This window comes from Humulus lupulus, chromosome 7 (genome assembly GCF_963169125.1).
Source record: "Humulus lupulus chromosome 7, drHumLupu1.1, whole genome shotgun sequence".
In the NCBI taxonomy this organism is placed as follows: domain Eukaryota; kingdom Viridiplantae; phylum Streptophyta; class Magnoliopsida; order Rosales; family Cannabaceae; genus Humulus; species Humulus lupulus.
In genome coordinates, this window is record NC_084799.1 from 189486065 (window position 1) to 189558153 (window position 72089).

At 39.3% G+C, this 72089-nt stretch overlaps 2 protein-coding genes across 4 annotated transcripts in view; both read right to left on the reverse strand.

Annotated features, from left to right (window-relative positions):
- Positions 1-21764: 21764 nt before the first annotated feature.
- Positions 21765-31759, reverse strand: LOC133788956 (uncharacterized). 3 transcript variants are annotated; one of them, XR_009873422.1, is made up of 9 exons: positions 31454-31759; positions 31259-31354; positions 29705-29745; positions 29494-29611; positions 28985-29065; positions 28715-28784; positions 28398-28485; positions 22554-22586; positions 21765-22051 (listed from the first exon to the last, which is right to left on the reverse strand). XR_009873422.1 is itself a non-coding variant. In XM_062226642.1 (6 exons), the coding sequence occupies exons 1-6, from the start codon at positions 31649-31651 to the stop codon at positions 28728-28730; spliced, it is 591 nt and encodes a 196-aa protein (XP_062082626.1). In that variant the 5' UTR covers positions 31652-31758; the 3' UTR covers positions 28498-28727. The 3 variants fall into 3 exon arrangements, 1 of the variants encoding a protein (XP_062082626.1); XR_009873421.1 differs by lacking the exon at positions 22554-22586; XM_062226642.1 differs by lacking the exons at positions 21765-22051; positions 22554-22586; positions 28398-28485 and having other exon boundaries at positions 28498-28784; positions 31454-31758.
- A 39486-nt stretch (positions 31760-71245) lies between these two features.
- LOC133788957 (beta-ureidopropionase) overlaps positions 71246-72089 on the reverse strand; it is a 4379-nt gene continuing 3535 nt past the window's right edge. The window contains exon 6 of the mRNA XM_062226643.1: positions 71246-72072. Within this exon, the coding sequence (XP_062082627.1) occupies positions 71707-72072 (366 nt within the window). The 3' untranslated portion in view covers positions 71246-71706. The remainder of the gene's footprint in view (positions 72073-72089) is intronic.

A 72089-nucleotide genomic window follows, 5' to 3' on the forward strand; every position in this document is an offset into this window, starting at 1 on the left:
CTCTTCATCTATTTTTCTGAAGTGAGGTACGTTCGTGAACTGAAAATAAATCTCTTCCTCTTTGGGTTTTCTTCATCATCACAGGTATACTTATAAGGGTGGTGATGGTGCTCTCAAAGTCTCCAAGGGTTCTATGATGATTATGAAGGGAGTTAAAAGCAATGGTTTGTACATATTGCAAGCTAGTACAATAATTGGTGTAGTTGCAATAGTTGCTGAAAAAAGAATGACTAAGTCTCAACTATGGCACAAGAGACTTGGTCATGTCAGTGAGAGAGGTTTACAAGAACTTCAAAGGCAAAAAAATTTGTGTGGAGACAAATTGGAGAAGCTGGCTTCTGAGAACATTGTGTCTTGGGCAAGGCTACATGGGTCAAATTTAGCAGCTCGACATACATAACTAGAGAAACAATTTGTTATGTACATTTGGATCTTTGGGGGCCCGCTAGAAATGAAACCATGGGTGGAGGTAGATACTTTATCTCCATAATAGATGATTGCTCAAGGAAAGTATGGGTCTACATACTAAAGTCCAAAGATGAAGTATTTAGTAAATTTAAGGCTTGGAAGAAAATGGTGGAAGTTCAAATGGGAAAGAAAGTGAAGAAGTTGAGGATAGACAATGGCTTGGAGTATTTAAATGAAGAGATTAATAACTTGACTTGTGTACAGCTGAAGGTATGGTGAGACATAAGACAGTCAAGGGTACTCCCTAACAAAATGGATGGGCGGAAAGGATGAATAGAACTCTACTTGAGAAAGTTAGGTGTATGTTTTTGAGTGCATATATGTCAAAACGTTTTTTTTTAGGAGGGGGGGTGGGGGGGCTATTACAACATATGCTTATCTAATTAATAGATTTTCATTAGCAGCTATAAATTTTAAAACTCTTGAAGAGGTTTGGACAGGAGCTCCTCCAACTTATGAAATTCTGAAATTTTTTGGGTGTGTAACGTATGCTCACACAAGGGATGATAAGTTGGAACCAAGGGTGTTAGGCTAATTCTAGCCTTGTTTAGAAAGTGTATTTGAGTTTGAATTAAAGTCGTTTTGAGTCGTTTTAGAGCGATGTTATGCTTGTTTTGCTTTGTTTCAAGTTCAAGCACGTTTAATAGGGATTGGAGTGGAATGTGGAGAAATCATGCAAATCTGAGTGCAAAATGCCCATTTTGACAACCTCGGGAATTAAAAATACTTGATGGATGCTAATTGATTACTAGGCGTTGGTTCTGGCTCGAAGTTGCAAGTTTTGGCAAAAAAAATGCAATTAGCGCCGCGACGCTCGGGTTTTGAGCCATGGCGATCACACAGTTAAGGGCATCGACACTACAGAGTACAAAAAGCAATATTCAAGTTGCAATTAGCGCCACGGCGCTGTATGTTTTAGATTCTCAGCTCTTGGGGAGTCAGAGACAACAAAATTTTGGCATTCAAAGTAGGGCTGCGCCGCCACTTTCTTGTGTTGCGGCGCGATTTTCCATACGTGCGTTTTGAGTTTATTTTAGCGAGGGTAGAATGGAAATTTTGAGAAAAAACAATTGTAAAACCTAAAAGTATTGTTTTGGAGACATTCAAACTAGTTCGACTCAGAAAATAGAAGGTGGAGGCTAGAGATTGAAGATTGGATCGGATCTAGAGCTCTTTTCTTATTTCTTCAATTATTCTTATGTTTAATTGTCAGTTTATTTGTTATTTTAGAATGACTATGAACTAATTCCTTTATTAGGGTTTTCAATTAAATCACTTGAATCTCTTTTATGATCTAATGCAAAGTTTACTTTTCTTCTTCATCTATTAAGATCTTTTCAATTTATGTTTATTGTATGAGAAGTGATTGTCCATTGTTTTTCATTTATCTATATGAGATTGAATCAAAATATATAAAGTGAGATTTGAATATGCTGGAATTGAATTGACATAGGTTTAATCTTGAACGAAAGTATCGCGATTGCTTGGGTAGCTTTTAGGTTATTGATCTTAATGCTTCCTAGTTGATGAATTTATCATAGAAATATAGAAAATTCTCATTTAGTTTTATATTTCGTAACTTGAATATAAAACGCTTTTGTTAACTTGTTATCTTAATAAGAAGAAGAATTGTTAATCTTACATTAGTGAATGATAGAGTGGATAGTTCATGAGATTGGAATCTCTAATTGTTCTTATTCTTGAAATTTATTCTCGTGTTCTTTTTGTTAGTTTATTTTTGCAATTTACATTTGTTTATGCTTTCTTGATTTTAAACTTTACAAATCAAAATTTGTTAGCTAAATAGAAACTAGAAATTAATTATTTGGTAATTGATAAATATGTCTTCATGGGACGATACTCGTTCTTACTGAGATTTATTACGAATTGCGATTATGTATACTTGCGTAGCTATAAAAATTTGCAACAAAGGGCTCGGAAGTGTATGTTTATTGCATACCCCAAGGGAGTTAAAGGGTATAAACTCTGGTATTAAGAAGGAAAGACATCTACGTGCTTTATAAGCAGGGATGTCACATTCAGAGAAGAAGAATTCTATTTGAAACTAGCAGGTGATACTAGCTCAAGCTCTAGTTCTAGTTCCAACACAAAGGTATATGAGAATGCAAACATTCGGGTGGAACTAGTTGATAACACTGAAGGTCATGAGCATCAGCCAGAACCTGAAATAGAAGACTTGGAAGAAGGGGAACAAGTTGTAGTTGAACAAGAAAATTTGGAAGATTATCAACTCACTAGAGGTCGAGCTACGAGGACAAGAGTAGCACCAACCTAATATGGCTATGCAGATTTAATATCATTTGCATTGTTGACAACTAAATCTTTTAAAGAAAATGAGCCATGTTCTTATGAAGAAGTTGTGAAATGTAAAGACAAACTAAAATGGCAACAAGCTATGAATGATGAGATGGACTCATTGAGGAAAAACAAGACTTGGCAGCTTCTTAATAAACCAGGTGGACACAAGTTGGCTAGTTGCAAGTTGTTACACCCAGATTTCGAGACCTGAGGTTGTGACCTCGAAAGCTGGATTCGTCAGGTGTGAGCTCGCAATACCTAAAGTGCATGGGTCATGGTCCAGGTGCCAAACCTCGAAGCAAGGTGGCAACCTCGAAGATATGTAACCTCGAAGTTATTTCTAAGCTCGAAAGACATAGTATCAGAGTATGTCCGTTGTCGGGTGTCTTTGGATCAAGTTGCCCGAGCTTGGCAACGGTGTAAGCTCGGAATGTAATGACCTCGGTGGTATTTACCCACTCCAAGCTGGTCCTGGGGAAAGTAATACAGCTCGTAATTTACTTAGAGACCTAGACTGACATGATGTTGATTGCTGACCTCAAACGGCATAGTGAGTCATCTGATGAGACGCAGTCCGTGCATTCAAAAGATATTTATTGTTGTAACTTCCCTACATTAAAGGGATATTAACTAGTCTGTTATATGTCTCCTGGTCTTCAAGGACATTTCTTTGTATATAGGAGTTACATAATTTAATGTCATTATTCCCATTAATAAAGAGGAGTATCTTCCCGAAATATGTGGGAACGAACTCTGAAAAACCTCTATAAATAGAGAGGTCATGAACACTTGAAAGGGACCGAATTTTTGTTATCTTGAGAGAACCTCTGGAGAATTCATCCCTGAAGGATTTCCAGAAAACTCTAAAGTCCTAATAAAAAAGTCTCGTGGACTAGGCAGAGTTAACTGCTGAACCACGTAAAAAATCCCCATTGTTCTATTGTATTATTCATCTTTGCCATAGTTTTATTGTTTACGTGCTCTACATTTTAAGTTGACAAAAAACGGCGTCAACAGTTTGGTGCTTTCATTGAGAGCCTTAAGCAATACAATCCCTGATTAGCTATGGCTGTGAATGATCAGAATATTTCTAAAGAAAACTATCCACGACGCCCTGGGAAGGAACCGATGACAAATCCTGAACTTGAAGAGAGAGGTGAATCCTCTGATTCTCGAGGACCTCCAGCGCCCAGGGACGATGAGGATATGTACTATAATCCCGAATGGTATGTCCCATTGTAGAACTTGAAAACCGACAGCTAAAGAAACAGTTGGCTGAGGCCAAAAAGCAGAACAAAGAGTTGTTCAGGTTAGATGCGGAGGCACATGTTCCTCCCTGCAGACCTTGTGGGCGACCTCGGAAAAACGATGCCACAAGAACGGAACGACCTCCACCTCCGGCAAGACAACCTGCTCCCTCGAGACCCCAGAGAAGTACTCGGACTAGGGCTCTGGTTAACTCAACTGCAGAGATACCAGCGGAAACTGGTAATAACCGAGCCTCTACAGAGGCTTGGACTCAGATTCCTGGTAACACGCAGAATGTTACCGAGTCAGCACGGGCGAATTTAGGACCGTCCAGACCCCGAAATGGGTGGCAGCCACCGTCACCCATACGATTCCCTTCGTCGCCTATAAGATATCCTTCACCACCTCGCAGGAACGCTCAACCAGCACGAGGTGATGAGGAAAGGCGAACAGGAAGGAAACAAGGAAATAGAGAAGCCTTCAGGGAGCGGAGAGGCGCCCAGCCTATGAGAAACCAAATGTCTCGATCTCGCACTGTAGATACGAGGCGGCATGATAGAAATCTATCTCAGAACAATCATGCAACGAGCCTCGCTAGCGATGACTCAAGGGACACCAGATCCGTCAGCATGTATGATCAAGGGCGGAGAAACACTGGAAACCATAGGAACCGTTCCGACCTGCGGTAGCACCTGAATCAGAATCGAGGCAGTGGTAATCCATCAAACCCAGACCTGAGAGATCGCCTAAATGGGTGTAAAGATCCCCTGCGAAGATGCAAGCCTGGAATTGTGATCAATGATAGCCAATTTCAGGCGAGACCCCCTGCGGACCCAGTTCAAGAAAGAATTGATCAGTTGGAAAAAGCATTTAGGCTCCTGCAGAATAAGCGAGGTCGAAGTCGGGATGAGGATTTTGATGAGGAGCTCGAACCATTCGCTCCCCATATTTCCAACACTCCTTTTCCTCAAGGGTTTCAGATTCCTCATGTCCTGCCTTTTGAAGGGAAGTCCGACCCGTACAGTCATCTGAGCACGTTTAACACCATAATGAGAGCAAGTAATGTGGGTTATGAGCTTAGATGCATGTTATTTCTAGCATCATTTGCAGGACCAGCAAAAAACTGATTCGAGAAATATAAGAGATATTCCATCACTTCTTGGGATCAGCTATCAAAGGATTTCAAAAAACAGTTTAGAGCCATGATCGGTGTAAGACCCGAGGCATCAACCCTGACAAACGTTCGGCAACAGCCAGATGAAACGTTGAAGAGCTACCTTACAAGGTTTAACCTGGAGGTCGCCCGAGCTCAGGATATGGATGACAGCGGTCATCTGATGGCCATCCAAGCTAGGGTAATGCCAGGAAGTCCCCTCTGGGATGATATGCAAAGAAAGCCTGTAAGGTCCATAACCGAGTTTAATAAGTGAGCTCAGAGGTTTGTCAATGTAGAAGAGGCCAGGTCAACTCTGAATATGACCTCTCATCCCACAACTACAATGATAAATGTAAACTCTGCCTCAGCCTCGGCAAACCCATTAGCCTCGAAACCCCCTGCATAGAACCCTTCTAAAAGGAAGAAGAACAAAGGGAGTAACCCCGAGGCGGAAGGGAGTAGGAAAGAAGAAGAAGTGGGAAAGATATTTCTCCGTGTACAAAGTGTACACTGAGCTCAACGAGTCTCGGGAGAATATATACCTGGCTAATGAAAACCAGGTCCCTTTCAGGCATCCAGGCCCCATGAGAAATCATAAGTTCAAGAGAGACTCCAGCAAGTACTGTCGTTTTCACAGAGATACTGACGAGACGAAGGACTGATCTCGAGAGGATACTTCAGACAGTATGTCAGGAACCAGAATAATAATCAGGCTTCTAACAGCCAGAGGGCAGCCGTGCCACAGCCTGCTCAAAACAACAGTTCCCGAGCTAGAGAAGAGGATAGGCCCCCTCCGATTGATGGAGAAGATGTCGGCCGGGCCTCATCTCGCAGGGGCGGGCAAGAATGCCCAAAAGCGGTATGTGAACGAGCTAAAAACTGGGGACGGGTCCCTCTATGAACCCGAACCTAGAGCTCCAAAGTGCCAAAAAATTGAATCTCAGCCGATAACGTTTACCGCGGATGATGCGTCCCATGTTAAGTTTCCCCACAATGACCCACTGGTCATCATTCTCCAGCTCGCAAATAAGAGAGTTCACCGAGTTCTCAGACAATGGGAGCTCAGTGAACATTCTCTATAAGGCCACCTTAAAAAATATGGGACTCGCGCTTCGAGACCTAAAAGCCTGTGCAATGACCTTGTACGGTTTTTCAGGAGAGGAGATTGCCTGTATGGGGTCCATTGAACTCCCGATAACATTGGGAGACTACCCAGTCTCAGCAACCAAGATGATGGAGTTTGTAGTAGTGGACCTGCCATCTGCCTAGAACGTGCTGCTCGGGAGACCCGCCCTAGTAGGGCTGGGGGCAGTCTCGTCTATAAGGCATTTGTCCATCAAGTTCCCAACTTCTAGTGGCATCAGGACGCTGAAGGGAGACCAGTTAGCCGGAAGGGAATGCTATAGCATTTCCATAAGAGGAAATAAGCAGGCGAGTGCACAAGCACTCGTTGTTATTCAGACTAAGGATGGGACGGTCTTGGAGACAGATGAAGAGATCGATCCAAGAGTGGAAGAAAGCACTGATCTCGAACCATTAGAAGAGCTCGACGAAATCAAGCTCGAAGAATCAGATCCCTCGAAAACGGTAAAGGTCGGAAAAAATCTTCAGGAAGAACTAAATAGCAATTAATTTTCTTTTTGAAGGAAAACCAGGATGTCATCGCATGGTCACATTCGGACATGGTAGGAATAAGTCCAAATATAGTGAGCCACGCGCTGAATATCGATAAAAGCTTCCCGCCGAAGGAACAAAAGCGAAGACAACTGGACGACGATAGGAAAAAGGCCCTAAAAGAGGAAGTTGACAGGTTAAAGGCAAACCGATTCATTAGGGATACTTTTTACCCCAATTGGGTAGCCAATCCAGTACTGGTCCCGAAGCCCAATGGGACATGGCGAACCTGCATTGACTACTCGGACCTCAACAAGGCCTGTCCTAAAGACTGTTTTCCTTTACCACGAATTGATCAGCTCGTGGATGCCATGACAGGGCATGGACTAATGTCATTCATGGATGCCTATTCTGGATATAACCAGATTGCCATGCATGCCCCCGACCAGGAACATACGCGCTTCATAATAGATAAAGGGTTGTATTGTTATAACGTCATGCCATTCGAGCTCAAAAATGTTGGGGCCACATACCAGCGGCTCGTAAACATGATGTTCTCTGAGCAAATAGGGAACAACATGGAAGTTTATGTTGACGATATGTTAGTCAAGTCTCAACTTAACGATAACCATGTTGATGATCTCGAATAATGCTTTGTCGTGCTCCGAAAATATAACATGAAGCTTAACCCTCAGAAATGCTCCTTTGGAGTATCTTCAGGAAAATTCCTGGGTTTCATTGTAAATGCTCGAGGAATAGAAGCTAATCCGGACAAGATCCAGGCCCTGATCGATATGACCTCACCTCAAAAACACAAAGATATCCAGAGTTTGACCGGCAGGATGGCGGCACTGAGTAGGTTTATCTCAAAATCTACAGACCATTGTCTTCCATTTTTCAACCTGTTGAGGGGAGGCAAGAAATTCGAATGGACAGAGGAATGCGAGTTGGCTTTTCAGGAACTTAAGAGAAACACCTCGTCGAGTCCCCTATCTTGTCAAAACCTATTTCGGGAGAAGTTCTGTACTTATATCTTGCTACGACCGAGCACGCTATAAGTGCAGTACTTGTACGAGAGGAAGAAAAAGTGCAAAGGCCCGTATATTACGTCAATAAAAGGTTACTGGGGGCAGAGTCGAGATATCCTTTGATGGAGAAGCTAGCTCTCAGCTTAATTCACTCATCTCGAAAACTTCGACCCTACTTTCAAGCGCACCCCATCCATGTACTAACAGATCAACCACTAAGACAAGTCTTGTCTAAGCCAGAAGCTTCAGGTCGACTTCTTAAATGGGCAGTTGAATTCAAGCAATTCGAGATCACCTATCATCCAAGGAAGACCATTAGGGCGTAAGCCTTGGCAGACTTCATAGTGGAATGTACTGGTATGACCAACGATGAAGTTATAACCCCAGCCCACGAGCTGTGGAAACTTTACGTTGATGGGTCATCTAATGAAAATGGATGGGGGGCAGGAGTCATTTTGATCACTCCTGCATGAAGCCTATTTCATTCTGCCTTGAGATTTGACTTCAACGCATCAAATAACGAGGCCGAGTACAAGGCTTTAATGGCGGGACTTTGCATAGCCAAAGAGCTCAAAGCTAAAGCAATACATTGCTACAGCGACTCCCAGCTAGTGGTTAACCAAATTTTGGGAGAATACCAAGCTCGTGGTACAAGAATGGCAGCATACTTGGAAAAGGCAAAATCGGCATTAGAACATTTCGAGTTCTATGCAATAGAACAAGTCCCCCGAGAACAGAACTCGAATGCAGACGCCCTGGCCAGGCTCGCTACCTCTACCAAGAATGATGAATTGAATGTCGTACCAATCGAACATCTCTCGGCACCTAGTATTGACGAGCCGGATCAAGAGGACGTGTGTATGATCGATTTTAAGCCTACCTGGATGACTCCAATAATCAAATATCTCGAGACCGGTATCCTCCCGGAAGAACGGACCAAGGCTCGAAAGTTGATGTATCAAATCCCTCGCTACACCATTATAGATGGAAGGTTGTATAGAAGAGGGTATTCCATGCCACTGCTCCGGTGTGTGACTCCTCCCGAAGCTAAGAAAATCATGGAAGAAATCCATGAAGGGTTTTGTGGAGACCATACTGGGGGGCATAGCCTGTCCAAGAAAATCATACGCCGGGGCTATTTCTGGCCTACCATCAAGTCAGATTCTTTTGACTACGTCAAAAGGTGTGATAAGTGCCAACGGTTCGCCACAATTCCCCGAGCACCACCTTCCGAGCTAACTATGATGACCTCCCCATGACCATTTGCGGTTTGGGGAATTGACCTCATAGGCTCTCTTCCGACGAGCAAGGGCGGAGTTAAATACGTGGTAGTCGCCGTAGATTACTTCACAAAATGGACAAAAGCTAAACCGTTAGCGACTATAACCTCCAAAAAAGTCCTTGACTTTGTGGTGAATAACATCATTTGTCGATATGGGATGTCGAGGAAGATTGTGTTCGATAACAGAACCCAGTTCGACAGCGATCTGTTTACAAACTTTTGCGAAAAAAATGGAATAATAAAGAGCTTTTGGTCAGTGGCCCATCCCCAGGCGAATGGCCAGGTCGAAGTTGTGAATAAGACTCTAAAAAGTTCACTGAAGAAAAAGTTGGAAGAAGTAAAAGGAAGATGGCCCGAAGAATTGCCCCGAGTCCTATGGGGATATAGGACTACGGCCCGTACATCGACAGGACATACCCCGTTCTCTCTGGCGTACGGTTGCGAGGCTATGTTGCCAGTTGAGGTCGAAATTCCCACAATTCGAGCCCTCGCTTACGATCAAGCCTCGAACCACTCTCAGCTTGAAGAAACTCTTGACCTGATCGAAGAAAGAAAGAACGAAGCTCAACTAAAAAATGTTGCATACCAACAGCGAGCTACCCGGTACTTCAACAAAAGAGTTCGAGATCGAAAATTCGGTGTGGGAGATTTAGTGCTAAGGCGTGTATTCTTGGCAACGCGGGATCTAGCAGCTGGCGTGCTCGGGCCAAATGTGTAAGGACCCTACAAGATAGAGTCAGTCATCCGACCCGGTGTTTACAAGTTAGCAAGATTGGATGGAAATCTAGAACCGCGAGCATGGAATGGCGAACACCTACGACCGTACTATCAATAGTATAGGAAGGATGTTGCCTGTAACCATGCTTGTTTATCTGTACTGTTTTTCTATTTTTGGATTCTGCCAAATAAAGGTTGATTTCGTTTCATATGCTATATTTTTTTGCAATCTCTCTTAATTTAATAACCTATGGTCACACTCATAGGATATTAAGGGGGCATTAGTGGTACATATACCATCAGCTTGAAAAATAAAATAACATATACGAAATACATACAAGTGTTTGGATATAACCAAATACGCGACCTAAGAATGTTTGCGAAATACATACAAGTGTTTGGATATAACCAAATACGCGAGCTAAGAATGTTTGGATATAACCGAACTATCAAAATTACACAAGTATTTAGAAATAACCAAATGCGTGAGATGAGATAAGTTTGGATATAACCAAGCTGGCAAAAAGATAAAATGTTTGGATGTAACCAAATATGCAAACTAGATTAAAATGTAAGTGTATGGATTACAAACCTAACACGACCTTAATAGGTTTGGAACAAACCAGCTAAAACTAATCGGCAGTAAGTTGGAGCATAATCCACTTCGTGTTAAGCCAAGATCGAGGCTGGAGTACCTTACAAAACAATAGTTTCAACCTCATAACCTTGGAGAGCTAACCGAGGATGAGAAAAAGTAACTAAAAAATAAGGTATAACTAAACCATTTGCATTACACACCATACAAGTACTTTTGGGTGCATGGTAAAAGTAATATCCGACCTTGAAAAAAAACGAGATCGGAAGCGGATAATTCGAGCAAACTGTGCATGAATGCATTGAACCTCGAGCTTAAATCCAAACCATGTTTGTGTGATTAAACAGGCACATATGACACTTTAATATGAAATGTGAAAAATATTTCAACCCAAGAAATGTAAAGCATATATATTAAAATGAAGTCAAAGAGAAAGAAAAATTGTATCAGCCCAAGGGGCATAAATAAAAAATAATAATTACAAAAAATAAAGAGATGCAGCCCTGAGATGTCATCTAAAGAGAAAGAGCCCCCCCATGGCCTTCTCAGCATCCTCCTTGGCCTTCTTAGCATCTGCATCCTCCTCGGCTCCCTCTGCGTCATCCTGGGCAGCCTCCTCCTCATTAAGCCGAACCTGCCATTTGGCCACGAGATCTGCTTCAAGATGGCCCAAGAAGCTGGTATCGAGGTCGACATTGTTAGCCCAGATTCTGTACATGGCCATGTCGATTGCCCGGTCCTTTTTCTCCTTAAACTCCTTGAGAAGACGGTCCTTTTCACCCTCCATGATCTCGAACGTGGCGGCCTTCTCTTCTTCAAGCTTGGCATTGACCTCCTGGAGCCGAGCATTCTCCTTTTCAAGCTCGGATTGTAATGACCCACTACTCTAGACTTTTGGACCATTAGTGAAACTATACATACAAATTCTAGTAAAAACTTACATTTGCAAAAATACCATAACTTTATTAAAAACTTGTAGAAATAAGAGTTTCTTACAAAAATATCAAGAAGGATATGGGATCCCATTGTCTTAAAAACAAAACATAATTTAAAATAAAGGAGTTACATAGAAAGTGCGGAAAAATTACACATAAACCCATAAATAAAAGACTACATCCTCGAAATCGAACTCTCGACTCCTTGAATCCATTCACCATCGATACACAATCTCCAAGCATCCACGAACCTTACCGCCACTAATAGCTATTTTCCTGCACATATAAACAAAAAGGAATGAGCCTAATGCCCAGCAAGGAAAATCTAACACATACTTCATATACATAAATTTCATAAGAAACATAAAGACATAACATAACACTTTATCATACACATACTATAATGGCCATTATTACTTGGGGTCCCATAGACCAAACAAGTCATATGCCCATTAGATTAGTGGGGTCCTACTAGCTAAGTAGGTCATATGCCCATAATCTATTTGGGGTCTTGTTAGTCATATGGGTCATATGCCCAAGCCTACATACATACATATCATAACACATTTCATATCATAAAAACATAAGATAACACATATAAAACATATAACATATGAATTCTATCCTATTTTCCTTACCAAAGCTACCGGGATAAGAGAACAGCGTTGGAACTTTTGGAACACTCCTAAAACCATATATAACAGGGTGAGTAGATTTGAAGAAAAAGAAATGAAAGGAATGGAAGGAATGGAATGACTAAACCTTTGAGAAACATACTTACCAAAAACTTATGTGCAAGTTCTTAGATTTCCTAACCAAAATAAGAATAAGGTTAGAAGACTGAGTAGAAGACTATGAGAAAGAAAATAGCATAATACCAATGAACTAGGGTATAGAAATACCTTGAAGACTTGTAGACCAATCTAAACCTCGAACCGAAATACTATGAAACCTTACTTCCCCAAGTGTTTGATAAGCTTATGATGATCAAGCTTATGATTTCCCCAAACCAGGTGTTTACACTCTCACACTCACTTAGCACTTGCAGCCTCTGAACTTAGAGAAAAAGGTGAATAATGGCTGGGTACTAGGTCCTATTTATAGAGTTTAGGAATGAAAGGATCTTAATTTTACTTGAATAAAAATAATAGCTTTTTAGGTGAAAATAATTTGAATAATCGTTCAGCAGAGGCTGAAGACACGTTCAAAAAGGTGCTGGACTTATCAAGAGGTTGAATGGCTGAATGGAAAACAAATTCAAAATGTTTCAAAATATGCTGAAGGAGGCGATATATCGCCCCCTCTAGGCGATATATCGCCTAGGCCAGTATGCCCGAGGCTGTCGTGCATCGTCTCGTGTTTTCCGTATCTACGTGCTGTGATATATCGCCCCCTATAGCTGCGATATATTGGCACATGCTGATTAATTAAACACGAAATTACATATTTTTAGCTAAGTTTGAATGGAGTAAACAGCCTTGACTAAGCCCTCAACGTATTCAAAGCTGCTGACTGACCTTATAGCATTCAAACTTTACCCCTTATTAAATTTAATCCTCAAAATACTTAATCCTTAATCACCCATTCATAACATGTGCTTAAAATCCTATTGGTCCTTATCTAAACCTTATAGTATAATAAATATTATTCTTAATATCAGTCATATAATCAAACCTTAGGTTAACATTAATATTCTTAAACTATAGGTTAAACTTAGAAAATCTATAAGTACTACTATGAGTGTCCAAATAATTCCCGGTCTGAACCACAAATCCACAGTTACAAAGATAATGCTATAAATATTATAATACTATTATCTATCTTAGCTAAGTAAAGTTCTTGGACTCTACACGGATATCTTGGCCTTAAGCTCCTCGACTCCTGCCTCTGCCTTTGCTCTTGTGGACTTAAGCTCGTCGCTCAGTTTAAGCTGAAGGTCCTTTGCCTCCTGGGCAAGAGCCATGCTCGAATGGACTTTGTTGTTCAGCCTATAATTAAGCTGAGCATCGACAGCAAGAGTCTGACATTCAAAAAACACAAAACTAGTACATGGGCAAAGTATAAATGCAACTAGCTGGTGAGAAAAGAAAGGTTACCACAGCGTGGAGCTCAACACTCTTCTCGTAAAGAGTGTTGCAATCTTTGGCATTGTTCAGAAACTGCCAGTGAGGAACGTCAAAGCTCCCAAAGCTTTGGCCCACCCGAGACAGGATGTCCGAGCCTAGCATTGCCCAGTGAGTTCCAGCAGCATTGTCGATCACATACTCGTCAACATGAGTAGAGATCGAGAGCAGTGGTGTCTTCAAGGACGAGGGTTTCTTCAGAGGCAAGTTGGCTGGGGGATTGACTTGGGATGCAGTAGGAGTCGGGGGTAGGGTCGACGAGGAAGTCCCGACCTGGGGAGATGGACTTAGAGCTGAGCTCGGAACAACCGGAGCCGGGGGAGTTGGTGCTTTCTCGGTCCTTTTAAGGACCTTGGCAGGCTGGTCGATCTTTCGCTACCCCTTAGGATGCTTACTTCTCTTGGCTCCACTGCTTTCAAGGATGTTGTCAAGATCAGAGCCCATCTCGCCTGCACAGTTACACCACAATATGAGTTATCGAAAAATAAAGTAACTCAGCATAATGCAAACATACATGGGATAAAAAGACAAGTGGAGAGAAACCTAACTGGAACTCTCCCTCGAGCTTGTGCTCGGCGACCACGAAATTCCCCCATCTTCAGAAGAGGCGGGGGGAGTACCTTCCCTGTAGGTGGATGTCAACCTTGACAGGTCCCTATAGTCTTTGGTCCCATACTGGATGACTATTCTGTTCCATACCTCGTTCAGGCTATACATGGTGTCGTATTTCCCGAGCCAGCTATTGAACCTATTTACCCTATCGTCTACCCAAGACCATACATAGAAATGGTCTCTATCATCCTTACACAATGCTAACCTATCAGGTCTATGTTTTAGCAGTGAGGGACACCACATATTCGAGCTAAGGATGACTGTACCTTGCTCATCCGAGCCCGAGCTCGAGGCCTCACGTTGGCCTCATTCCCCGATTGTGGACTCCTATGATGAGCTAGAGATGGAGGCCTCACATCTCTTCTTGGGGGGAGGCTGCTGGTTGGCAGAGGAACGAACTCCCACCGGTCGTATTTCTTATTGGACCAGTCCGATGTAGACTGATCCTCCCCCAAGAGCCCACAAGCCCGGAGCTTGTCTTCATGCAAGAGATATGAAAGGGATCTCCTACCATAAGGAAGTTGGAGCAGAGTCTCTCTGTGCTCCCTCATCTCCTTGGTAGGGGTAGGGCGATGATAGTTGGCTGGAAAATCAAACACATTTCAACTGAGTACGGGCCTAAAAACGAAGTTCAAGCATAGAAAAGAAGGAGGTTGAGATACTTACGAATCCTTCTAAACGAGTAATATCGAGATAGGGCTAGGCCATCTGTCTAGAATAAGGACTTCTTGAAGTTAGGAGGATGATTGGGAAAATCTTCAAACATCTTATTCTCCTTCGGGTAGCTCGAAAGATAGTAGAATTCGTCCCCTCCCCGAGCTCGGGAGGGATTGCTTTTCAAACAAAAAGAGATACAGGATCTCCTTTGGCGATGGTCCTTCCCACTTTAGCTCGTGGTACAGCGACCTCAGGGCAGACAGAACCCTATAAGAGTTGGTGTTGAGCTGGAAGGGGGGCAGCCCAACAAAATCTGTGAAGTCCTTGAAAAAGGACTTCAAGGGCAGGATCGCCCCTGCCTTCATATGCTCCTGGCTCCAGGCTACGTATCTCAGCTTGCTGTTAGGATTACAATCTCCTGGAGCGCGGCAGCTTCGCTCGTGGGAGGTCGGGGCTCGGCACCTTAGCGAGCCTGATAATCCTATACCATGAAAGGCCAGGATATCGGTTATCTGGCCTAGTGACGTAACTGAGCTCCAATAATGCTCGGCCTCAAAAAATTCCCTCCTCGGCTGCGAGGTAGAGGGTTCCCCCATCAGTGAAAATTGAAGATCACCTGGCTTGAAAGCAATCGTCACTTTAAGCGAAGGGTCGAGGGGAATCGGTCTAGGCTCAGTGTCCGGATCTGGATGTAGGGCGACCCTTAGTCTTTTCCTTTTCCCTTCTTCGACCTCGTCTATCTGACGTCGGAAGTGGTCTCGAGTATCCTCTTACTCACACCTCATTTCCTGTTCCTGAAGTAAACGCTGATTCCGAGCGAAAGGAGATTCCGAGCTCAGAGTTGTTGGCGAATAGGGGATTGCGAGCTTGGACCCCCACCATTTTCCCAAATTCTGCGGCATCTAACAAGAAAGTAAAAGGGTGAGGGCCAAGCGAACAAGAAGCATAGAGATAAATAATACCTAAGCTTAAATGATCAAGGCTACAAGGCAGGCTCGGTCCAAAGGGCGAGACCAATCCCAGAGCGTGAGTTCCACCGAAGGAAAGGCAGGCGGATAGACATGGGCAGAGTTTCAAGGCACTGAAGTACCTTGAATTAGCAATACTCAACTGACGCGTGTCCATACTCGAGTGTGTGATTGAACGGTTCCCGAAGAAAGTAGTTCAAAATTTTCCTTCTCATAGGATTCGAACTAATACTTTTGAGGGGGCAAAATGTTACACCCAGATTTCGAGACCTGAGGTTGTGACCTCGAAAGCTGGATTCGTCAGGTGTGAGCTCGCAATACCTAAAGTGCATGGGTCATGGTCCAGGTGCCAATCCTCGAAGCAAGGTGGCAACCTCGAAGATATGTAACCTCGAAGTTATTTCTAAGCTCGAAAGACATAGTATCAGAGTATGTCTGTTGTCGGGTGTCTTTGGATCAAGTAGCCCAAGCTTGGCAACGGTGTAAGCTCGGAATGTAATGACCTCGGTGGTATTTACCCACTCCAAGCTGGTCCTGGGGAAAGTTATACAGCTCGTAATTTACTTAGAGACCTAAACTGACATGATGTTGATTGCTACCTCGAACGGCATAGTGAGTCATCTGATGAGACATAGTCCATGCATTCAAAAGATATTTATTGTTGTAACTTCCCTACATTAAAGGGATATTAACTAGTCTGTTATATGTCTCCTGGTCTTCAGGGATGTTTCCTTGTATATAGGAGTTACATAATTTAATGTCATTATTCTCATTAATAAAGAGGAGTATCTTCCTGAAATATGTGGAAACGAACTCTGAAAAACCTCTATAAATAGAGAGGTCATGAACACTTGAAAGGGACCGAATTTTTGTTATCTTGAGAGAACCTCTGGAGAATTCATCCCTGAAGGATTTCCTGAAAACTCTAAAGTCCTAATAAAAAAGACTCGTGGACTAGGCAGAGTTAACTGCTGAACCACGTAAAAAATCCCCATTGTTCTATTGTATTATTCATCTTTGCCATAGTTTTATTGTTTACGTGCTCTACATTTTAAGTTAACGAAAAACAGCGTCAACACAAGTGGATATTGAAATTGAAATCAAATAATGCAGGTGATGGGAAGTCAAAGTTTAAAGCTAGACTTGTAGGTCGTGGATTCACTCAACAAGCTGGAATAGACTACAATGAAGTGTTTTCTCTAGTTGTGAAACACGCTTCCATTAGAAATTTTTTGTCGCTTGTTACACAATTCAACATGGAGATGGATTTGAAGACCGCACTTCTCCATGGAAATTTGGAAGAGGAGATCTATATGTCAAAGCCAAAGGGGTTTGAAGAGCAAGGAAACAAAGTGTGTTTGCTTAAAATATCACTATATGGGCTGAAGCAATCTCTGAGGCAGTGGTATCTCATATTTGATGAAGTTATGTTGAAGAAGAACTACTCTAGAAGTAGTTCTCATATTTGATGAAGTTATGTTGAAGAAGAACTACTCTAGAAGTAGTTATGATAGTTGTGTATATGTAAAATGGATTGAAGGGAAAATTGTGTGTTTTTGCTATTATATGTAGATGACATGTTGATAGCATCTAATATCATGAAGAAGGTCTGAAGCTTAAAACAACTCTTGAGTGAAGAGTTTGAAATGAATGATTTAGATGCAGCGAGAAGAATTTTGGGAATGGATATTCAAATAATCGAATGGAGGGTGAGATGTTTATCTCTCAAACTGATTACATTCGAAAATTTCTTGGAAATTTTAAAATGGATCAAGCCAAGATTGTTCAAACTCCATTGGCTACTCATTTTAAGTTGTCATCAAATTTGTGACCAAAATCTAAAGTTGAGAAAGCTGAAATGGCTCATGTTCCTTATGCTAGTGCCACAAGAATCTTAATGTATGATGTGGTCTGCACGTAACCAGATTTGGCATACACAGCAAGTTTGGTCAGTAGATTTATGGTTAATCCAGGGATGGGTCATTGGGAAGTTGTTAAATGGATATTTAGATATCTCAAGGGAACATAAGATTTTGGATTATAGTTCAATAAGGTGGAAGTTTCAAGAAAAGAAGATAAACTTGTGGGGTATGTAGATTCGGATTTTGATAGTGACTTGGACAAAAGGAGGCCACTAACTGGATATGTGTTTACTCTCTTTGGATGTGCAATTAGTTGGAAGGCAACTCTTCAACCAATTGTTGCCTTGTCAACTACTAAAGCTGAGTTGATTGCTGCCACTGAGCTAGTAAAAGAAGCTTTGTGGCTGCAGAGCATAATTGAAGAGCTCGGCATTAGTCAAAAGACTATCTAGGTGTTGTGTGATAATCAAAGCACAATTCATTTGACTGGAAATCAGATGTTTCACGAGAGGACAAAAAAATATAGACATCAAGTATTATTTTATTCACGATGTTGTGGCTAAGAAGAAGGTGATGGTTGAAAAGGTTCATACGGATGAAAATGTTGCTGATATGTTTACAAAACCTGTCACTTTGAGCAAGTTTTCTTTATGCCTGGACTTAATCAAAGTTTAGGCTGCAAAATTTTAAAGGTTGACCGTGAATGTTGGCTTCTAAATCCATTATCTTGTGCTGCCTTAATTTTTAAATCAAGGTGGAATTTTGTAAGAAATTTGATGATTCAAATATTAAGGCTACAACTTAGCAAAGCAATTGTGATGTGGAGCTGCTTGATTGGAGAATCATTGTGTAGTTAAGTGGTTTCATGTTGAAATCATTATTGGCAAAATAATTGGCTGGGCTATAAAAGTTTTGTACGACACAGTAGTGGCAAGGACAAAATAGTTTGTTAGAAGATTTTATTCCTTTCTGCATGAGGTACAAAAGGAGAGGAATCTATTGAGGCATAACAGAATAGAAAGATAGTGGAAAATAAAGACTAATTTCTATATTGAGAGAGTGAGCTGAAAAGAAAAGAAAAAGCAAAACCCCATTGTTGTAAGCTTAGTTTCTTGTATGATAGTTGCTGTCAAAACTCTCTTTTATTTTAATTGTTTGGTTTATAGTGGATTTAGCATAGAAAAGCTAGCAAGCTAGACTTAGGAGACACTTTGTCTCTGAACCAAGATAAAATTCTATCTTCTTTTACTATTTTATTGCTCTTTTGCCTTTGTTCTTACTGCTGCTATTTGTGTATTGTTTTATGCCATAACTAGCTTGTTTGTGTGTGTACCGAAGCTACCATTTGTGCATAAATGTACAATTACATATTTGACCCTGAAGAACAAATTTCTTTTTGAAATATGTCATTTTCCTGATTTTTTCCAATTTCAACTCTTATCATGAATAATTTTGATAAAGTCATCTCGGGGGCCTATGGACCTATAATTTCAAGCTCCAATAAATTTAGATTATTAATTAAAACTCTTTAATAAAATAACCTTAATTTATTAATCTCAATATTATTCCACTAAAAATAAGAGACTACACTCGTAGTGACTGAGGGGGTCGAAGACCAAGAAATATAGACATTTATTTATTAAGTACTTTTAAGTATAAAAATTGTCCATTGATTTAATCACTACATACAATTCAATCATCTAATAATGGTTCATAATTAAAGTAGAAATTAATTACAGTTTAACCTCTTTAATTATATCTCATTTCCTTAAGTACCATTAACTTTACTAGTGAAGGTTAATTCATAAACTGATTTATGAATTTGAGCTCAAAATCTTTCAGTTCCAAAAGTCAACCCTTAAGAGAACCATTATTCAATTCCTCTCGGAAATGTATAGATTCTATATCTGTATATTTGTCCTCATCCATTTATATCAATCAATTCCCAAAACAAAAGATTTCAACCTGATCATTTTGACAAACCATAACGCGTGAATCAAAGAACTCATATGACATAAACAGGAGTTCATAATAACTTCATGATTAAGATCAATTTTTATATGATCATCTTATTGATGTGTTTAATTATTACTTATAAAGTAAACTGTATTATTAATTATTAGTAACATATCGGTCTCATTCATGTATAACCATTTTATACAAAGTACCTCCACTAAGATGTCCTACTACATCAGTAATCCGGATCTACATTACATGTATTCATAATACTAGTGAACTGTACTTACAATATTTAATCCAAAGATTCCATATAACTTTGTTTTACTGTGAACTATTTAAATTCATTCCCTACAATCTTAATCCTCTCATAGCAATACAAGATTGTAGTCACAATAACGAGTTTGGAAATTTTCTAATATTCATATAATATTATTCTAATAATAATAATGATAAACAATAAATATATGCAAAAAATTCATTTCAATTTTATTTTTTTTCATAAAACATTGTTCAACACATATTCTTTAAAGGGTACTAATCCCAACAATAGATGTATTTATTCCAATCATAGAGATCATAAACACGTTTCACAATTTACAAATATGCCTATTTCAACACATAAACCATTTACACGACCCAGCCAAGCAGCCTTGCCGAACGGCCCAACCAAGCTAGGTGCACCTCCCAACACCAATATTACGGTCCATGCCAGGCGAGTGAATACCGCACCCTCAACTTGACCTTGCCTTCACGACCCATGTTCGGTATGACTACCGATTGGCCCACGTTCTGCACAATTGCCGAATATAGATTGTATCGATCATCCACAGATAAAACAATGCTAATATGCACAACAAACAGCCTACTCTATGTGCATATGTCATTTTTCTTACCTCGAGTCCTTAGCAGATAACTAAGCGTCCTTGAGTGAGATCCTTTTACCGAGCCCCGCAGAAACCCCAAACATAACACAAATGGTACGCTTATTAGGGACCAAGTCTGATAGCTATTAGGAACAGTTCCTAGTGCGCAGTGGAAATTGCGGTAATAGTAGTGTTGTATACATAAAAAAAAATCATATAAATAACTTTATATGAGGATCCTTTAATATGCAATATGATAATCAATATATAATATGTATATGTAAAAAAAAATACGAAATTATTTACCTCTTGTAGCCTATCAAGAATCCTTGAATCTTTTTGTATGTATTTCGATCTTCCTATCCTCGTTAGAGTACTCACACTTAGATCTTCCAAGTGTTCTCTACACCTCAAGATGTGGGTGGGCACATAGAAAACAAGAATCAATTTTGTGAATCAAAAGTATTATCATGTAGAGTCCAAGAACTTTACTTAGCTAGTTAGATAGTAGTAGTAATAGTAATAGCTAGTAGTAGTTATAGTATGATTATTATTGTGGATTTTGGTTCAAGCCGGGACTTAGTTGGACACTCGTAGCAATACTTGTAGATTTTATAAGTTTAACCTATAGTTTAAGAATATTAATTATAACCTAAGGTTTGATTAATATGACTGATTATGGAGATGATAATTATTATACATAAGGTTTAGATAGACCCAATAAGATATTAACACTTGTAATGTGTATGTTTAATAAGAAATTAAGTATTTTTTAGGAATAAGTTTATTAAGAGCAATATTTTAAAATCCTAGGGTCTGCCACCAGCTTTGAAATCGTTAAAGAACTTAGTCAATGTTGTTTACTCAATTCAAATTAGGCTGAAAAAGTGTAATTACATGTATAATATTTCAGCGTATGCCGATATATCGCAGCTCTAGGGGGCGATATATCGCCATATGGGGATACGAAAAACACGTAGCTTCGCATGACCACCTCGACGAGCCTCGGGTATATCAGTCCAGGCGATATATCAGCTATGGTGCAAGATTTTTGAACAATTTTGAAACCGAGCTCATTTTAATCCTTAACCTCTTGATAAGTCCATAATCTTTTTAACCGAGTCTTCAGCCTCTGATGAACGATTATTCAAATGTTTTTCAATTAAAAAGCTATTATTTTATTCAAGCTAAATGAATATCTTTTCATTCTTGAACTCTATAAATAGGACCTAGTACCTAGCCATTTCTTCATTCATCAAGCTGAGTTCAGAGCCTACAAGCTTGTAACGACCCAACTACTCTAGACTTTGGACCATTAATGACTACTATACATAGACACTAATCTTTAAGAAAATGTACATATGAAATAAACATTACTTCATTAAAACTTGTAAAAAAATGTTAAACTACATAAAATTCAAAGTAGGATATGGGATCCCATTGTTTTGAAAATAAAAAAAAAACATAACATAACTTAAATAAATGGGTTACAAAATTAAGTGCGGAAAATACATATAAAGCATAGTTTTTAAATGATTAGGAAGCAACTTCATCCTCGAATCGAACGCTCAATCCACTGATTCCATCCTGCCTCAATACACATCCCTAAGCTCCCAAGAACCTTTTCCGCTGCCAATCTATTTTCCTGCACATATAAAACATAAAGGAGAGAGCTTAATGCCCAACAAGGAAAATCTACTACAAGCATGAAACATATCATACACATAACTATAAACTATAAACATATAACATATATCTATAAAACATACATCATATAAGACTATACTATTAATGGCCATTAAAACATGTGATAAACCATCTAAGTCCCCTTTCTAATATCTGAGGTAGGTTAGCTCACATGGTAGGTTTATCATAACCCATCTACGTCCCCTGTCTAATATCTGAGGTAGGGTAAATCATAACCTTGAAACATAAGAAAACATAACACAACATACTATAGCATAACTTATCATAACATATCAACATAACATATAAGCATATAAAACTATCCTATTTTCCTTATCAATATACCGGGATGATGAGAACAAAGTCGGGATTTTGGAACACTCCTAAATATCATAACAAAAAGTGAGTATACTAATGAATAGAGATGAAAAGAATAACTACACCATCGAAATGATACTTACCAACAAGAATATTACGTTCAAGATCTTAGGTGCCTATCCAAGAATAGAGAATACGAGTTAGGATTTGAGTAGAAAAACTATAAGAACTTAAAGAAACAATGCAGAAATGATCTAGAATTTGGAATACCTTGAATGCTTCTATGACCGAACTAAACCTCGAACCGAAATATACTATAAACCTTACTTCCCAAGTGTTTGATAAACTTATAATGATTAAGCTTATAACCCTAACCCAAGTGTTTAACACTTTAAAGTACTCCTAGCAGCTTGTAGGCTCTGAACTTAGCTTGATGAATGAGCAATTGGCTGGGTATTAGGTCCTATTTATAGAGTTCAAGAATAAAAAGATCTTCATTTCACTTGAATAAAATAATGGCTTTTTAATTGAAAAATATTTGAATAATCGTTCAGCAGAGGCTGAAGACTCAGTTAGAAAGATGCTGGACTTATCAAGAGGTTAAGGAATAAATTGAGCTCGGTTTCAAAAATGTTTGAAAATCATGCACCATAGCTGATATATCGCCTGGGCTGATATACCCGAGGCTCGTCGAGGTGGTCGTGCGAAGCTATTTTTCGTATCCCCGTATGGCGATATATCGCCCCCTATAGCTGCGATATATCGGCATACACTGAAATATTATACATGTAATTACACTTTTTCAGCCTAATTTGAATTGAGTAAACAACCTTGACTAAGTCCTTTAACAATTTCAAAGCTGCTGGCAGACTCTAGGATATTCAAATATTACTCTTAATAAACTTATTCCTCAAAAATACTTAATTTCTCATTAAACCTTCATATGACAAGTGTTACTATCTTATTGGGTCTATCTAAACCTTATAGTATAATAATTATCACCTTCATAATCAGTCATATTAATCAAACCTTAGGTTATAATTAATATTCTTAGACTATAGGTTAAACTTAGAAAATCTACAAGTGTTACTATGAGTATCCAACTAAATCCCAGTTTGAACCAAAATCCACAGTCATAAAAATACTATAACTATTACTAGCTATTACTATTACTACTACTATCTAACTAGCTAAGTAAAGTTCTTGGACTCTACAAAGCTGCTAGGTTTACTTTAGAGTGTTAAACACTTGGGTTGGGGTTATAAGCTTTATCATTTTAAGCTTAATAAACACTTGGGAAGTAAGGTTTATAGTGTATTTCGGCTTCGAGGTGTAGTTCGGTCATAGAAGCATTCAAGGCATCTAAGATCTTGAACTTGAGGTTCTTGTTGGAGTGTTCCAAAGTCCCGATCTTGTTCTCACATTCCGGTTTTTTGTAAGGAAAATAGGGTAGATTTGTATCCTATTATGTTTTTTATATATGTTTATGTTATAAGTATGTTTTTAGTTGTTTTAGTATATGAATTGTTTAGATTAAAATCACATAATTTGTTTAGATAACAAATATATAACTTGTTTAGATAACAAGTCTCAATAGTATATTCATTGGGCATATGATTGCTTAGCTAGCAAGTCCCAGGAAGTATGATGGCCATTGTAATAGATGTTGTATTTATATAGTCATATGATTATAGTTTATGTGTATGTATATATTTCATACTTGTAGTAGATTTTCTTTGCTGGGCATTAGGCTCATTCCTTTATGTTTTATATGTGCAGGAAAATAGTTATGGCGGTGGGAAGGTTCTTGGCAGCTTGGGGATGTGTATTGAGGGATAATGAAATCGGTGGACTGCCCGTACAATTCGAGGATGAAGTTGTTTAAGTCTTTCAAATCATATTTTCTATGTATTTTTCCGCATCTGAGTTGTAATGAATTTTAAGATCTAAGTCATGTTTTATTTTATTTTTAAAACAATGGGATCCCATACCCTATTCTAAATTTTATGTTAACCTTTGTTTTACAGTTTTAAATAAAGTTATGGTTATTTCGTATGTACGTTTTCTTAAGATTAGTATTTATGTATAGTAATTTATTAATGGTCCAAGGTCTAGAATAGTTTGGTCGTTACATATCAACACATGGGACTCTTGATTATAGGCTAGAGAGAAATGTTTTTCTTTTGTGAAAAAGATGATAGTTTTTCTTCTCTGTAAAAACTTGTTGTTTCTATTTTCTATCATATAGAATATATAGAGATTACTATCATAATAATAATAATAAATAAATAAATAATAATCATCTTTAATGATAATAATAATAATAATAATAATAATGATTAAAGACAAAGTCTTACATTCCATTTTCAAAATGTTTTATTAATTAATTAAATAAAATAAAAATCAATAACTGATCACCATCAGTAGTGCTACACGCATAGGGCAATCCAAGAAACCTTATGCGTGTGGCACTCTCCCTGAAAAAATGAGATTTTAGTTTTTTTCATTCTTTTTTATTTTAATTAATTAATAATTAGAAATTCAAATAAGGTATCATCTTTTCATATAAAAGATAGTAACTTAAATTTCAAAATTCAAAATTTGAATTTCAATTATCATCTTATTATTAATTAAATAAATATAATAATCAAAAACTAATTTTGACTATCCATATTTATCATTTCACACTTAAATAAAATAATTGACTAAAATCAATTTCTTTTATTTCTACACAATTTCGAAAATTGCACAAATGCATTAATAAATTGTGCAACTTCAATTATCACATAATTGCACATTTATCCCGAAGAATAAATATTCTCTCAAATAGCCCATTCACAGTTTGACCCTTGTATCAACTCTTAACTTGAATAGTGTTGATGGAGCCTCTCCGGGGACCTATGAACCAATAATTCCAAGCTCCAATAAATAAAAGATTATTAACCAAAACTCTTTGATTCAATAATCATTTATATTAATCTCGTAATTATTCCACTATAAATATGAGACTGTACTCTTGAGAACTAAAGACATATATTTACTGAGTACTTTATTGTAACTATAAAGTGTCTATTGATATAATCATTACATACTAATTAATCCTCTATTGATGATTCATAATTAAGTGGGAATAAAATTACCGTTTTACCCTTTTAATTATATCTTGATTCATAGTGTACCGTTGACTTTACTAGTGAAGGTTAATTCATAATCTGATTATGAATTTTACGTCAATAACATTTTCAATTCCAAAAGTCAACCCAATAGGGAACCATCATTCAATCTATAAGAATGTATAGATTCCATATCTGTTAATCTATGTCCCCAGCCATATACATCATTGAGTCCCCAAAACAATAGTTCTTAGCCTGATCATTCTGACAAACTGTAACGCATGAATCAAAGGATCAAATGATATATATAGGAGTTCATAGTAACTTCAGGATTAAGATCAGTTTGTATATGATCATCAGTTGATGTGCTTTATTAAATCACATCTGGTCCAGTTCTACATACTCTCAGCATGCAAAGTACCTCCACTAAAGTGTCCTACTACACTAGTAACCCGGATCTAGGTCACATGTATTCATAATACTAGTGGACCGTACTAGCAGTAATTAATCTAAAGATTTCATAACTTTATTTTACTGCAAATTATTTAAGTTCATTATCTCAATCTCGATCCTCTCATACCAATATGAGATTGAGACCACATAGATGAACTTGGGAGTTTTCTGATATTTACTTAATATTATTACCAATAATATATTACATAAGCTACATTTATACAATAATTCAATTCATTGATTCATTTCATTAAAACTATTGTCAACTACAATTGCTTTAAGGGCACAATTCCCAACAATAGCGAGCTCCAAAATTAAACCCTAGCTCTCAGAACCTCCAATTCCATTCAACGGTTTAATGGAAATATCCCCCGAGCCCCCAAGTGAGCTCCTAAATCAGATCCTAGAAACATCGAGCCTATTTCCCAAAAACCAGAAAACCCACATTTTGGGGCACCTGGCGCGATCGCGCTTGCCCCTGGCACGGTTGCGCCCACAGAAAATTCGGGCTTTCTGGTGCCTGAGCGCGGTCACACTGGGTGCTTGGAAATCCCAAATCAATTTAAATTTTTTGGGATTTTGGGACTCTAGCACGGTCACGCTAGGTCCCTGGAACCTAAAAATCAAACCCAGAATTGTGTTCTTCCCAAATTCCGAACCTACGATTTTTACCTTGCAATACCAGTCCCAAAAGTCGACTCCAACAGAATTTCTAGCAGTTTTCCACCAAAATAAACCTCAATATAGTTAGTACAACCCATAGGCAATATCAAGATACCATTAAAACACCAAACACACATCAAAATCATCATTTCATATACTTGAAGTTCTAAGCTAAGTTTTTCTTCAAAATCCAAAAATTCTAAGCATAAATCCATTATTTCAGTTTAATTTTTGTGCCTCAAGTCGGCTCCTAACATGATTCTATACCTATTCAACTCCTCAAAACAACCCAAACTTACCAACTCAACTAAAATCCCAAAATCCTCTAAACACCATCAAGAATACCATTAATGAGAAAGTTTCAGAAATTACCTCTGAATTTCGAAAATCCCAAGTGAAATATGATCTTGGCAGCTCCTAGGTCCTTCCCTTGCTTCCCAAATCCTTCCAAGGTTCTTCAAATCTCCAAGAAATGGATCTCCAACTTGGGTGTGTTGCCTTGACTAAGTTGTAGAGAGATGAGAAGTAGGATGAGAGGAAAACGTGAATGTTGGCTGACCAAAATACTTAGCTAGTTTTTTGTCTAATTCCTTGGCCGAAAGACCATTTTTCTCTCACCTTTACTTAACCTCAAAACTAACCCCAAGGGAATTTTGGTCTTTTGACTAAAAAACACAATTACACCACTAATCTCTAAATTAATCAACTAATCCATCAAGTACAATTATTCTACCAACTATCCCAAAATATTGAAATTCCCAAAATACTCCTAGGTTCAGCCCAAGCCGGGTATTTATCCTCATTGTGACTTTTCCGCTAAAGTCACCCAAAAGGATCCACTCATGCCAAATATCACATATATCCACATAATAATGTGTTCTCGAGCACATAGCACATAATATTTACAAATATACCCTCAATTATATGTAATTATGTAATTAAATTTAAATTTGTAACTTACATAATTGACAGCAGTTTGATTAAATTGACAAAATTTTATCTATCAAATCTGAGTTTAGGATACCAAATATGTACGATTTTAAAATACAGGGTATCATATGAGCATTATTGAAAATAGAGGGTACCAAAATAATATTTTGCAAAAACATAGGGTATCAAATGAGTATATTCCCATAAATATATATATATATGTCAATTATGATTTTGTACTTGTGATACTTTACTAATCATTTTTATCTCTAAGTGTGACCCGTGACCCTGTGAACTAGGTTTTTCGAACAACGTAAAAAAAGCTTTAGTGTTGATTTTTTTTATTCTCATTTTTTATTTTTGTAATAATCTGTTCAAACAACTAGCTTAGTTGTTAGATCAGATTTTGTCAAAACATCTTAATCACTTGGTAAATATTAAAATACAGAATTTCATTCACAAAAAAAGTACAAACACAACACTAATACTAATTATACCTAAACAAACATAACAAGAATCATAAATGAAATTATATTAAAATCATATATAAAAGTAGGATTGAATCAAATAATTTTTATCCTGTAAATTTGTAATGAATTCAGAGAAAATATTGAAAAAAATTAACCCAATAATATAATTAATTTCTCTAGTATAGCCAACTTAATTCTATTGAAAAACTTGAGATGATTTTATCCTCTGTAATCCCCATCTTCATATATTTCAATAACAAAAAAAAAAAGCAAAATAACTTATTTTTTCATAATTTATTGTTGAACTCATTCATTATTCTAATTTTCTCTTATATATTTTTAATAAAATCCAACTTACCTAAATGTCACGATTCATGGGACCAATCCAGTTATTACTATCTCATAGTCATACCATGTTATCCAGTACGAGTACCATTCTTTCTTTTCTACAGAAAAAGGAAAATAAATTCATCAGTGACCCCATTTTTTAAATACAATAAATTCATCACTTACAAGCTCTACTGTTCCAGTCCAATTTTAATTTTTTTGCCACGAAATTTCAAATTCGCTATACAAATTATTTACAGAGAAACAGGCTCATTCACACCAAGTGTCGGAAAAAACAGAACAGAAAACTTAACAGAACAATACAGATTTTGTTTTAGCCTCTCTTACAAATTAAATTGTCTCATCCTCTTTCCGCGATAAGCAATTCTTCAAGTTCCTCCCTTCGTCTCTCCAATTCCTGAAGTTTCGAAAACACATGCAGATCAGTACAAAACTAAAAGAAGAACCGAAAATCTCACATATAATGATTGAGAACAAGAAAACTGCCTCAAATTCCTGTATTACTAAAAGCTTCAATTCAAGCAAGCTTGATAAGTAAAGAACACTCTGTCTTGACAAAACTACACATTGCACACGACTTTAGACATGAGTATTTACCTCCAGATCTCTTACTGCCTGATCCCTTGTAATTTTTTTCTTCTGGCGAGCACGTTTGAGGAAGCCAAGGCATAGGAGTCCCTTAATATTTAATAAGAAAACAAGTGAGCGAGATAGAATCCAGCCACAAATAATAAATATGAAAGCTTAATTAATCAAGATATTTGCAAAAGTAATAAGAAAACAATCATTTAAAGAGACAACATAATAATTTTCAATCAGATTCTTCAACCAGTTATATTTACACAGCCGTGCAAAAATTCAGTATATCAAGAGCAGTTCAGCAAGTTAGCTGAATTTAAACTACTTAACTATGAAGTGAAGTGCCATACAACACTATAAACATTAACAGTTCGGGTAGAACAAGTTTTGTTGACACATCGACCCAACATATAAAAAAGCCAATTTCGATAAGATGTCAGCCCTATAAAAACTGTAATGCCGCATAGCATATATATACATCTTTATTGACTTAATATAGGAATAGGATGCATCTCAGTTTTGCTTACCGAAATAACATAAACTATACCACAAGCAAGAAGCATGTAGCTTGCTAAGCTCTGAAGGAAAACAAGGTTCCTTTTCTCACTATAATAGTCAGGAAAAGCCCTTGTCATCACTGCAACACTGGAGAGAACAATCGATTAGTTTAGTGAGTCAACCAAATTCTATCATCATCTTCAATCAATTAATATATTAGAAATTTCTTTAAAGACATACAAGATCTGCAGCATGCCTCTACCAACCCAGTACTCCAAGACCTGAAAAAGGGTAATTGGAAGATGGAATTAGATGGATTGAGGCCTGGGATTATTGAGAGCTATAGTTCAAAGATTTATATCAGTTTGGAGCCTTAACGATCATATAAAAAAAACTAAAATGTCCCTAGGCAAACTGTTTATATCAGTTTGGAGTTAGATAAGGCCTAAACAATCATAAAAAAGTTCAAATAGTTTGCTTGGAACATTTTTAACTTGGAAATTTTTTACCTTTTACATTGGCAAAGATTTCCATCATTTCATTTTTCTAAATAAAAAATTAAAAAATAATTAAGTAAAGTGCCATGCATTAGCAAAGTGACGTCGTAAACAAAATGATGAACTCAATATCTCCATTTTTTCACTTTGGCAATGTCATGCAATCTTTTTCGTAAAAAATTAGTTAGAAATCACATATTAGTAACTTATTTGCTACTGCTTAGGACTAATTTGCTAAACCATGTACAATTACATATAGTTCAGTGACTAATTTGCTAAACCACGTATAACTCAGGAGCTGTCATGCTAAAATCCCTAAATGAAAACAAAAATGTCCCTAAGTAAACTCTTTAGGCAAAATTCTGTAAAGAAATACCAAAAAGAGGAAAAAGTGATTTAACCCCGACTCTCATTCTTTCAGTATAAATTTCTTATGTTGGGCATGGACTGAATTGATAACTTTGTTTTGTGATTCTCCCACAAGAATTATAGAGCTCCATCTAAAATCCAATTGGTAATTAATGGAGTTAAACATGTTCTTATTAATGATTCAATATTCTTACACTTATTTCATGTAGGACACAATAGTCTAATATCCCCTTCAAGATGGTGACGATTTTTCGCTCATCAATCTTGAATCACCTAATCACAAGTGATTTATTTTTTCAGCTCGCTTATTTTTTTGGATCTCAAGTGTATTTTCGCACTATGCAGATCTCGTGCAACTTAACCCACTCTTTGAATCGGTGACCATGATAAGAATGATGAGGCTCCATCTAAAAACTAATTGGTGATTAGTGGAGTTACACATATTCATATTAATAATTAAATATTCTTGCACTTATTCCATGTAGGACATAATAGTCTAATATTCTCGTAACAATGCCACTTCAATTCAATGGATTACACCATATGTGTTAAGACATACTTAATTTAGTCTATTTTGTCTTTTGTGCACGTGTTATGCTATAATTAACTGGGTTAGTTTCTTGTCAGAATTAGTTACAATTAAATAATTATGTATTAGCTCAGCTTATCGAGAGCTACATAGAGAGAGCTCTATGATAATATCTTCTTACAGTTAATGTTTTTCTTAGCTAAGCTGTTAGAGATTTTAACTGTATGATAATTACGCAGTTAATTTCGAAGGGAATTAGTTCCAACAATTGAAAGATTCTGTATTGAATAACTTCAAATGACAAAACTTGTTTGAATGAAAATCAAGATCAATGATACCAAAAACAAAATCTTAAAGAAGAAATTTAAATTACTAATCAGAAATTTTTCCATGACGAACCTGCCAAAATTTCATGATGAATTCCAATTCCGTCTCCGCTAGAACGACCAAAGCAGCAATCAGAACAGCGTAACACCGAAATATTCCATCGAAAACCTGTGATTCACCTCATCACAAAACAATCAGAAAGATCAATAAGTGAACATACAGATATTAATATACGAAATGATATATAAAGAAAGAGAGAGAAAGTACATCAGATCCGTTCCTGAATGATCTTATGGCGGAGAAAACATTGACGACAATGCAGAGAATGGCAACGAGAGCAGTCACTACGCTAAAGCACCTCCAGACCACCAAGAAATAATCGGGCCCCCTTCTTAGTACGGTTTCGGAAGATAATCTGGGAACGGAAGCTTCTTCTTCTTCGGTGGCAGCTGTGGTGGTCGCCATTTTCCCGAGAAAATAATAAATTTCCCGCCCCTCTCTTAACTAACTAAACCCCAAATTTTGCTCAATCGTTTTCTTGCTCCATCAATTTCCAATGGAATCCCGCTTTCTTCCAATGTGTTCCATAGTGACGTGGCATAAGATGAATAGTTGTTGGGGATGATATGGGAGGACGTGTCTTAAAGTTTTTTTTGTTTTTCAAAATCAATACAAGAATAATGGGACTTGTTTTATTTCGTAATATTGGTATTAATTAAGGGTTAAAAAATAAATTATTGATAAAAAAAATAGTATAATCTCACTTATATTACAACAAGCAACAAAATGATAAAACATAATTAATTTAATTATGCTAAATATATTTTTTATATTAAAGTTGTAATTATATAGAAAGTGTGTTAATAAATTATAATTGTGTATCAAACAAACCCAATAATATATATTTTTCCATCGAAAAGTTTTCAAGTGACATAATTAAAGAGTAATCTAATTTGATGACAGTTAATTTTTTTCATAATTAAAGAGTAATCTGATTTAAAAGTTTCATAACTCGACATCTTCACTCATTTTTTAACTTCAAAATTTGGTCGAAGTCTCTTTTTATATTTTCAAATAATGATATTCTTAAATTTGAAACCTAATTTCTTTTTTTATATATATATTCTTAATTAACACAGACGATTGTCAATGCAACTTTTAACTATTGAGAGTACATAATTTGGTATAACTCTCTACATAAATTATGTTCAAGATCATATTCATGATTATAATCATAAATTTCACAATTGGTCGCAGTTATAATTTGCTTTAAATGTTTCAAGACCTTTTCACAAAAAAAAAATGAAAATAACTCAATGGCCTAGGCCCTAGTGTAAGAAAGTACTACTTAGAGCACTCACATCCCATCCGGTGAATTATATTTTCAAAATATGCAAAAAATAGTTCAAACTAAGAAAAATGAGTATATATTGGATGATGTATTTTACAAATATTTTTAGATACAGCTATAGTACAAAGTTGTATCTAATGTACATTATTCATCCTTCAACCCAATATTATAATATTAAAATATATAAAAATATTATTGATAGTTATAAAAAATATTTGAAATGAATAAAAAATGTTTGAAAGTGTAATATTTAAATGACATAGAGAATTTGATGTATGATAAAATATAAATTTAGAGGTAAAATAGAAAAATGTGTATTTTTTGGAGATATTTTAAAAATTAAAGTAGAACACCAGAGAAGTGGTCTTAGTCCTTGCCAAATTATGACCGAACAAACACAAAGCCTGTCACTAAGAGAAGTTCCAATGGGTGATGTATTATACATCTCCCCTCAAAATTTTGAAGAATCATCACTAATGCTCGATTGGAAGATGTATAATAACTCTACAATTTAATTATGCTGCAGTATTTCTTCACATGGCAAGTTAAAGCATTCTTTATACATTTTTAATTATTTTTTTTGTACTTTACTTTTTGGTCTCTCTCTTTCCCCCTTTCTCCCTTTTTTTTATATTTAAATAAATAAATAATATTTTAAAATATAATATTTAAATGATGTTAAGAAAAAATATAGAAAATCAGATATATAGTGTAATGTAAAAGTTTGAGGTAAAATAAAAAAAGTAGGATTTTTGTGAGGTATTTTGAATAATAGAGTAGAGTACTCATTGGAAGTGCTCTAGGGGGCTTAAACCTTTATTAATTTTTTTAATCAATTTATTATATAAATTAAAAAGAGTTTATATTTTCTTAGACCATGTGTTTTAACAAATTATTTTTTAGATCATGTGTGTTTGTATAATGGTTCAAACAGATCCCTAAACTTAATTTTAGCCAAAGTCTTTTGAACTAAATCACAAATAATTCACCAAACTAACAACTTAGAAAAAAAAAACACAATCATTATGCCTAATTGTGCTTTTATATTCAATTTGTTTTCTTCATTGAAATCGATTTCAGGTGTCTATTTGGACAATTAATACATAGTCCAAAAAAGTATTTTTCAAAACATAGGGTCTAAACAAGTAATGAGACAAAATACACTGACAAAAAAAGTATAGGGTGTTTCTATGGTAGGGGCTAGAAAAAGAGAATCACTGGTGGGGTTCTTTTATGTTCCCGACCTATGAACAATTTTCAGCGTGATTTTTTTTATAATCATGTATATTGTAGTTATTTAGAGTATATTGTAAACTTTCAGAAAATTCTGAATAATTTAAAGTGCAAAAAATAAAGTTCAAACATATTGTTTTCTATGCCCATAAAAAAATTAGTAAGCATACAACAACTTGTTTGAACCTAATCTTTGATACTGTAAATTATTCGAAATTTTCTAAAAATTTGCAGAATGCTCTAAATAACTACAATATACACCGTCACAAAAAAAATCACACTAAAAATTATTTACAGATCAGAAATACAAAACTCCACCAAATGGGCTCTTTTTCAAACTCATACTATAAAAATTCCCAAAAATATAAACTATTTTAAAAATAGACTAATTATTTTTAATAAAATATTAGTTGAGCTCCCTCCAAAATTAAAAATCATAAACAGCCACTCTCATGTATAAGTGGGGACAAACAGCATTGTCCTCTTTTTTTTAATAGATAGCCGTTTGAAGACTGGACAAGAAAAAATCTAGCGGGGATGAGATAAGGACAAGGAAAAAATCTAGTCGGTAAGGGAAAGGTTTGTTTGTATCCCACTATTATTATTATACTCGTCACTTTCTTCTTCTTTCTTCTCAGAGTTTCTCTATTTAGAAATATCAATCATTAATGCTTTACATTATGAGAAAGAGAAGGAAAGAGGACTGAAAATTCTAAAAGTACTAAAAATTTGAAGTTAAGAAAGAGAAATTGAGTACAGTTACATGGAATTATCTGGTCCGTGCAAGGCCTAGAAATATCCAAATTTCTTTTAGCTAAAAATATCAATACAAAATTCTTTATTAATTTGTCGTAAATAAAAAAAAATTACAGAAGTACATTTTGCTTCATATAATCACTTTCCTTTTATTATTATTATTATTATTATTAAAAAAGCAAAGGTAACATGTAATTTAATTAAAATATTTTTTTCTCAAAAAGTTTTCTAATGCTAAAATCGAACAAGATCGTAACCGACTAATGATAATATACTACAAATTTTATGGATTTACACAACAAAAAAGGTTCACGAAAAGAACTTATGGAAATTCCTTGCTATGAAAGGAAATAATTCAATCTCTTGGTTAATAAATAGAGATTTTTACATAAAATATTAATTTTTGTTAAAAAATTAAATTTTTACGGTTAAATATTTTTTTTCTTCCAATTTTACGTTTTCAATTAAATTTTTACATTTTTACAGTTTTGTCTTTTTGTATTGTTTTCACGTTATTTTTAAGTTTTTTTGTTGATGTTTAGTTGTTATGATATATATATATTATTTTTGTTATTTTTTAGTTTTTTTTTGTTGGTCTAGATATATATATTATTTTTGTTATTTTTTTAGTTTTTTTATTGGTCTAGTGAGTTGCTTTCAAATTGCTTTTTAGTTATTTTTTCTAAGAATCGTATGTTGTCTGTGTTTTCACCAAAGGACATGTGGAAATCCGAAATTGGTGCAAGTAGGGCATGTGCTGAAGAGGCATGCCTTTTCAAGTGAGGTCACGCCACGAAGTCAGTCCTCGGAGGGTAGATGTCTTGACCAAAGGTCGCGTCCCTCGGATATAGGGCGTGGACGTCTCTCTGAGGCCATGCCCCGAGGACTAGTTAGTAGTCCTCGAACTCTTTACAAGCAGTTGCCTTTCAGGTCAAGGATCTTGTCCTCGAGACCTAGAAGGCTAGCCAGGTGTCAACTAGTGCAGGTTTGTAGTGTCAGAGGATTGTCTAACAACATTTTTTGTGATCCATCCATATTGTTGTCAATTGTACGACTCGACAATTCGCACTCCCACTACGCCGCCTGACAAGGGAATACGCGTGCCATGCACTGACAATACCAGGGGCATGTTCCCCATAAAGTAGGTAACTTTCTGCAGTGGGCCCCGCATTTATCGCTTGGGTTGTGGTCTCTAGTTAATGCAGCCCAATGCATTAAAGTGGTATTAATACCCCAATAACAGGGAGAATATGTATTAATTACAGATAATTAGCATTAATGACCCCATCCTCTATACATAGGGCTGGGAGTCTCCTTATAAAGGGTTTGGAATTTTTAGAGAAAGAGAGCCTTGTACTCAGAGCAATATAAACGCTCCCTGAGAAAACTCCATTGGAGATTGCCTTAGCAAGCTTCCAATCCCCTTAATACCAGAGACTCGTGTGTTGGAAAAGCTTATACAGGATCTTTATTTATTTTCATGTATATCTAATATTAAACAAATTAATACGAGATAGCCTAAAACATGTTTCTAAAATTGAATTCAAAGAGAAACAAAGAATAGAATACTTACAGTATACGCAGCGGAATTAAAGAGTCATTCCTTCAGTTTTTCTAACTCTTGTATCCTCTCTATCGCAGAGTATTATCAAGAAACTAAACCGATCTTCTATTTTCTTCACAATCTTCCAATGTATCCTTAGAACCACCTAGACTAGTGTGGGCAATTCTCAACACATGAGATAGATATAGAAAGAAGAAGAGAAAATAACAAAGAGGCTTACAAAAGGACTTGTGTTTAGAAAGAATCTAAAACTATCAGAAAATCTGACTTGTGACTTATCAAACTTCTCAAAAATCTTAACTGATGGCTTCTCTCTAAGCACTCCTTTTATAGACTGAATTAGGCCATTTAATTTAATTAAAAAAATCAATAAAATAACAGTCATTTTGAAGCCCTAGGTCGAAATTATCATGGGCTATAGGCCCGTGAAATTTCTCATTTGATTATAAGCCCATTGGACTTAAGATCAAGGCCTGTATTATTTTCTATTGATTTAATTAATTAAATAATTATTTAAATCCTTTATCAAATTAATTATTTATAATTTGAACATTGATTTAAACTTATTCATTAATTTAGATACCAATTTATCTTAATTAATAAATCTGCCATAATTTCTCTTTTCTTCTCAAAATTACACAACTCTGTGAAACTATCCAAAATTGACCTGGTCAACTTTGATAATTCTAATTGATAATTAAATCAATTAATTGAGACTATCTAGATGATTTTATCCAAGGTACAATGGGGACCATGGGCCTATGAAATCAAGCTCCAATAAGTTATCATAAATCTAACAAATAAATTTACTAACTTATTAATTCCTCGTGACTCCACTATAGACTTGGAATTGCACTCTTAAATTCATAGAACGCTCTATAACAAATATAGATACGCTATTAATTATCCATTGTTACAACCATAATTGTCACTCAATCCTCTATAGACGGTCTACAATGAGACAGGACTAAAATACCATTTTACCCCTCATTGTATTCTATCCTTAAAACACTTAGTTCCTTGTAAATGATATTTCAGTAAACTAATTTAATTACTGAAATGAGATCTCTATCATTTAACACCTTGAACCAAACTAAAAGGAAACCATCATTTCACTTCTTCATCAGAAGCTATAGATGTTCATATCTATGATTAACACTCCCACTCAATTATACTACCGAGTTCCCAAGATGTAAGTATGGGCTAGTCCGTAGGGTAAGCTGGTAATGAACAAGTCAAAGAACTCAAATAATACAATCAGTTAGAATACTAACCACTCAGAATTGAGATTGAATTGACCTATGGTCAACTATATGATATGTCTAGAATAGATAATAACGGTATGTTTACTTATCTTATCAACGGTAACGACCCCAAATTCACTATTGAGGCTTAAGGGCCTGGAGTAGTGTGCCTGGAGGGCATAATGGGATTCTGTGTGTGACTTTAATGAGTTTAATGCACGTTATATGACTATTTGATTATTTGTGATGCATGACTATGAGAATTAGTATGCATGTAGACCTGATTGAGCATATTTGTAATTTGGCCATTTTGGGCATGACTGTGTTGATATCTGTGATCTGTGACTCGAGACGATCCTAGAGTGAGCGGGTTAGCGGAAAAGTCAAAGCAGGAATCTATACCCGGCTTGGGTTAAGCCTGGGGAGTTTAATTGAGAATTTGGAAAATATTTTGAGGTTAATCTTGATGATGAGGAATGTATATTTGGCAATTAATCTGGTATTGGATAGCGAGCGGGAATTATTAGGAACACTTGAGGAATTAGTGGGAATTTGGGTTATATGACTAAAATGTCCCTACATGGGCATAAAGGTTTAGAATTATTAAGGGAGGGCATTTTGGTCTTTAGGCTTATAAGAGATGAATTAAAGGGGGGCTTTATACTTAGTGGATTTTGTAGAAAAGAAGTTATAGGCTGAAAAGAAAGAAAGAAGGAAGAAAAAAAGGAAAAAAGAGAAAAGTTGAAGGGTGTTTGTTCCAAAGAACGGTTTGTGGCTCTCCCAACCATTTTCCTTCATTTTTCTTGGAGTTAAGCTCAGTGGAGAGCTAGGGTAGGCTGAGCATCAAGGATCCTAAGCTAGACTTGAGGATTGGCAAGGGATTAGCAAGATCACATCAGAAATTTGAGGTAAGTTCTTGGGGATTTCAGTTTTAGGGCTTTACTTGTTTGAACTGTGTTTTTGAGCTAAATGGATGGGATTTTTGGGGAAATCAGGTCAAGGTTGTGAAGGTGCAAGCTAAGGATGTCTAGGGTTCAACCCAAGGTCGAATTTCCATCCACGGTATGATTTCTATGACCTTATCTTTGTTGTTTGAGTGAATTTCTGGTTTTTGGGTTCATTATGATAGATCTTGAGTTTTGGATTGCTTGAGCTTGGGGTTTGAGTTCTTGGGATGCTTGGGATGAGTGTAAGGTGTGGTTATGTTTGTTTTTGGGTTTGGAAAAGGTTTGGGCAAGTTTGGGGTTGAAATGGTAGAAGGAAATCGCAAGATGCGATTTTTGGGTTTGGTCTGGCTGCAACTAGCGCTACAGCGCTAGTTAGGGAGCGCTGTAGCGCTAGCCCCTGTTTCTGGTGGGTGGTTCTGCTTGTAGCGCCACAGCGCCCTCTTTAGAGCGCTGTAGCGCTGCACTGTTCACAGAGGGGATTTTTGGGCTTTTGTAAAAGGATTTTGACCTAGGGTTCGGGGCTCGATTCCGCCACTTTGTTTTGGGGATCTAGGACTTCCCGGGGGCTCGGGATTGGTCCCGAGGCTAGGTTTTGAACTTGAGGTTTGGTAATGACTTTGACTTGTGGAATTTGCTTAGGTAAGCGCTAGGGCTCGAGTAGGATCGTGCTCAAGGAGTCAGGTGATCAAGGCTATCGAATTTAAGGGTAAGAAAACTGTAACACCCGGGATAGGGCATGGGCCCACAGTGTTATTGCAGGGCATGGCCCTAGATTGTGTTTACTTGCAAATGTATGACCTTGAATGAATTATTATATGTTTGAATGATATTTCGAAATGTATTATGCGTGCAATTATAATGAAATGAACGGCTAAGGTCGAGAGCGGCAAAGGCCGGGTACGGCCTTGGGGCCGGGAGTAACACTCAGCACATGTGGTGCTTATAGCCAGGGTGGGACCCAAGGGATACACGAGTTATCCTGACGGTGAGGACCGATACCCCAGGCTTTGGTAAGGCCTCTGGGGCGGCATGGCCGTGCTTGTTTAGTGTGATGGTTTTCCTATTTATCAGTGGATTATGTCAACTATATTATTTTCATATGTTATGTACTATTTGGGTTTTCTTGCTGGGCTTCGGCTCACGGGTGCTCCGTGTTGCAGGTAAAATCAAAGAGTCAGTCAACTGGCCATGAGTAGGGAGAGCGTGGGGGCGACGCGTACATGTTCGCCCTGCCCGACTGCTTTGGTTGGGAGCATTTTGTATATGGCTGTGTTAACTCATTCTTTTGAAAGTTCACCTGGTGTAAATCTATTTTTGAGTTGTAAATATTTTGTAAACCTTATTTTTGGGATCCCAGATGTTTGACACTTAACGTTTTCAATGAAACTAAACATTTTCAAAGAGTACATCCCTAGATTCTGGTTTATTCACACTTTTGGTTTTAGAAACCATGTAGAGTCAGTCAAAAGCACAATTTCTGTTTTAAACTCACTTAGTAACGGCTCTAAGGTAGTATGGCGTTACAACTTGGTATCAGAGCGAGCCAAGGTTTATTGGTTCTGGAGATTGACCGAACATGTACGCACGCTCTCATTGAAAAGCTCGACTTAGGGTTGATTGGTATGGTTGATTAATATATCTGAATATGTGCTTGAATGCCTTGTGTGCCTGCTTAGGTTATTATGAGCATGATGAGTGAAATGACATATGCATGATGCCAGGGCAAGGCCCGTTGTGTGCCGTACGATATCTATATGTTATGTTGGATTGTTGATTGTGGTTGTTGTTGAGATTGAGAGGTGGAAATTGGACATTGTTATCATGCCTGATGAGCGGTGTCACTGATTACAGGCATTTAGTTGTAATGCCTCGCCAATCATCGAGACTCCGCGGCATTCAGGCCAAGGATGACAACCAGGGGCAGGACCCTCCACCTGCTCCTCAGAACTGGCAGCAGATTTTAGCTGAGATGGAGGCTAGATTAAAGAAAACAGAGGAAGAGCTTAGTCAGTTGAGGCAACCAGCTCCTCCACCAGCCACTGGGATACCACTACAGCCGAGTGTAGCACCAGCTCCGGTTCAACCTGTGACTGAGAACTGGTTGGAACCTCTGTATGAAAGATTCAGGAAACATCAACCTCCTACCTTTGAGGGCGGAGCAGACCCACTGCAGGCTGAGCAGTGGATGAGTACGATTTCTGTAATCTTGGACTTCATGAGGGTTGAAGGAAAGGATAGGGTTGATTGTGCCAGTTATATGCTTAGAAATGATGCAAGAATATGGTGGGATGTGGTAAGGCAGCGAAGGGATACTGCAGCTATGACTTGGGAAGAGTTCAAGAGCATTTTTAACGAGAAGTACTACAACGTGGCAGTTCGAGCCGCGAAAGCTGATGAGTTTATCAACCTGACTCAGAGCAGGTTATCCGTCACCGAGTACACCCTGGTATTTGACAGATTGGCAAAGTTTGCGCCAGAGCTAGTGCCGACTGATGCGGCCAGAAGGGACATGTTTATACGGGGATTGAACGTAATGATCGCCCGTGATGTGAGTATTGCACTGGCCCCAGAGACTACTTATGCGCAAGTGGTAGACAAGGCCATCACTGCCGAGAGGGCTGAGGATCAGATCTGGAAGGATAGCGCTGCTAGGCGCGATACCAGGAGGGCAGTGCCTTCTTCTTCTGGGCCTAGTCGGGGTAGCGGCCCCAGTGAGCAGAAGAGGAGAGCACCAGATTCGTTTGCTCCGTATGGTTCTGACAGGAGGGTTCGCCGTTCGATGGGTGGCCGCCAGGGCGGAAATGACAGCTGGAGGAACTTTCTGATGTGTCATCGATGCAGGCGTCGGCATCAGGGCGAGTGCCGGACCAGGGCATGTTTTGTTTGCGGGAGCACCAGCCACTTGAAGAAAGACTGCCCGCAGGCCAAGAAGGAGGAGCCGAGGCAGGGAGATAGCCTCGCTCCTGCTAGGGTTTTCACTTTGACTCAGACTGAGGCAGAGGCCAGTCCCTCAGTGGTCACAGGTCAGATTTTTAGTGCTGGATCCTTGTTTACTGCATTGATTGATTCTGGTGCTACGCACTCATTTGTTTATGCTAGGGTGATTGATCAGCTTTGTAGACCTAGTATTTTGTATGCTAGGGGTTTTCAGACTTTATTGCCTACAGGAGAACTGGTAGTCTCTAGGAGGTGGGTTAGAGCATTACCAGGTAGAGAATTGTTTGTTGACCTGGTTGAACTAGATATGGACGACTTTGATATTATACTAGGAATGGATTGGTTAACGCGGTATGGAGCAACCATTGACTGTAAGCGACGAATGGTGACCTTTGAACCAGAAGGCGAGGCACCCTTTGTGTTTGTGGGAGCGGTGAATGGACCTAGGGTGCCTATGATCTCAGCACTAAAGGCTAGAGACCTGATGCAGGAGGGTTGCATAGGATTCCTAACGAGTATTGTAGACTCCTCCAAGGTGACGGCAGTGGGACCGAATGAAACCAGAGTGGTCTGTGAGTTTCCAGACTTGTTTCCAGCAGATCTGCCAGGATTGCCGCCACAGCGGGAGATTGAGTTCGTCATAGAGTTGGCTTCGGGAGCAGAGCCAGTATCCAAGGCACCCTACAGAATGGCTCCAGCAGAATTAAAGGAATTGAAGATTCAGTTGCAGGAACTACTGGATTTGGGGTTTGTCAGACCGAGTTTCTCGCCATGGGGTGCTCCAGTACTATTTGTTAAGAAAAAGGATGGATCGCTCCGGATGTGCATTGACTACAGGGAGTTGAACAAGATGACCATCAAGAACAAGTATCCATTGCCTAGGATCGACGATTTATTTGATCAGCTTCAAGGGAGTACAGTGTTTTCGAAGATTGATCTCTGATCAGGCTACTATCAGTTGAGGATCAAAGAAGAGGACGTACCAAAGACTGCTTTTCGGACACGGTATGGGCATTATGAATTCCTGGTTATGTCCTTTGGATTAACCAATGCCCCAGCGGCATTTATGGATTTGATGAACAGAATTTTCAAGGACTATCTGGATAAGTTTGTGATTGTATTTATTGATGATATCCTAGTATACTCCCTGTCAGAGACAGAGCATGAGCATCATCTGCGCCTGGTGTTGCAGCGATTAAGAGAGCATAAGTTATATGCTAAGTTTAGCAAATGCGAGTTCTGGTTATCGCAAGTTTCATTTCTGGGCCATATTATCAGTAAGGATGGGTTACTGGTCGACCCAAGCAAGACGGAAGCAGTAAGAGATTGGCCTAGACCCAGCAGTGTTCCTGAAGTTAGAAGTTTCCTTGGACTAGCAGGTTACTACCGGCGGTTTGTAGAGGGGTTCTCCAGAATTGCTACTCCATTGACAGAATTGACAAGGAAGAAGACCAAGTATGTGTGGACAGACCGATGTGAGAACAGCTTTAAAGAGTTGAAACGGCGGCTGATCACTGCACCAGTGCTGATCCTGCCAACAGATGATGAGAAGTTTGTGGTCTACTGTGACGCTTCTAGACAGGGTCTAGGATGTGTGTTGATGCAGGCAGGGAAAGTGATAGCGTATGCATCAAGGCAATTAAAGGAGTATGAGCAGAGATATCCCACTCATGACCTGGAGTTAGCTGCAGTGGTATTTGCACTTAAGGTTTGGAGGCACTATCTGTATGGAGAGATGTGCGAGATATACACTGATCACAAAAGTCTAAAGTATTTCTTTACCCAGAAGGACTTGAATATGCGCCAGAGACGGTGGCTAGAGTTGGTAAAGGATTACGATTGTGATATCCTATACCATCCTGGGAAGGCTAATGTAGTAGCTGATGCATTGAGCCGGAGGGGCCCAGGACAGTTGTACAGTTCGAGGCAGATATCTGATAGACTAGCCGGAGAGATGGCCAGAGCAGGTATAGAGTTAGTGGTTGGTAGGTTAGCCAACATTACTCTCCAGTCAACGCTCCTTGAGAGGATTAAGGAAGCACAGGGAAGGGACCCCCAGTTAGTTGAACGTAGAGAGAATGTCCTAACTGGAGCAGGTAAGGACTTCTCTATTTCTGAGATGGGTTTGTTGAAGTACAAAGGACGGATTTGTGTTCCGATTGATCCAGACATTCGGCGAGAGATTCTGGACGAGTCTCATACCACTCCCTACTCTTTGCACCCAGGTTCTACGAAGATGTACCATGATTTGAAGGTTTTGTATTGGTGGTCAGGCATGAAGAGGGACGTGGTGGACTATGTGGCTAGATGCTTAACCTGTCAGCAGATTAAGGCTGAACATCAGAGGCCAGCAGGATTATTACAGCCTCTAGGGATTCCCGAGTGGAAATGGGAAGATATTGCCATGGACTTTGTGGTTGGATTGTCGAAGACCGTGGGTCAGCATGACTCGGTGTGGGTGATTGTGGACAGGTATACTAAGTCCGCCCACTTCTTACCTGTGAAGACAACTTATACTGTGGAGCAGTATGCAGAGCTTTATGTGAAGGAGATTGTTCGACTTCATGGGGCTCCGAGGTCGATAGTATCCGACAGAGACCCCACTTTCACTTCCAAGTTTTGGAAGAGCCTGCAGAAGGCAATGGACACACAACTTCGATTTAGTACTGCTTATCATCCTCAGACGAATGGACAGTCTGAGAGGACAATCCAGATACTGGAGGACATGTTACGAGCTTGTGTGTTGGATTTTGGGGGATCTTGGAGTAGGTATCTCCCTTTGATTGAATTCTCGTACAATAATAGTTATCAGGCGACTATCGGAGTGGCTCCGTATGAGATGCTGTATGGGAGGAAGTGCAGATCACCGATTCACTGAGATGAGGCAGGTGAGAGGAGGTATTTAGGTCCTGAGATGGTTCAGAGGACCAATGAGGCACTTGAGAAAATTAGAGCTCGTATGCTCGCCTCCCAGAGTCGCCATAAGAGTTATTCAGATCAGAGGCGCAGAAGCGTGGAATTTCAGGTTGGTGATCATGTATTCCTCAGGGTTTCACCCCTGAGAGGAGTAAAACGATTTGGCGTTCGGGGCAAGCTAAGTCCCAGGTTTGTTGGCCCCTTTGAGGTTCTGGAACGAGTTGGGGAGGTGGCTTACAGGTTAGCAATGCCTCCAGCTCTATCAGAGGTTCATGACGTGTTTCATGTATCCATGCTCCGAAAGTATGTATCGGACGCTACTCATGTGTTGAGCTTTGAGAACTTGGAGTTGGATCGGGATTTATCATACGAAGAAAAGCCTGTTCAAATCCTTGATAGAAAGGACAAAGTCTTGAGGAACAAGACCATCGCCTTGGTTAAGATATTGTGGAGGAATAGCAAAGTTGAAGAGACGACATGGGAACTGGAGGCGGATATGCGGGAGCGGTATCCCGAGTTGTTCAGGTAAAATTTCGAGGATGAAATTTTCATGAGGAGGGGATAGTTGTAACGACCCCAAATTCACTATTGAGGCTTAAGGGCCTGGAGTAGTGTGCCTGGAGGGCATAATGGGATTCTGTGTGTGACTTTAATGAGTTTAATGCATGATTATGATTTAATGCACGTTATATGACTATTTGATTATTTGTGATGCATGACTATGAGAATTAGTATGCATGTAGACCTGATTGAGCATATTTGTAATTTGGCCATTTTGGGCATGACTGTGTTGATATCTGTGATCTGTGACTCGAGACGATCCTAGAGTGAGCGGGTTAGCGGAAAAGTCAAAGCAGGAATCTATACCCGGCTTGGGTTAAGCCTGGGGAGTTTAATTGAGAATTTGGAAAATATTTTGAGGTTAATCTTAATGATGAGGAATGTATATTTGGCAATTAATCTGGTATTGGATAGCGAGCAGGAATTATTAGGAACACTTGAGGAATTAGTGGGAATTTGGGTTATATGACTAAAATGTCCCTACATGGGCATAAAGGTTTAGAATTATTAAGGGAGGGCATTTTGGTCTTTAGGCTTATAAGAGATGAATTAAAGGGGGGCTTTATACTTAGTGGATTTTGTAGAAAAGAAGTTATAGGCTGAAAAGAAAGAAAGAAGGAAGAAAAAAAGGAAAAAAGAGAAAAGCTGAAGGGTGTTTGTTCCAAAGAACGGTTTGTGGCTCTCTCAACCATTTTCCTTCATTTTTCTTGGAGTTAAGCTCAGTGGAGAGCTAGGGTAGGCTGAACATCAAGGATCCTAAGCTAGACTTGAGGATTGGCAAGGGATTAGCAAGATCACATCAGAAATTTGAGGTAAGTTCTTGGGGATTTCAGTTTTAGGGCTTTACTATTTTGAACTGTGTTTTTGAGCTAAATGGATGGGATTTTTGGGGAAATCAGGTCAAGGTTGTGAAGGTGCAAGCTAAGGAGGTCTAGGGTTCAACCCAAGGTCGAATTTCCATCCACGGTATGATTTCTATGACCTTATCTTTGTTGTTTGAGTGAATTTCTGGTTTTTGGGTTCATTATGATAGATCTTGAGTTTTGGATTGCTTGAGCTTGGGGTTTGAGTTCTTGGGATGCTTGGGATGAGTGTAAGGTGTGGTTATGTTTGTTTTTGGGTTTGGAAAAGGTTTGGGCAAGTTTGGGGTTGAAATGGTAGAAGGAAATCGCAAGATGCGATTTTTGGGTTTGGTCTGGCTGCAACTAGCGCTACAGCGCTAGTTAGGGGGCGCTGTAGCGCTAGCCCCTGTTTCTAGTGGGTGGTTCTGCTTGTAGCGCCACAGCGCCCTCTTTAGAGCGCTGTAGCGCTGCACTGTTCACAGAGGGGATTTTTGGGCTTTTGTGAAAGGATTTTGACCTAGGGTTCGGGGCTCGATTCCGCCACTTTGTTTTGGGGATCTAGGACTTCCCGGGGGCTCGGGATTGGTCCCGAGGCTAGGTTTTGAACTTGAGGTTTGGTAATGACTTTAACTTGTGGAATTTGCTTAGGTAAGCGCTAAGGCTTGAGTAGGATCGTGCTCAAGGAGTCAGGTGATCAAGGCTATCGAATTTAAAGGTAAGAAAACCGTAACACCCGGGATAGGACATGGGCCCACAGTGTTATTGCAGGGCATGGCCCTAGATTGTTTTACTTGCAAATGTATGACCTTGAATGAATTATTATATGTTTGAATGATTATTTCGAAATGTATTATGCGTGAAATTATAATGAAATGAACGGCTAAGGCCGAGAGCGGCAGAGGCCGGGTACGGCCTTGGGGCCGGGAGTAACACTCAGCACATGGGGTGCTTATAGCCAGGGTGGGACCCAAGGGATACACGAGTTATCCTAACGGTGAGGACCGAGACCCCAGGCTTTGGTAAGGCCTCTGGGGCGGCATGGCCATGCTTGTTTAGTCTGATGGTTTTCCTATTTATCAGTGGATTATGTCAGCTATATTATTTGCATATGTTATGTACTATTTGGGTTTTCTTGCTGGGCTTCGGCTCACGGGTGCTCCGTGTTGCAGGTAAAATCAAAGAGTCAGTCAACCGGACATGAGTAGGGAGAGCATGGGGGCGGCGCGTACATGTTCGACCTGCCCGACTGCTTTGGTTGGAGGCATTTTGTATATGGCTGTATTAACTCATTCTTTTGAAAGTTCACCTGGTGTAAATCTATTTTTGAGTTGTAAATATTTTGTAAACCTTATTTTTGGGATCCCAGATGTTTGACACTTAACGTTTTCAATGAAACTAAACATTTTCAAAGAGTACAGCCCTAGATTCTGGTTTATTCACACTTTTGGTTTTAGAAACCACGTAGAGTCAGTCAAAAGCACGATTTCTATTTTAAACTCACTTAGTAACGGCTCTAAGGTAGTAGGGCGTTACATCAACTGTCAATATCGGTCCTGTTCGATGTAACAAATACATCCGATCTTATCTACTTTGCTAATGTTCTGGAAAGAACATAACACTATAATGTGTAAGTAGATCATCTCGTAGATTGGCAAGTCAGTGTAAATCCGGTGCACTGACTAATCTTAGGACTAACTTATTTTGAACATATAATCATATTTATATTCCACTGTGATTACGTCACTATAAATAAGATTAGCTATATGCTCGGGATTTAATTGAAGTTTATATTAAATAAATAATCATGAAAATAAAACATGTGAGCAAAGTGATTGACCAAGTCAAAAAATGATTTCTATTCTTTTATTAATAATAAAATGAGATTACAAAGAATTTGGGTTTTAATTAGGGCATAAAACCCCAACATCATGGACTATGGCTCTTTTATAGCTTGAACCACTTATTTCTTTAATCTCTCATCTTTAGGTTGACAACGAAAAAGGCAGTCAACATTTTGGTGCTTTCATTGAGAGCTTGAAGAAAGCATTTAGAACATTTACAGCCATGTTAACCACTCGAAGAAATGTCACAAACGACCTAGTCCCTCATACCGAAGTTGAAGGAGGGGAAACAAGTCGACAGCCACCTCAAGACAAGCCTGAGATGGTGGAGGATTATGACAAAGACATTGACTATGACGACGAAGATGACGGTGGCGACCAGGAGTATTGTGAGGGAGAATACCCTCAGCCCATGGACGCAGAGGAGACACCATAAGTGGTGGTGCTCCATGAACAGGTGGCCACCCAGCAACAAAAGAATGATGTCCAAGAGGGTAACATCACCGCCCTACAAGAGATGGTACTTGCCATGAATCCCACTCTTGTAGCCCAAGGGCTACGATAAGGACCCCAATGATAATGTGTCGGTTGGGCACCCAACGGACGTGCCACCTGCGTACCCTGTTGGAGTGCCACCTGTCAATACATTCGGGGTGCCCCCCGGGCACTTGACTGAAGAGGCGCGAGATCTGTCAGTTGGAGCACCCACTAGGCATCCAGCTGGAGTTGGAACCCCAGTGTCGCCACAGGACCATGGGAAAGGAAAAGTTGACGATAATTCTGCTCCAAAGTAAAAGAAGGCTCGTCAAGATCCCGAGGGCCACTAGATTCCCAAGCAAGTTGGTAAGGGTAATGGCCTAGGGGCCCGAGGAAACCGCCAGGCTATCAGCGCCCGGGGAGCTCGGGGCGTTCCGCCTCGACGCGCCTACACGGATCGCACGAGGCCTGGAGGTAGTGTCCCCTCGGGACCTCGCCCACCTTGCGAGAACAATGGTCCAGGGATCCGCCTAAGGCTCATTGAACCAAGAACGTAGCATTGGTGTCTCGGTAAATGATGAGAATATCGAGTTCGACGGAGAAACCGAGGTGGCTCATCCCGAGGATAACGACGCATTCCGAGGTCAAGCTGACCTACGGGACAACCGTAATGCCCGAAGGTGCAATGAGGCAAATGGGCGTGAGCCCGCCAAGAAAGGTCTATCAGATCTACGGGATAACCTCAACGCCCGAAGAAGTGATAACCCGACGCATACCTTCAACCGAGACCGCGACCCGCTCTGCGCAGAGTTAGAAAGTCTGAAAAAGATCATGCTGAGAATGCCCAGATGGCAAGGCCATGACTCAAACTCGGAAGACGAAGAAGTGGAGCCATGCGCTCCCCACATTGTGGAAGCCCCTTTGTCGCAGGGTTTCAAGATGTCGCCTATCCCGCCCTATGATGGCGGTTGGGACCCCACCAAGCACCTTTCTAAGTTCAACAGATTGATGTCGATGCACCACGTCTCCAATGATGCTGAATGTCATGTGTTCCCGATCACTCTAATGGGACCAGCAGATGAGTGGTTCAAGAAGAACCGACTAGGATCCATTCACTAGTGGCATCAATTATCATCCATCTTCCGAAGACAGTTCATACTCGGAAGGTGAGCTTCGAGGTAAATGTTTTGGCCAACATTAAACAAGGGCCCTTCAAGACCCTCAAGGCATACATCAAGCGCTTCAAGGAGGAGGCGGCAAGAACCCTCTTGGATAGTGAGATCAGGAGGGAATTCTGGGAATTTTGACTATTTTACCCTGGGGGCGTTTTTGGGACCTCGAGTATTAGGATTTGCTTGAGGTTACTTAAACTCGAAGTAACCTATCAGAATCATAAAAAGAACGTTCAGTATGTTCTCTGTCTCTCTCCCGTTCTCTTTTTGACGTCATTAGCATTTTCGAAGGAAACTCGAGTTTTAGGACTCGAATTTAAGCAAGGTTAAAGTCATAACGATTCTAGGGAATATTAGAAGCTTATTAGCCTGAGGATTTAATTGGGAAATGACTCAATCAAAGGTAATCCAAGTTTTAAGTTCTCAGTTTTCGAGTTTTTAAGCTTCGATTGGATTTTATGCTTCGATGAGTTTTTGAGTTGTTTAAAGTTTAGGTTTTGATGGTTTTGGGCCATTGGGATGTTTGAGAATTTGTTTTAAGGATTTGAATATGTTTGGATAGGTTTTTGGAGGATTTTAAATGGGAAAAAATGAAGAAAATGGCTGGGTTCGAGGTTGGGTCACGACCTTGTTCTTGGAAGTCGCGACCTGTGTTGTAATGCCCCAAATTTCCTAATAAGGGTTAGGACCTTGATTAGGAGGCCGAGAGGGCCATAATTGAATTATGATGTTATTTAATGATCATATGCATGTTCATGTGAATTGTATTATTATATGATGGTAAGTGCATGCATATGGGAGTATTTTTAATTATAAGGGAAATTTGGTAATTTGGCCGCTGTGGGCGTAATTGTGTATTTTGGGTGCATGGTTGTTATTAATTAATATAGCCACATTATAAGGTGGATTGATTCGAGCTATTCGGCATGAGACGATCATGAGATGTAAGTGTTCGGTCTAGTCATAACAGGTTTAAGTTCGGGGCTCGAGGTGAGTCTCGGGGTCATTTTGGTGATTAGAGCGTTACCGGGAATTATGGGGTAACGGGATATGGACTATTGGTGTTTGAGACTATCGAGATTAGTGGGAATTGGAAAGCGTTAATTATGATTAACGAGATAGGTGGAAAATACCGATTATACCCTCGGGATGACTTTAGAAGCCTTTATTTGACCTAGGGGCAATATGGTCATTTGGAAAAGGATATGTATCATTTAAAGGCTGTATAAAATGTATGAAAAGAAAATAGAGCATCATCATTCTCGTCTTTCTTTCTCTCCCGTACTTATTCCTCCTTCTTCTTCCTTTTGATTTTTGAGAGCCAATTTGAGGTAGCAAGCTAAGAGAGCAAGGATTGAGGGTTTAGGACTTTGGTTCAATCATTGAAGGATATCTAAATCAAGCTTGAGGTAAGATTTCATCCTTGAATATAAGCCATACTCTGTTTTTCTTTATAAATTTCAGCTTATAGTTTTGATGTGGATAGTTGGAATCAATGGGAGTTTTTGTGTAAGATTGATTGGGTTTTGATGAGGGTATGATATAGATGATGATTTGGGGTTGAATTGGATGTTTGGGTGGTGTTTGGGATTGATTTGGAGGGTTGGTTTTAAGAGAAATCGCAAAGAAGAAGAACCAGAAAGTTTCTGGTCTGTTTTTGGCGCAGCAGCTCCATTCTGGGCGCAGCAGCGCTAGGCAGGGCAGAGAGCAGGGCTCTCTGACTTGGAATTAGGGCTGCAGCACCACTTAATAGGGCTGCAGCGCCACTTAATAGGGCTACATCGCTAGTCCATTTTTCAGCAAACCTATTTTAGGGCTCGGAATGATCCTTAAGGCTCGGGGATTGGTTCATTTGCCCCGTTTGAGTATATTGAGATTCCCGAGAGTGCGGGATGGATCCCGGGAGTGTGGTTTTAGATTATAAACCTTTTTATGATTTATTTTATTGATGGGATTCCATATTTGGTTGTGACTAGGTGACCGCTAAAGGATCAAAGGGTTGATCGTTCTCAAGGGTCGTTCTTTTAATCATTCTAGCTCGACTTTGAGGTAAGAAAAACTGCACCCTGTGTATATATGACATGCATGGCTATTCTAGATGCATGTTGGTTGATTATTGAGTATGACATGCATGGCTATTCTTGATGCATGTTGGTTGACTATTGAACGTGACATGTATGGCTATTATTGGTGCATGTTGGATTGTTGGATATACTGCATATGATGCATGAGAAACATGTGATTAGGACATGCTTTGAATACTGAGTATGATATCGTTCAGAGCTTGAGCCTTTGTGGTTGTGCATGGTCCTAATTGTACTAGTACCTGTTTAGTAAGCATGCTGAATACCTTGTTTATGAATATTGAACATGTGATATATGTTTGGTGGCATGACTTACTTGTGTGTGGCACTGACTAGTCAGGGACTGACCCTAAAGTCGATGAACATGCATTGAATGGCTCTATGGCATTAATGCTGGATCGACCCTAAAGTCGATGAACATGCATTGAATGGCTCTATGGCATTAATGATGGACCGACCCTAAAGTCGATGAACTTATAAGCGCTTGCCTGGTCTAAGACCAGATGATCATGGCCCTGGTGACTGTTTGTCACATGGCTAGGGGACACTGTCCATAGTTACGACTCTAGAGTCGGGAGGAGGGTTATGTTGGTGACCATTCACCATACACCTATCCTGTTCAAACTTATGAAAGGTTTTCATATCAGTTAAGCCCTGGTGACCCTATCATCACATGGCAAGAAGGAGTTGTACCCACTTTTGTGACTTTTGCTACAGTCACCTATCTATTTTGGATTGATAGTCCTGGATGATTATTATGCTCGTTGTTGGTATTATGTCATGCTTTATTGTGTTTTCTTGCTGGGCTTCGGCTAACGGGTGCTATGTGGTGCAGGTAAAGGCAAAAGGAAGCTGGACCATCCTTGAGTTGGAGAGCTTAGGTGATGATGTGTACATATGCAGCTGCTCGTCCGCCACTGCCAAGGTTTAAAGTTGAACTAGGGTTAAACCCTGTTTTGCCGCATAGAATGGCCTGTTGTAAATATTTTTTTGTAATAGACTCTGGAATTATATTTTTGGGATCCCAATGTATATATTAAACGTTCTAGTGAAACGTTACATCTTAACTAAAATTTTTAATCCCTAAATCGCTAATCATACCTAGTTCATGATTTTGGCCAAATGACTCGATTAGCGAGTTTAGCACTGTTTACAAGGCACACCGTAACGGTCCCAGGGGTTGGGGCGTTACATGTGTGAACCTAGAACCAGGAGAGGTTCTGCTTGGGGGCATGCTGCGACCCCCATGGCCAAGTAATTAACATTTCAAATGTATTTTGGGATCCCACGTATACAGTAAACGTTTTAGCGAAACATTTGTGTCTTTGACCAAAAATTTTAACCCTAAACCATTAATCACATTTAGTTAAACGATTATGGCCAAATGACTCATTTAGTGAGTTTAACACTATGTAATTAACCTTTCAAGTATTGTGAAAGTCAGTATCTCATGATCCGTAGGGGGAAGACCGGGTAAAAGTTGTGCAATCCCACATCGCCTGGGGAAGGTCAAGTGTGATGATTTTAAGATTATGTAGGTATGAGACTACACAATTGAAGATGACTTAAATGGATTGATGGGTATTACCTATGCCAACAAGATGCATCTTCTTTTCGGTAGCCCATCACTTGAGAACTCCAAAGTTAAGCGTGCTTGACCTGGAGTAGTCTCATGATGGGTGACCTCTTGGGAAGTTTTCCTAGGAAGCGTGTGAGTGAGGACAAAGTACGCTGGAAAGACTCGTGTTGGTTTGTAGGGCCAGTCGTCTTTCCAGGAAGCAGCCATAGTGATGTGGGGCGTCACAACTTGGTATTAGAGCGTGTCAAGGTTTATGGCTCCTAGAGATCGACCAAACATATACACTCGCTGCCAGTGACAAGATCGACTCAGGGTTGGTTGGTAATTAATGAATTATATGCTTAATTGCTTGTTTAAGTGCCCTGTTTGTCTGAATATATATATATATATATAGATAGAGCATGATGAATGTGTCATTATATATGCATGATGTTAGGGCATGGCCCCTTGATTGTTTTATGTTGTGTGTGACTTGTGGATTTGCTGGTTGTGATTGGTTGATTAGATTGGGAGGTGGTTTTGGATGTTGTTATCATGCCTGATGTGTGATGTCATTGATTTCATGCATATTGCATGCCTCGATGATCAATTAGAATATGCGGCAATAGAGCCGGGGATGACAGCCAGGGTCATGACCCTCCACCTGCCCCATCGAATTGGCAATAGTTGTTTGTCGAGATGAAAGCTAGACTTCACTGAACAGAAGAAGAGCTTTGACAGTTGATGCAACATGCCCCTCCTTGGGGCATTGAGTTACAGGTTCCACAGGCTGTGGCACCAGTGCCAGCCCAGCCTGTTATGGAGAATAGGTGGGAACCTTTGTACGAGAGTGTTGACCGCGTTTTTGGCCAACGACGTGAGAACGTTAAAAACGATAAAACCTTCAAGAGAAAATAAACGACACAGACGATTTTAAAGTGGTTCAGCCCCAATGTGATGGTACTAGCCTAATCCACTTAGAGTTGTGATTATAGATCTGCACTCAAGATCAGATGAACCTGAGTCAATTGAGTTTCTTCAGTGCAGATTACAAAAATACAAGAATTCTCTCAAATGTAAGTACTTTCTCTCTCTAGAAAATAAGAATTCGAATCAAAAGTCCCCAAGGTCCCAAAAAGAACAGAAGTCCCTTTATGATCCCATAAGCCTTGTATTTATAGGCTTAGGATCGTACATTTGATATCCCCATAATCGAGATATTTTGTTATTCTCATTATATATAAATTACATTAATATTCAAAATGTAACAATACACTAAATTTGTGGGATAAATGAGAGATAGACCGATTCTTGTTGAAGCCGTTTTTGGGAATCTTGACGTAGTCCTCCTCTATTTGGTCGACCCATATCTTATTCAAGCTGGTCGAACACACCTTCACTGGGCAGTCACGCACTTGACTGGGCAGTCGTGCACTTGACTGGGCAGACATGCACTTGACTGGGCAGACATGCACTTGGCTGGGCAGACAGGTTATGACTGGTCAGACATGGTCATGACTGGTCGGACATGGTCATGACTGGGCAGACAAGGTCATGCCTGGGCAGACAAGGTCATGCCTGGTCGGTCATGACACTTGACAGGCCAGTCAAAATTCTTCATTGGTCTACCGGATCACTCCTAAGCCAGATCACTTTATCACAACTCTTGAAGAGCCAATATATTTATTGACTATTAATGTGTCGTTTACGGACCATGTACTGCCACTTGTCACCTCTATCGCCACGTCATCAATCTCCAATTTTTGGGGATAACATTTGCCCCCCAAGTTTATTATACGATTTTCTCATATGATAAACTTTTCTTCTAGAAAAATGTTCTCGAGGTCATTCAAAAGCTCCCATACGGTTGATAACTTTCACATAAACCCCCCTAACTGAACTTGTCTTGTGATTCCTTCAAATTCTATATATATATTTTTGATCTTATTGTAGTATGTGTTTTGGATGAGAAATTGTGTTTGTGTCCTAGGGATTTAGGGTCTTTGTTTTTCGGCATAGGCTTAGGGTTTATGTTTGTGGTATGGGTCTAGGGCTGCTCAAATGCTTAGTCTAGTCCCTCGAACATCACAAAAATCACTTGAGGAACCATTGCATCTGCTCGGATTCCACAACATCCGATCGGATGCATCTTCCACTCGGGGCCCTTGTAAACTGCTCGGATGCCTAGGCTAGCCATTCGGGTGCACATGTGTCTGCTCGGAGGACACGCCCCAGCCGCTCGGAGGAGATGCCCCAGCTGCTCGGAGGACACGCCCCAGCTGCCGAGCCTCGCGCGCATCCGCTCGGAGGACACGTCCCAATCCGCTCGGACGTCTCGGCTGAGTCCTCGGACATGCACACCTCAGACGTACACACCAGCTCTCGGACACGCACCTGGATGAGACGCATTCGATCGGTTGGACCTGCTGCACCCCTTGGACCCTCACGCAGCCCCTCGGACCAGCATGCACCCGATCGACCATCTCAAGGTGTTCGCTCGGACACCACATGGGCCACTCAGACACTACCTTTTTTAAACACTTTAAGCACCTTTAGGCACTCTTAGGCATTTGCTTGGGCACATGGCATAGCCATTTAAGCCTATGCCTAAAACTTTCCCTACCAAAAACCATCAAAACACCTTGTTCGAATCTCCCATAATTATTTTGAGAGATTGATTTCTCTCAATCAATCTTGGTGAAAAATTGACTTCTCTTCTCAAGGACATTTTTTCACTATGTAGTATTTACTTTGCATGCATTTGTTTGATTCACTCCAGGGACTCATCGATGTTGGTCATGCTAAACAATAGAGTTTCCTACTCGACCAGTGATACATGCTCAGCTGACCAGGGAAGTTGTATCCTCCCCGACTAGGAAAACGTTGCACCTAATCAGCTAGACTTTGTACCTTGCCAGTAGTTTACTCTTTTTTGTTGTGAAGACAATTGTTGCTTAGTAGCTTTGATATTTCTCTCGTACAACCGAGTTGTTGGCATTTATACTTTACTCTTTTTTTTTCTAACTTAAAACATTCTAAGTCTTTTTAGACTTAAAAAGTTTTAAGTTTTTTGTGAATAGTAAAGTCACTCTGATGTATGCCTTATATTTTCGCATGAGTACTTAGTTTTCTAACTTAGAAATTCTAGACATTTCATAAGTCCATACTAAGTATACTTTCTCACACTCTTATTGCTCTAACATTTTATGAGCATGTTGTCACATGAATATCTGCTCCTAACTTGAAATTTTTTTAAAAATTCCAAGTTACTTAAGCTTTGTCAAACAAGTTAGCTTAATGGCCTTTTTGGACTTCGAAAATTTACAAGTCAGCCTAAAAACAGATATATTAACTCATGCTCTTATTGCCTGTGTTAAATTATGTACCAGTATACCCCATGTGCCCCCCAGGTGATCGAGGGTTGAAAGATCCTTAGTCACTTGCTACCTGACCGAATCTATTCAAGTAGTTAATTACTCGTGAAACACATAGAATATATGGAAAATATTCGAGCAGTTGAACACGGTTTGAACGTATCGACCAGCTGAATACTGTCCGATTTTACCGACCAGTTGAACACTGCTCGGATAACTAACACACATGCATATTTGTAGCAAGAATCGACCACGCTGCGCGTAGTCTCTTTTATTACTCGTAAATTAAAAAGGACAAAACATGTCTAATAACAAGTTTTAAACAACTAAAATTGTTCAAAAATAAAATGACTGGTTAGCAAATAACCAGCTCATAAACCAAACTTAAATAACAAGTCTAACAACTCGAAATCAAGCTACCACTCTGAAAGCGGTATTTATAAATAATATATCCTCTGATGTTCGCCACTCCAGTGATTTCTGATCCTAGCACTCCTGCTCAGCATACTTCTCCTTTGCTTCGTTGCTTTCCTCAGCCAAGTGTGGACCTCCACATATAGTGTCTAAGGTAAAGTCCACAGGTCCGGGCTGCAAGGGTGGAAATCTTTGTCACTTGAAACTAGGATTGCTGCTACCTCCTTCTCCTTGGGGTGTCTCTGCCTGGTACTTCCTCAACTTGCCCGACCAGAGAAAAAATTCTATCTAGTCCTTGAGGTGATTGCATTCATTCGTATCATGACCATAATCTCCATGGAAACGACAAAACTTATTCATATCTCTCTTCCTCATCTCTTTCCTAATGGGTGGAGGTTTCTTGTAGGGAACCTCTTCATGACTAGCAAGATATATCTCCGCTCGGCTGGTCGAGAGAGTGGTGTAGTTAGTGAATTGAGGCTCATACTTGGTTGGCCTTTCATTTGAACTCAACTTTGCTTTCTTTTCCTCATGGTGGTCAGACCAGTTATTTCCACGTTTCTTTCCACCATCACTAGGAGAGTCAGTTGATCCGCCTGGATTGTTTATGCCATTCTCTTCTTTCTCTATTGCATCATCCAATTTCATATATTTGTCCGCCCGGTCAAGAAATTGCTGAAGTGTTGAAATTGGATTTCTATGTATGCTATCCCACAAAGGGCTCCGATAAGTTATCCCAGCAGATATTGCAACCATCTTCCCCTCGTCTCCTACAGCAGTTGCTCTATTGGCTTCTCTCATAAATCTCTGTATATAGTTCTTTAGAGACTCATCTTTTCCTTGTTTGATATCTGCCAAGTGGTTGGCATAAACTGGTGGAGTCCGGGCAGTGCTGAATTGTTTACAAAACTCCTTCTTGAATGCTTCCCAAGAGGTAATGGAGTTTGGCTTAAACTTCCAATACCATTCCTGGGCAGTATCCATCAAGGTAGTCGGGAAAACTCTACACCGATAATCGTCACTTACTCCGAGCAGCTCCATCTGATCTTCGAATTTCCCTACGTGCCTTATAGGGTCTGCCTTTTCTGTATAAACTGGTAGTACCAGTGCTTTGTACTTTGCTAGTGGATGGGCTACTCTAATTCGAGCACAGAACGGGCTGCCACTCCTGTGGTCTACTGGATCGATCGCAGAGGGTCGTTTCGTCAGACCTTGAACTGCTGCTGTTAGCATGTCAAGCTGGGCTTGGATGGCTGGTGCAACCGATGAGGTTCCAAGGTCTTGACTACCTGGTCGGGCATTACCATCTGGCACGCCATCGTCAAGTATTTCTACTAAACTGGCAAGGCGGTCCAGATTTTGCCCTTCGACCGAGATGGTCCTCCTCTTGTTGGTGATAACGTCCCTCAGATCCTTCCGGAAAGCATGCTCTCCTGCCCAATCGAACACCGTACTCTTCGATTTCCCAGAGGGCTTACTACGCTGCTGGTCGGGGTGTAGTGGAGGCCTTTCAGTATGTCATGGGCAGTCTTTCCTTCCTTGTTGGTCATGTCCCTCCTTTTCCTTTGACTGGTTGGTGTGATGACTATCAGCCTCATCACGACCATGCCCATCTTTGAATTGTGAAGTCCTCTTCTCTCGAGGAGCTTTATTTTGCTCCTGCCCAGGTGGAGTCTTTTTACTGCCCGACCGGTGACTCTCTGATTTAGAAGTCTCTGATCGATAGCTCCTGGAGGGGATTCTAGAGCGCTCCCTTTGCATCGAAGCAGTTCTGGATCGGTCCCCATCATCTTCCCGACCAGGGGAGTTACTTATGCTTCTGCCCGGTCCTCAAGAATCGACTCTGTCAGTGGTCCTTTGACTAGCGTCATTATTTCTTGCTCCCTGGGTGGTTACTTGTGTTGCAGCTTGAGCATTGGCTTGGGCAAACTGGGTAGCTACTTCTAGAGCAAGTGCTGCTTCACGATGTCTCCGGTTGACCTCCTCTTGTTGTTGTCTGAGCTCTTCGCTTCTGGCCTCCATATCGCACCTTTGTTGTTCTAATGCGGCTTTCTGCCTGGCCATCTCTTCAGCGAACGCCTCCTGTCTGGCGTGGAATTGTGCCATCTCCTCCTAGAAGGCGCTCATGGCTTTCTGGAGCTCTTCAACTTCTGGAGTCACATCCTCGAGCACGGCTCTAGGCTCAGTTTCACGGTCTTGAATGCTAGGACCTTCTGATATGACAGGCTCTTTAGAGGAACCTGTCTTCTTGGAGGCCGCACTGGTGTTCTTAGGCGCCATAATACTTCAGGGAGCGTCTGTCTTTCTCTTCAGGCTCTCAATGAAAGCACCAAAATGTTGACCGCGTTTTTGGCCAACGACGTGAGAACATTAAAAACGATAAAACCTTCAAGAGAAAATAGACGACATAGACGATTTTATAGTGGTTCAGTCCCAATGTGATGGTAATAGCCTAATCCACTTAGAGTTGTGATTATAGATCTGCACTCAAGATCAGATAAACCTGAGTCAACTGAGTTTCTTCAGTGCAGATTACAAAAATACAAGAATTCTCTCAAATGAAAGTACTTTCTCTCTCTAGAAAATAAGAATTCAAATCAAAAGTCCCCAAGGTCCCAAAAAGTCCAGAAGTCCCTTTATGATCCCATAAGCCTTGTATTTATAGGCTTAGGATCGTACATTTGATATCCCCATAATCGGGATATTTTGTTATTCTCATTATATTTAAATTACATTAATATTCAAAATGTAACAATACACTAAATTTGTGGGATAAATGAGAGATAGACTGATTCTTGTTGAAGCCATTTATGGGAATCTTGACGTAGTCCTCCTCTATCTGGTCGACCCATATCTTATTCAAGCTGGTCAAACACACCTTCACTGGGCAGTCACGCACTTGACTGAGCAGTCGTGCACTTGACTGGGCAGACATGCACTTGGCTGGGCAGACAGGTCATGATTGGTCGGACATGGTCATGACTGGTCGGACATGGTCATGACTGGGCAGACAAGGTCATGCCTGGGCAGACAATCATATGATTGGTCGGACAAGGTCATGCCTGGTCGGTCATGACACTTGACTGGCCAGTCAAAATTCTTCATTGGTCTACCGGATCACTCCTAAGCCAGATCACTTTATCACAACTCTTGAAGAGCCAATATATTTATTGACTATTAATGTGTCGTTTACTGACCATGTACTGCCACTTGTGACCTCTATCGTCATGTCATCAATCTCCAATTTTTGGGGATAATAGAGAGGTTCAGGAAACAACATCCTCCCACCTTCAAAGGTGGCCTAAACCCACTGCGGGCAGAGCAGTGGATGAACATGATCTCTTCTATCCTGGATTTCATGAGGGTGGAAGGAAATGAGAGATTAGTTTGCGCCAACTACATGTTGAGAGAAGATGCCCGCATCTGGTGGGATGTTGTGTCATAGAGGAGGAATATTGCAGTCATGACCTGGTAAGATTTCAAAAATATATTCAATGAGAAGTATTACAGTGTCGCAGTCCGAGCTGCGAAGGTGGATGATTTTACAAACCTGACTCAGAACTGGATGACGGTTACTGAGTATGCATTGAAGTTTTACCGGTTAGCGAAGTTCGCGCAGAATTTGGTGCCTACTGACACGGCACGAAAAGATCGATTTGTGCGGGGATTGAATGTTATGATCGCCCATGACGTCAAGATAACTTTGGATTTGGGAACTACCACCTATGCTTAGGTGGTGGAGAAGGGCCTTATGACTGAGGGGGTCGAGGATCAGATATGGAGAGAGGGCGCTACTAGGCGCGATGCTCGGAGGACGGTGCCTCCTTTTATTGGATCTAGCCGAGGTAGTGGCCCCAGTGAGCAGAAGAGAAAGGTCACAACTATTTTGTTCCTCCTGGCTCAGATAGGAGGGCACGGGGTGCTTTAAGTGGCCTTTAGGGCGGGGGAGACAACTCGAGGAGTTTTCCAGTGTTTCCTCGATGTAGACGATGATATCAGGGAGAGTGCAGGATCATGGCCTGCTTTACTTGTGGGAGTATTAGTCATTTGAGGAAGGACTTCCCATAAGCCGGGAAGGAAGATCCGAAGCAGAGTGACAGTCTCACTCCTACCAGAGTATTTACCTTGACCCAGACTGAGGCTGCGGCTAGCCCCTTAGCCGTGGCAGGTCATATTTCTAGTGTTGGTTCTTCATTTACTGCATTGATTGATTCAGGGGCTACTCATTCATTTTTATCTGCTAGAGTGATAGATCATCTGTGTAGACCTAGTGATTTGTATGCTAGGGGATTTTGGACTTTGCTGCCGACTGGGGAACTGGTAGTCTCTAGGAGATGGGTTAGAGCATTTCCAGTAGAGATAGACAGTAGGGAATTGTCTGTGGATCTGATTGAGCTAGCAATGGATGGCTTTGACAGGATCCTAGGGATGGATTGGTTATCGAAGTATGGGGCAATGATTGACTGCAAGCGCAGGATGGTGACCTTTGAACCGGAAGGGTGGGTACCCTCGTGGGGACAATGAGTGGACCGCGAGTACCTATGATTTTAGCACTGAAGGCTAGAGACCTAATGCAAGAGGGTTGCATAGGATTCCTAGCAAACATTATTGATAATTCTAGAGTTGTTTTGGTTGGACCGGGTAAGACTAGACTGGTATGTGAGTTCCCTGATTTGTTCCCCGCAGATTTGCCAGGGTTGCCGCCACACCGAGAGATCAAGTTCGTCATTGAGTTGGCGCCAGGGGCGGAGCCAATATCTAGGACACCTTATAGAATGGCTCCAGTAGAGTTGAAGGAATTGAAAATTCAGTTGCAAGAATTACTAGATTTGGAATTCATTAGACCGAGTTTTTCGCCGTGGGGAACTCCAGTGTTGTTCGTCAAGAAGAAGGATGGATCCTTAAGGATGTGTATTGACTACATAGAGTTGAACAAGTTGACCATTAAGAACAAGTACCCACTACCTAGGATCGACGACTTGTTTGATCAGCTACAAGGGAAGACAACGTTCTCTAAGATTGACCTTCAGTCAGGCTACCACCAGTTAAGGATTAAATAGGAGGACATACCTGTAACATCCCCAATTTGCTAATAAGTTTTAGGGCCTTGAATAGCATGCCTGGAGGGCAAGAAATGATTTAACACGATAATATATGAATGTAAATGAATATGTGATTATAATGCATGTTTAGGTGGAATAAATATGCATGTGGGTTCTGTTTGATTGTTAGGGGTAAATTGGTAATTTTTGGCCCGCTGAGGGTGTAAATGTAATAATTGTGTAATATGACTAATACCACGTGTGAGTGGTGGTATAATTGTGATGCACGTGCTGAGACGGTCCTAGGGAGCTAATTAGTTTAAAAGTCACAACGGGATTAAATACCCGGCTCGGGAGGAGCCTAGGGGTATTTTGGGAATTCTATAAATTGAGTTTGAGAATTAATGGTTAATGGTATTTTAGTAACTTGAGTGACCTTTTGTAACCGTTAAGTATAACTATTCTAGGTGAGGAAAATGGTAGATTTGTAAGGAATGTGAAATGTCTAGGATGCCCTTGAGGTTTAGTTAGAAAGGGAATTAGATGGAAGGGTAAAATGGTCTTTTGGCAGGGATTTAGATAAGTTGTCTGAGATGAAAAAGTCATTCACGTTTTTATACCTAGGCAAATTCTGTTTTGGCTGAAACTAAAGGGAAAACTAAGGGCTAGAAGGCAAAGTGGAAGAGGAAGTGAGCTGAGTTTCTTTGAGGCTAGGAAAGAGCTTAAGGCTGTGGAATCAAGCTAAGGCCAAGGTTATACAGAGGTAGGAATTCATCTTTGTTTTGTTTAAGTTTCCAAGCTTGATTTTTAGAGTGTGAGCATGAAAATTGAAAGTTGGTTTATGGCTGGTTTGTGGGAATTCAGTTTGAGAAACGAGAGGATTTAGCTTGAGGCTGGAATTGAAGGAAGCTTAAGGTCAAATTCTCCACTTGAGGTAGGAATTCTATGCAATTTTAAGGTTTATTTCTGGTGTGGTTTAAGAATTTTGAAGCATGGTTTAATTTTTATAAGCTTTGGTTTAAGTTTCTGGTTTACTGGTTTAAACTTCTAAAATTTGAAATCAAAGTGTGAATTATGGGTGTGATTATGTGTTTGTGCTTGTTGTTGGTGTTTATAGGTTGCTAGATGGTGTATTTGAGGTTTTGGATTGATTTTGGGGTTTGGGTATGCTTTGGGGTTGAATTGGGAGTGTTTTCGCTCGGGAAATGCAGGGGGAAAACCCAGAATTCTGGGTTCGTGTAGGGGCGCCGCAGCCCTGTTCTTTGGTGTCGCGGTGCAAGGCTGCATCAAGCAGCAAGGAACCTTCTGGGCACCGCGGCCCTCAATGGGTAGCGCCGCAGCGCTAGGCTAGTTTTGGGCAGGGGAAATTTTCAATTTTAGGGCTTTTGCCTAGGGGGCTCGGGGGATGTTTCCACTACTTTGTTTTGGGATATTGGAGGTCCCAAGAGTACGGGATTGGTCCCGGGAAATGGTTTTGGATTGGTTGGTATTAAAGATTATTTTATATGTGTTGTGACTAGGTTTTCGGAGAGGCTCGGGTTAGAGGACCGTGCTCGTGACTTCGGTGCATAAGAAGCTCGGGACACAGGTAAGAAAACTATTGTTTCCCGTAGAGCATGAGTTGTGGGGCTCGACCCTATATGACTGTGTTATGGGGTTTGACCCTTTGATTGAGTTTATGTATTCTTAGCTTGTTGGTTAGCTTTATTTTATGTGAATGTGTTGATTGAGCGGCATGAGCCGTGAATGGTGAAGACCGATAATGGCGAAGGCCGAGAACGGCAACGGGCCGGGAACGGAGATAGGTACATGGAGTGCAAGGCCGAGTGCGGCAAGGGGCCAGGGCTGAAAGCAGCGTTTAGCACGCGGAGTGCGAGTTGCTAGGATAGATCCTAAAGGATACCTGGGATATCGTCACGGTATGGACCGCGAATCCAGGGCATGGTAGAGCGCCTGGGACAGCATGGCCGTATGTGTTAGCCAGTTGATGGCATGTTTAACTGATAAGTGTTTGATATGCATATGTTGTCTATTTGTGAGTTTTCTTGCTGGGCTTCAGCTCACGGGTGCTCTGTGGTGCAGGTAAGGGCAAGGAGAAAGTCAACCAATCAAGAGTATGGTGAGTGTGAGGCGGCGTGTACATGTTTGGTCAGCCTGACTGCCATGGTCAGGGGAATTTTTGGGAGATGAATGTATAAACTGGATTTTGTTGTTTAGTCGATTGTGATTACATTTTGAGTTGTAAATATTTCTAAACTGTACTTTGGGATCCCAAATGTTAAACATTTTATGTTTTTCAGTAAATGGAATTATTTTCAAAGTTTATGTATCTGTTTATGTTTTGGTTACACATTTATCTTTAAACCTCGATTAGCGAGTTAAATGCACATTTTAAACTCGCTTAGTAACGGTTCTAAGGTAGTAGGGCGTTACAATACCAAAGACCAATTTCCGCACGAGGTATGGACACTATGAATTCCTGGTTATGCCATTTGGATTAGCCAATGCCTCATCAACCTTTATGGACTTGATGAATAGGGTCTTCAAGGATTATCTGGAAAAGTTTGTGATCGTATTCATTGACGACATACTGGTGTACTCCCAGTCAGAGATAGAGCACAAGCAGCATTTATGTCTGGTATTACAGCGGTTGAGAGAGCATAGGTTATATGTTAAGTTCAACAAGTGTGAGTTTTGGCTATCCCAAGTAACATTTCTAGGTCATATTGTCAGTAAGGAGGGGATTCTAGTGGACCCAAGTAAGATTGAGGCGGTGAGAGATTGGCCTAGGCCGAGCAGTTTACCGGAGGTTAGGAGCTTTTTGGGATTGGCAGGGTACTATCGGCAGTTCATTGAGGGATTCTCCAAAATAGCCACACCATTGACCGAAATGATGCGTAAGAAGACTAAGTATGTATGGACAGACAGGTGTGAGAACAGTTTCAATGAGTTGAAGCAGCGACTAATCACCGCTCCAGTATTGAGCCTGCCGTCAGACAATGAGAAGTTTATAGTCTACTGTGATGCTTCCAGACAGGGTTTGGGGTGCGTACTAATGCAAGTCGGAAAAGTAATAGCCTACGGGCTAAGACAGTTGAAGGAGTATGAGCAGAGGTATTCCACACATGATCTGGAATTGGCAGCGATAGTGTTTACACTTAAGTTTTGGAGACAATATTTATATGGTGAGTAGTGTGAAATATATACCGACTCTAAGAGTTTGAAGTACTTCTTTACTTAGAAGGATCTGAATACGTGCCAGAGGCATTGGCTAGAATTGGTAAAGGATTATGATTGTGACATTTTATACCATCCTGGGAAGGCCAATATGGTGGCCGACGTGTTGAGTCGGAAGGGCCCAAGGCAGTTGTTCAGTTCGAGGCAGATATCAGATAAGTTAGCTGTAGAGATGACTAGAGTCGGTATAGAGTTGGTGGTTGGACAGTTAGCCAACATCACTCTTCAGTCTACGCTCCTTGAGATGATCAAGGAGGCACAGGAGGAGGATCCCTAGTTGAGAGAGCACAAAGAGGGTGTCTTAGCCGAAGCGGCTAAAGACTTTTCTATTTCGAAGATGGGATTATTGAAGTACAAAGGTCGAATTTGCGTTATGATGGATTTCGGTATTCGACGAGAGATCTTGGATGAGTCTCATACCACTCCCTACTCTTTACATCTGGGTACGACGAAAATGTACCAAGATTTGAGAACTTTGTTTTGGTGGCCGGGAATGAAGAAGGATATGGTGGATTGTGTGGCCAAGTGTTTGACTTGTCAGCAAGTAAAGGCTGAACATCAGAGGTCAGCAGGGTTATTGCAGCCTCTAGGGATTCCAGAGTGGAAATGGGAAGATGTCACCATGGACTTTGTGGTTGGATTATCGAAGACCGTGGGACAACATGATTAAGTGTGGGTAATTGTGGACATGTATACCAAGTCAGCCCACTTTTTTCCTATTAAGAGGACTTATGCTATGGAGCAGTATGTTGAATTGTATGTGAAGGAAATTGTACGACTACATGGGGCTCCAAGGTCGATAGTATCCGATATGGACCCTACTTTCATCTTCAAGATTTGGGAGAGCCTGCAGAAGGCTATGGGCACATAGTTGCGGTTTAGTACCGCTTATCATCCTAAGACAGATGGACAATCTGAGAGGACGATTTAGATACTGAAGGATATGTTATGAGCTTGCGTGCTGGATTTTAGGGGATCTTGGAGTAAGTATCTCCCTTTGATTGAGTTTTCGTACAATAACAGATATCAGATGACTATCGGAGTGGCTCCGTATGAGATGTTATATGGGAGGAAGTGCAGATCACCCATCCATTGGGATGAGATGAGTGAGAGGAGGTATCTAGGTCCTGAGGTTGTTTAGAGGACCAATGAGGCGATTGAGAAGATTAAAGCTCGAATGCTCACCTCCCAGAGTCGCCAGAAGAGTTACTCAGACTTGAGACGCATTAGTGTAGAGTTTCAGGTCGGGGACCATGTGTTTCTCAAAGTTTCTCCCTTGAGAGGAGTGAAACGGTTTGGAGTAAGGGGCAAGTTGAGCCCTAGGTTTTTTTGACCCCTTTGAGATTTTGGAACAGGTTGGAGAGGTAGCTTACAGATTGGCGATGCCTCCAGCTTTATCAGGGGTTCACAATGTGTTTCATGTATCCATGCTTCGGAAGTATGTATCAGATTCTACGCATGTGCTGAGTTATGAGAACTTGGAGCTGGATTAGGATTTATCGTATGAAGAGAAGCCAGTTCATATTCTCGATCGAAAGGATAAAGTCTTGCGGAGCAAGATCATCTCTTAGTGAAAGTGCTGTGGAGGAACAACAAAGTGGAAGAGGCAACTTGGGAACTTGAGACAGATATGCGAGATCGATATCCCGAGTTATTTAGGTAATTTCGAGGACAAAATTTCTGTAAGGAGGGGATAGTTGTAGCGTCTCAAATTTTTTAATAAGGCTTAGGGCCTTGATTAGCATTTTGGGAGAGAAATAATTGATTTAATTATGTTAATATGCGAATTTGATGATTATATGATTAGAAATGCATGTGTTGGGTGAATTAACAATGCACGTGGGCCATATTTGGTTATTAGGGGCATATGTGTAATTTTAGCCCGTTGAGGGCATAAATGTGATATATGTGTATATTGTGATTGATACCACGAGTGAGTGGTGATATATCTGTGATGCACAATCCGAGATGATCCTAGGGAGCGGTTTAGTTAAATAGTCACAACGGGGTCGAATACCCAGCTCGGGAGGAGTCTAGGGGTATTTCAGGAATGTAGTATGTGTTCGGGAATTACTGGGTAACGAGTAGTAATCTAGCAATTATTTAGACATGTCGGGATTAAACAGGAACTTATAGGAGCACTCGAGGAATTAGCGGGACATGGAAAATGATGGAATTACCCTTAGGAGCATTAAAGGATTTAGATAAGCTTAAGGGTATTTTGGACTTTTGGTTGGGGATGGGTTTACACACTTAGGCAGCTGATGACTTGAGAAAATACAAGAACTAAGTGAAAGACAAAACAACAACTCTCAGCTCTCTCCTTCATTCGACTCTCACTCCCTCTCTATGGTGCTTGAGAATTTTGGTGAAACCTTGAGGATTTTAGGCTGAAGAACTGGAGGGTTGTACTTGCTAAAGCTTAAGGATTAGCTCAAGGGTGAAGGTATCAGCAAGGTAAGAAATTTCAACAATTGAATATCTTAAATTCTGCTGGATTTTGTTAGAACCTTAAGCTTGCATGAAAGTTGAATTTTGGTTTGATTTTGAGTGTAGGTGAGGATTTGGGAGTTGTCTTTAAGTGGTTATGATGCCTAGGCTGTATGGAGAAGAAATCTAAACTTAATTATGGGTTGAATTGGTATTTGGGGTATGAATTTGGGGATTAGGCTCGAGGAAAACGCAGGAAAAAAGTTGATTTTCTGGGTTTGGAGGCTCGAGTCACAACCCTGTTCTTCAGGCGCCGCGGCCCGTGTGCTCGAAGAGGCTGGAAGGCCTTTGTTTTGCCTAGGCGCATTGCGACCTTGGGGGTGTAGGTCGCGACTCGTGTCCTCTAGAAGGGATGGTCTTGCCCTCTGGCTAAGTAGCAGGCTGCGACCCTAAAGGGCATGTCGCAACCCTAAATGGGGAAAAAGGGGAATTAAGGTTTTAAGGCTCGAGAACTCGAATCTTAAAGGCTTGGGAAGGATTCTACTACCCGGTTTAGTGGAATCCAAGGTCCCAGAGGCTAGATTAATATTTCGAAGTTATTTATTGGTTTAGAACTTGATGGATGGTTATTATGAATGCGTTGTGACTAGGTTTTCAACAAGGCTCAGGATAAAGGACTGTGCTCAGGATCGCGGGATTTGGATAGCTCGAGACACACGTAAGAAAACCGTTGTACCTGTAGAGCAGGGCATGGCCCTATTGTTTGTGTGACAAATTACATTATGTCACATTATTTAATCTAACATTATATTATTAAAAATAATATAACATTAATGACAAAATAAATAAATAACAATCAAATAATAACCCAATAAACAACTAGTTTTGTTTGATAAATGCTTGAAACCTTTTGTCTTTATTCAATAGCTACATATAAAGGAAGTACATAACAATATCCACTCAAATAGTCACATAAAGCAAGGTAAATGCAACAACTAAGCTACTACTTGTACAACTATATTAAAAATTAATAAAATAAACTTGACACATAACACTACTCTTTCTTCAAAGATAGAAATAGAAATTATAGTAAATAACCCAAAGCAATGGCATCAAGAAGCTAATATCATTTTTTTTAAAAATTGTAGAGAAATGACTATTTTATATTGTTAATTATCTAAATTGTTTTTGTCAATAAGTCTCTCATTTGCATCCCATTAAAAGTAATACTCATAATAAATAACCTCTCATTTTTTAGGATAATAATTAATAAATGTCCCTTATTTTTAAGTTAGAGAAAAATAGTATGTTTTCAAATTTTTAATTTTAATATACATTTATTTGTCTTAATTTATCTTTTCTATCATTTATCTATTTATTTAGAAGCGTATGACTTTAATATAGTAGTATATGTATATTAGTTTTGTTCAATTAGTTTTTATTTTAAAGTTACATTGCTTTTTTTCGTTTTTTATGGGTTGTTGGTATATTATTTTATAACTAATGTATATGTTTTTATTGGTATGGTATATAATTTTTTTTTCGATGATATTTAGTTTTTATCTTATTATACATAATGGTAGTATATAATTTTGTATCGTGGTATATACATTTTAATAGTAATATATAATTTTTTTCAGCATAGTATATACATTTTTTAGTAATAATTTTGTAAGTTTTGTTGGTATATTATTTTTCAACTCAGTATATGTATTTTGCAGTATGATATATTATTATTTTTTAGATAATATTTAAGTTCGATCTTGTTATATGTAATGATACTATATACTTTTGTTAGCATGATATTTACATTTTTTTAGTAATAATTTTTTAAGTGTTGGTATATTATTTTCCAACTCAATATATATGTTTTTTGTGGTATAGTATATCATTTTTTTAGATGATATTTAATTTTTATTTTTTTATATATATAATGGTGGTATATAATTTTCTTAGCATTGTATATACAATTTAATAGTGGTATATATTTTTGTTAGCATTTTATATATAATTTAATGGTAGTATATAATTTTGTTAGTATGTTATATATGTTTACTGAGTAATTTTTTTTTCATTTTTTAAGTGTTGGTATATTGTTTTCCAACTCAGTATATATGTTTTTTTGTGGTATGATATATTATATTTTTTTAGATGATATTTAGTTTATATCTTGTTATATATAATTGTGATATATAATTTTATTAATATAATATATTTATTTTAATGGTGGTATATAATTTTGTTAGCATGGTATATACATTTTTTGAGTAATAATATACGAATTTTATTTTTGTTAAAAAAAATTATAGTGCGGTATATTGATTTTTTTCTCATGATATATAAAATATTATAATACATATGATATATATATATATATATTTAATAACATGATATATTTATTTATTGTGCTATGATATATCAAATTAATATACCATGCCATAAACTTATATACCATAAACATTTTTTTAAAAAAAAAAAAAGACAAACAAAGTCAATTGATATGAAATAACAGTAATAAAATTTGATATATTATAACATAAACAATATATATCATGTTAACAATAGTTAAAAAAACATGTAATCTTTATATAACATTAACCATACATACCATCCCACAAAAACATATACACTAGTTAAAAAATGATATATCAAGAATCCATAAAACAAACAAAAAAAAAAAAATCAAAATAGCTTTAAAATAAAAATTAATATACCATGATATTAAAATATTAATATAGTTTACTAAAGGGCTTAGTTAGGCTATTTTATTATAAAATTAAAAATATGATATTTAGTTACTTTCACGCAGCATCCAAAATAATTTTGCATCAAGTCCCAAAATAGAAACGTATCATTATGATTGGTTCCATTAGTTCCAACAATTTCAAAGATCAAGACAAAATTATTGAAATTATCGGCAATCAAGTAATGCATATGCATTGATATCTAGGTATTTATCAACAAAAGTTATTGTCTTCATCATCAAATCATAGCTACATAGGAATAAAGACTCATTCTCGTAGCTTCTCCACCTTCACCACAAGCAAGACCAAGAACAGACTTCAACAAATGCTTCGGCAAGCTCAGGCAACTCCCCAGCGATGACAACCTAGGATCATCCTCTCCGGCGAAGGTATCGTTGCCATATTTGCTGCAATTCTAGTCAACTTCGTCGACGTACACCAACGGCTGACGACGGGATCCTTTGATACCGAATCTCTGCCCAGCCACGATTTTCGGCAAAAGATCTACTAAGTTGACTCCAGCTCCAGCAAATACGATGACGAAGAACCAGGGGAATGCCTAATAGCAACAGAGAACACCGACGACACCGAAGCTCTGCTTAGCTACCAATCTCGGCCAGGAATCCGGCACCATTCTCATCCAAGGGGAAGATCAGTAGACAGTGTAAACCGTAAAAATGTAAAAAAATTTGCTTCGACCTTACAAACGAAAAATAATCCCACCTCATCGTATAATTGTTATTTCTTTGCTTAATATAGTGCTTTATGTAAATTTATCAATTTTTAAGTTTTTTAAAATTTGACCATAAAATTTAAGAAAAGTATAATTCCATATTTTTGTAAAAGCCATAAAATTGAAAAATCCCCATAAATTTTTCTAATTCTTAATATCTGATATATGGCAAAACGATTTTGCCTTATTGGATTAAGCAAGAGACTTTATTGAGTGAGATTCCGAGTAGTGCTCCAAAAGATATTATCTGATTCTGGTTCATCTCTAATCCTATTGCTGGTTTGAGGTTAAAGAAGATAACACTTACTCAAGGGGAAAGCAGCAGCGATGGAGGTGAGTTGTTCTAATTATTTGGTATACTTCAAGATCAAATGCATGTTTATTTGATGAGATTGGTTGTTGCTCATCTTAGTTTTATCAATATTTTGTGAAATGATTGTGTCAAAATGCGTGAAAAATGTTGAGACTCTTGTTTTCTTCAGTACCAGTTTATTTGGAATATAAAGCAATTAGATTACGAATTGGAGAGATGCGTGAACAATTCCCAACTCATGTCTCCAAACCAAAACAAAGAAGAGAGAGAAAGGGAAAGAAAAACGAAATAATGAGCAATGACTATATATTAAATAACAAAATAGCAACCCTTATTTTTGTCTATGAAAGGCATGTTCATGAATGTGGTCACAACCATTAAGCAAATTAAACACAACAAAGAAAAGAACAATAAGCCACTAATAATACCTTATGCCTTTCCATTCTAATTCAAGCCAACCCCACATAGAAGTATAAGAATCATGAAAATGCCACGCAAGGATAAAGGAAGGGATGGAGAGAAAGCCAAAGTACATTCAACTTTCATTTGTGCTTTAAACTAGACAATATTACAAGAACGCATGTTATTTTTAACATCAAACCAAGCTGGTTCAATTTTGTTTATGCTTCCTTTTCTTTTTTTTTTCTTTTTTGTTTATTGGAACATAAATCACAAGGACCCGTGCTTATTTTCTATGATTCAAGAACTCGGTCGACGTAGTATTATTTTCAGTTGCACCTGGTATTCAGCTTAAGATGATTTTTTATGCAACAAGGGATCAGAAATGACCTGGGGTTCAAAGTCTGGTTTCAAATAACGAGCAAGCATCTCTGCATACAACTCATACCTAGCAGTCATTCGAAATCCCCACTTGTCCTTCAGTTGCCTGCAAAGGTTCAGGTCCATGTCCGAGATTAATAACCCGTCTCTACAGTGTGAAAGAGATGGACTGCATGAAGCATCTGGAGCTGAGAAAAAACTGGAACCATAGAAGTGCCCGAAGTCAGCATGTTGTGGCTTCCCATCACCCGAAGTGAATGGATTGGGGAATGTTTCAGTCCCAACACGGTTGATTGACCCAACAAAGTAACTATTTGCTATTGCAGCATTACGAGCCTACAACATCATCAAAT

Coding starts and splice junctions, on each gene's coding strand:
- LOC133788956 (XM_062226642.1), bottom strand. CDS start 31,651: ATGGCGACCACCACAGCTGCCACCGAAGAAGAAGAAGCTTCCGTTCCC. Junction 31,355..31,453: donor CATTCAGGAACGGATCTGAT/GTACTTTCTCTC, acceptor GGTGAATCACAG/GTTTTCGATGGAATATTTCG. Junction 29,066..29,493: donor GTATAGTTTATGTTATTTCG/GTAAGCAAAACT, acceptor TTAAATATTAAG/GGACTCCTATGCCTTGGCTT.